This window comes from Curcuma longa, chromosome 13, assembly GCF_044706935.1.
Source record: "Curcuma longa cultivar G26 ecotype Majalengka, Jawa Barat chromosome 13, ITB_CL_G26_1.1, whole genome shotgun sequence".
Classification (NCBI taxonomy): domain Eukaryota; kingdom Viridiplantae; phylum Streptophyta; class Magnoliopsida; order Zingiberales; family Zingiberaceae; genus Curcuma; species Curcuma longa.
Window position 1 is genome coordinate 5028820 of NC_133873.1, and position 71567 is coordinate 5100386.

General features: G+C 34.1%; 5 protein-coding genes and 2 long non-coding RNA genes across 11 annotated transcripts; 2 read left to right on the top strand and 5 right to left on the bottom strand.

Moving 5' to 3' along the window:
• Positions 1 to 14807: 14807 nt before the first annotated feature.
• Positions 14808 to 21416, bottom strand: LOC141844470 (uncharacterized). 3 transcript variants are annotated; one of them, XR_012603141.1, is made up of 5 exons: positions 20757 to 21416; positions 20577 to 20648; positions 20436 to 20490; positions 20145 to 20258; positions 15677 to 15984 (listed from the first exon to the last, which is right to left on the bottom strand). It is a non-coding gene; the product is annotated as an uncharacterized LOC141844470 (long non-coding RNA). The 3 variants fall into 3 exon arrangements; XR_012603140.1 differs by lacking the exons at positions 15677 to 15984; positions 20757 to 21416 and adding an exon at positions 14808 to 14868 and having other exon boundaries at positions 20577 to 20742; XR_012603139.1 differs by lacking the exon at positions 20757 to 21416 and having other exon boundaries at positions 20577 to 20742.
• Positions 21417 to 22195: 779 nt separating this feature from the next.
• On the top strand, positions 22196 to 24210 carry LOC141844473 (uncharacterized). Its single transcript, XM_074732515.1, has 4 exons — positions 22196 to 22549; positions 22628 to 22677; positions 22776 to 22828; positions 23527 to 24210. The coding sequence occupies exons 1-4, from the start codon at positions 22269 to 22271 to the stop codon at positions 23989 to 23991; spliced, it is 849 nt and encodes a 282-aa protein (XP_074588616.1). The 5' UTR covers positions 22196 to 22268; the 3' UTR covers positions 23992 to 24210.
• Positions 24211 to 25508: 1298 nt separating this feature from the next.
• LOC141843930 (protein OS-9 homolog) lies at positions 25509 to 33999 on the bottom strand. Its single transcript, XM_074731948.1, has 8 exons — positions 33793 to 33999; positions 32469 to 32566; positions 28232 to 28435; positions 28072 to 28155; positions 26454 to 26569; positions 26261 to 26327; positions 26073 to 26179; positions 25509 to 25869 (listed from the first exon to the last, which is right to left on the bottom strand). The coding sequence occupies exons 1-8, from the start codon at positions 33902 to 33904 to the stop codon at positions 25758 to 25760; spliced, it is 900 nt and encodes a 299-aa protein (XP_074588049.1). The 5' UTR covers positions 33905 to 33999; the 3' UTR covers positions 25509 to 25757.
• Positions 34000 to 40655: 6656 nt separating this feature from the next.
• Positions 40656 to 52975, bottom strand: LOC141844345 (putative E3 ubiquitin-protein ligase HIP1). Of its 2 annotated transcripts, XM_074732385.1 has the most exons (8): positions 52678 to 52975; positions 51919 to 52030; positions 47509 to 48279; positions 46533 to 47431; positions 43247 to 43297; positions 41199 to 41297; positions 40985 to 41128; positions 40656 to 40916 (listed from the first exon to the last, which is right to left on the bottom strand). In XM_074732385.1, the coding sequence occupies exons 3-8, from the start codon at positions 48233 to 48235 to the stop codon at positions 40785 to 40787; spliced, it is 2052 nt and encodes a 683-aa protein (XP_074588486.1). In that variant the 5' UTR covers positions 48236 to 48279; positions 51919 to 52030; positions 52678 to 52975; the 3' UTR covers positions 40656 to 40784. The 2 variants fall into 2 exon arrangements, with proteins under 2 accessions (XP_074588486.1, XP_074588487.1); XM_074732386.1 differs by lacking the exon at positions 51919 to 52030.
• A 5755-nt stretch (positions 52976 to 58730) lies between these two features.
• LOC141844322 (eukaryotic translation initiation factor 4E-2-like) lies at positions 58731 to 62159 on the bottom strand. The gene is made up of 5 exons (XM_074732359.1): positions 61840 to 62159; positions 60459 to 60624; positions 60245 to 60370; positions 59131 to 59196; positions 58731 to 59042 (listed from the first exon to the last, which is right to left on the bottom strand). The coding sequence occupies exons 1-5, from the start codon at positions 62157 to 62159 to the stop codon at positions 58992 to 58994; spliced, it is 729 nt and encodes a 242-aa protein (XP_074588460.1). The 3' UTR covers positions 58731 to 58991.
• Positions 62160 to 65359: 3200 nt separating this feature from the next.
• On the bottom strand, positions 65360 to 66827 carry LOC141844236 (uncharacterized protein At4g06744-like). The gene is made up of 2 exons (XM_074732267.1): positions 66051 to 66827; positions 65360 to 65943 (listed from the first exon to the last, which is right to left on the bottom strand). Exons 1-2 carry the CDS (start codon positions 66795 to 66797, stop codon positions 65452 to 65454), a joined length of 1239 nt encoding a protein of 412 aa, XP_074588368.1. The 5' UTR covers positions 66798 to 66827; the 3' UTR covers positions 65360 to 65451.
• LOC141844237 (uncharacterized) lies at positions 66622 to 70117 on the top strand. Of its 2 annotated transcripts, none has more exons than XR_012603124.1 (3): positions 66622 to 66788; positions 66886 to 67066; positions 69984 to 70117. It is a non-coding gene; the product is annotated as an uncharacterized LOC141844237 (long non-coding RNA). The 2 variants fall into 2 exon arrangements; XR_012603123.1 differs by having other exon boundaries at positions 69996 to 70117.
• Positions 70118 to 71567: the final 1450 nt, after the last annotated feature.

Genomic DNA, 71567 nt, shown 5'->3' on the forward strand with positions numbered 1-71567 from the left:
TCGGTTGTCAAATTAACGATTGAATTATAATCGATCGATATTTAGCGACGGAACGTGAAAATCTATCGCTAATTTGCGACCTTTTCAGTGATTCATTTAATATTCGATCGCTAATTAACGATCGAATTCGAACTCGATTGTTAATTAGCGATCGAATTCAAATTCGATCGCTAAATCAATTACGATGAAATTTTTAATGATTTTTTTCGATCGTTAATCTGATTTAGCGATCGATTTGCGACCGAATATTCAGTCGCTAAATGTAATTATTTTTATAGTTATGTTGAAGGCCCAACATTAACAATTGAAAAAGAAAAATAAAGAGTTGAAAAAAAAATTAATAAAGAGATTAAAAAACTCAAAGAGATAATAAAGCTGGAAATAACAATGAACGTAGACACAGTTGGAAACAGATGAATGAAGATGTCGCCCAGGTACAATACGAGCCCAAGCTAAAGTCCAAGCTGAAACCATTAGGTGAATGGAAACAAGAAAAAATATAAACCGTGGATGTAGCAAATTTGAGTAATTATAAATCACATTCAAACGGAATTGGATTTCGGTCGCTAAATAGAATTACGATAGAATTTTTTAAGATTTGTATTTTTTTTGCAATTAAAGGATGACTGAAGAAAATTATTGGAGCTCAACCATAAAGATGTTGAAAATCTTTCAGGTTACATCCCAACAGACTAAAAAAAATGGAGCAGAAGATAAAAAGCTTAGAAAAATCTAATGCTGAGCAAAAGAACACTACAAAAATAATCACAAATAACGACAAATTTAACGACCGATTTTATCACAGTCGTTATTTAACGATCGATTTTTAAATTCCTTCGCTAACTAGACGATCGAATCATAATCGATCGCCAATTTAGCGATCAAATTATAATCGGTCGTCAAATTAGCAACCGAATTATAATCGATCACTATTTAACGACGGAACGTGAAAATCGATCGTTAATTTGTGAAGATTGCCAAACATGATGAAAATAATTTTGATTTCTTTAATTTTCCAGCTTTTTTTTTTCTTGTTTGCAGTTAAAGGATGGCTGAAAATAATTTTTGGAGTTCTGCTATAAACATGATGGAAATCTTTCAGCTTGCATCCAAGCAGATTCAAGAAATGAAGCAGAAGATAGAAACGTTAGAACAATCTGATGCTGAGCAGAAGAATTTGCTCAAAGCCAAACGGAAAGAACTGAAGAGGAAAGGTAAAGAACTGGAACAGAAAGATAAAGAATTGAAAAAATATAAGAAAGAGAATAAACAATTCAGAGAGAAGCTGGGGTTGGAGGTGGAAACAACAATGACTGATGAATGATGATATGGCTCAGGTAAGCAGAAAACATTGGTTAATAGAAATAAAAAAAATATAGACACTGGGATGCACCGACACTAGGGGTGTGCCTATGCCGATATGTGGACGGAATGAAATGTTTCGCTTGTATCGGCTGAAACTCATAAGATTTCAAACTATGGTCCATGCAATTTCAACTTAATTTCTCCGATTTTCTCATATATGAGTTATACCTTATTGCTCTCAAATATTGATATTTTTTACTTTATCCTTTCCAGTAATTGCACATTATCATAGTATTCTTGTTTATGCTATATCAAATAAATAAGTTTCATTTATCGAATCAAAGAGCAAACTTGTTTTTAATGAGCTTGGCAAAAGCTAAAGCTTGGCTCGAACTTAGTAAGCTTTTTAATAAACAAGTTTGATCTCAAAATATTGAATTTGGTCGATATTGGGCTCAACTCAAACTCATTTATTTTTTTAATGAACAAGCTTGAATATGGTCAAGTTCAACTTGGCTTCAGCCTTATTCTTAGGTTCTAACATGTCTAAGATAAATAAAACCCCTTTTTTCAATCAACCACTTCTCTGACCCATTCCATTCCATTTCGTAAATGAGGTAATTGATCAACAATGTTCTTATACCATTAACTACTACACCACTACTAGCCCTTTTCTCTCCTTCAAAAAAGTATCAAGAATGTAAGGACATTTAAAAAATAGAACACAATAATGAGAGAAAATGGTGGTTAGGTTGATGGTTATACTTTCTGGGTTTGTTATTCAGATCTAGATGCATTTGCATGTTTTATCATCTCCCTGTGTGTGCAAGGAAAATAAGATAGCAGATTTTCTTCTTCAATATGAAGTTGTTTCACATGCTTATGGGAACAAAATTCATAGGTCCACCAACCTTCATACTGCAAGTTAAAGAATCAGAGAAATGCAGGAAAAATTCCATTAATAGTTGTCTGATGTTCAGAAACTAATTTTTACCCTGTAAAAGCATCTGTCTTTTAAACCCTCAATCAATGCATCAGGAGTCTTAAACTTGATCTTCTGCTCATTTTCCATTATTAAACTGCTTGAATTCTCTCGAGTAACTGTTTTTAGAACTTTTGTTTCCTCAACAATAGGTAAGTAACAGTTGTAATCCTTGCCCTCCTTATTTGACATTGCAACTTCTTCCTGACCAATTTCCTGTAGATAAATACCATTGCTTTAAAGAAGTTAAGGGAATTTAAATATTGAGATGAACGTGGATAATGTTGCATAATAACTTGAGATGAATTAAGTGTTGATGCAATCATATTTGTCTTCAAAATTTTGATATTTGTTTAACAATATATTTAATAGAATTTGGTCAAGATTGACCTCGTCAAGTGAGGAGTCTAGTCAGGTCAAGATTGATTGGATGATTAACAAAGAACATTCTAGTCAAGTCAACGTTGATCGGATGACTAATAAGAACAAAGTCTAAGCAAGTCAATGTTGATTAGATGTTTGACAAAGGAAAAGTTCGAACAGGTTAAGGTTGATTGGATGTTTAGCGAGGGAAAAGTTTAATCAGGTCAAAGATGACCGGATGTCTGGCAAGGGAAAAGTGAAAGCAGGTCAAGAGTAACCTGATGCTTTGGCAAGAGGAAAAATCTAAGGGAGTGAACTTTAAGGTAATGTGAAATCTTAGAGAGTATTTTGTATTACTACTTCTATCATATTGAAAGGTAGTGAGGACATATGTCCTAGTTGGACACAACACTTAGGCGATGGTCCAACTAAGAAACAACTTGGAGTTCTAAGTTGAGACCAGATAATCTAACTTTCAGAATAACTCATGCACATATAAACTGTTCTAACTCTATTTTTCAAGATTATCATTATGTATATTGTACTAACTTTGTTTTGAAATAAAATAAAGTTTTCCGAAAGTTTAATTGAACAGGAAAGTTTAATCGATCTATCCAATGGATAAGCATAGATTAGTTGTGATCGGAGCCCAAAAGGAAGCAAGGGTTTAGTTAACTGATCAAGAGGATTAGTTGACTAAGGCCTATCTTTCGCAATGAAATATTGTAAAGGTGCTTGTGATGAGTCAGATCCACAGAATCTGAACTATTCTCAAGTTTCATCAAAAATAACATCTCGATAAAGCCTATAAATATGCACTTCATCGAACGAGGCTCCAACTTCCCATTATCAACATGAGCATATGCAGGACATCCAAAAACTTAAATTAGAATAACTAGAAGGAGTTCTTGTGGAGTTTTCTTTTCAATCTGGAGAGCGATTGACAAGATAACAGGTAGCGGCTTCGGCCCAAAAAGACTTCGGTAACTCAGCAAAAGCAGATCGGATGAGATCAGATCAAACAGGAAAGGAAGTTCTAGGGATCAATCGATCTACCCTTTGTGAGATCCTAGGCTCAAATAGAATTCTCAACGATTTGACTTCAAAATCAGACATCTAGCGACGGCAACATCACCTACTGTTTAACTTTGTTTTCAGAGAATAACGACTCCACCTTCACCAAGTTTTCCGAAAGTTTAATTGAACAGGAATAGCGCCATCAAACATCTTAATTCTGACCGTCTATCCAATGGATAAGCATACTGTTTCATATGATGAAAACCAATCCCGATTGGGACACATATGCTTCGAATCAACATCAGATGCAACGAGGAGTTCACCATCACTGTAATTTTCAGCAACATCAGCTTCACCGGACTTCTCTGGTTGTTTTACCTTCTGATTTTCATCAGATCTTTTATTTTTATTCTGCAGCCATTCTGATTTGATGTGACCCTTCTTCTTGCAGTAATTACAAATTTTATCTCTATTTCTGGATTTTGATCTGCTCCTCATATTACCACCAGAACTTCTCTCTTGGGTCCTACTTCGAATAATAAGACCCTCAAGGGTTTAGTTAATCCAAAGTAAGAGTATCACGACTATATAAAATTGTAGAAAGTTGTATATGACGAGGGTAACGAACACAATAAAATCAATGCTAAATCTTCATTGTCATATTTTACCTCCAAAGCCTCTAGATCAGAGACGATTTCCTTAAACACAGTCAAATGAAGGAAGTTCTAGGGATCAATCGATCGAATGAAGACTATAAAAGAAGTCTCGAGATCCTAGGCTCAAATAGAATTCTCAACGATTTGACTTTCTCTCTAACAATTATCATTATGTATATTGTACTACTGTTTTATTCGTGCAAGTGTTGATCTCGACACGCCGAGAGGCTCTCTAACAACCTATTACGAAATTTCATTCCTTAGTTGTCGTTAACTTTATTACTTACATTTCATTTAAAAGAGATAGTAGTGTGTTACTATCCTATTCCTCATTTCTTTCATCTCTCTCCTTACCGAAAGTTTTCGAAAGGAGGATTTTAATGGATTGTCTATTCGTAAACGGTTTATTATTTTGGAAAAGTTTTGTCTAAGGTACGTGGTTACTTTAATGATGTCCTGGTCACTCACCATAACCTTTGGGGCAGGACAATCAAGAAACCTCGGTAAACAAAAAAATTTGACCGTTGATTTTGACTGTTTGACCCTCGATCGATCGTTAGATCCTAATCAGTCGATTGATCCTTCTTGAAATCTTTATCGATGTCCGAGGATTTGACACATCATCCATCGGGCAATCGATAAAGCCTTTCAATTAATCGATCATCCTTGAAAACAAATAAAGTTAATTGATCGACGCAACATTAAAGGCATCGATCGACCAATCACCCTAACCAGTCGAGGGATCCTTGAAAAGTTATTATACCCCTGAAAAATATTAACCAAACACCTATATATAAGTCAACTTAAACCCCTAGATACAGTTAATAAGAATGACCTAATAAAGTGTCAAGTTAAGAGCGAGTCCTATTAAAAGATCAATTTTTAAAAGATTTATTTTTTAAAAATATTTTGAAAATATCTGTAAAGGGTTCAAAATATTTTTAGATAGTATTTTCAAAAGTATGTTTGAAAAATATTTTAATATCTTGAAAATCCCTTTGAATTTATCTCTTTGAAATTGCTTTTTGAAAATGACGTTAAAAAATTCTTTGAAAATGACCTTGAAAAATTCTTTGAAAAATGTCTAATATTATTTTCAAAGTTATTTTTTTTAAATTATTCTTTGAAAAATACCTTGCAAAAATTCTTTGAAAATTATAATTTGCAAAGTTTGAAAAATATTTTGAAGAAATAAGTTTTAGAAAAATCTAGGAAATTACTCTTACTTTGAAAAAATGTGTAATATTATTTCTTTCAAATTGTTCTTTTAAAAATACTTTGTAAATATTTTGAGAAAATTTTGAAAAAGCTTTGAAACACCTTAGATAGATATTTTTGAAAATATTTTATAGAGCCTTTTCAAAAATATTGACATGTCAAGTTTTCAAACAAAAGGATATTTTAAAGTATAAATGGTTTTTTTAATGAGGAATGGTTTGACTAAACATTGTTGGTGCAAAACAAAGGAAGTCCGTAGGAGTCAAGGAGTCAAAATGTAATTAGTATTCTTTTTTATGTATGCTAATAAGTTGGGTTAAGTAATTAACCTAACTTAAATATACTATCAAACATTACAAATAGTGAGATTGTTAGTGAAATCGACCTTCAATATTTTGATATTTATTTAACAATATATTTAATAGAGTCTGGTGAAGGTTGACCTAGTCAAGTGAGGAGTCTAGTCAAATCCTAGTAAAGAGAAGTCTAGTCAAGTCAAGATTGTTTGGATGACTACCAAGGGCTAAATCCAAATAGATTAAGGTTTACTAGATGTTTGGCAAAGAAAAAGTTCAGTCAGGTTAAGGATGACTAAATGTCTGACAAGTGAAAAACTCAAACAGGTCAAAGGTGACCAGATGCTTAGCAAAAAGAAAAACCCTAAATGAGTTAACCTTAGTAGTGAGAAGTCTTGGATTAGTGAACTCCAAGTAAAAGAAAATTCCTAAAAGAGTCAACCTTAGGTGATGAGAAGTTTTAGAGGAATGAACTCCAAGCAAGTGTGACCGAAACAAGATTTCCGATTGACAACGCGTGATCGACTGGACCAACGTATTTGGTTAATCAAAGTACAGTGTTTTGCATTACTAATTATATCAAACTGAAAGACAGTGAGGATGTGTCCCATTTGGGACAAAACACTTAGGCAATGGTTCGACTAAGAACCCAACTCGAAATTCTAAGTCGAGACCAGATAGTCTAACTATCTAAATAAATCATATAAACTGCTCTAGCTCTGTTTTGCAGAATTATCATTATTTATATCATGTTCACTTTGTTTTGTAATAAAAATAAAGTTCTCTGAAATTGAAGGGTTAACTGAACAAGAAGGTTAAGTCGACCGATCCAAGTGGATAAGCACAGATCAATTGTAATCCGAGCCCAGAAGGAAACAAGAGTTCAACCAACTGATCAAGAGGATTAGTCGACCAAACAAGTATAGAAAGAGTAGATCGGATTAAACTGTAAAATTCTAGGGAACAGTCACCTGATGAAGTGGATCAGTCAACTAGACAAGCGGATTTCACGGGATTGATCAAATTGGATCAAAGCACACAAGAAAAGTTCAAGGTCTAGTCGCCTGATAGGAGATTTAATCGATCGGATGAAGGCTATAAAAGAAGCCTCAGATTATCCGAGGCTTAGATATAATTCTCAACGATCTGTCTTTCTCTCGTGTTGTTTTGTTCGTGCAAGTGTTGCTATCGACACGCCGAGAGGCTCTCCAACAACCTACTATGAAATTTCATTCCTTAGTTGTCAAAAACTTTATTATTATTTGCATTTCATTTAAAAGAAATAGTAGTGTGTTACTATCCTATTCCTCATTTGTACGGCTATTTCGTTCTCTCTCCTTACCAAAAATTGTTGGAAGGACGATTTTAGTGGATTGCATACCTTCGTAAACGATCCAAGGGATCGTAGGTCTTGGAGTAGCAGTTGCTGAATTGTGAACCAAGTAACTGCTCTGAAGTAGACCCGACCACGGGCCGGGTCAACAGCTCAAGTAGACCCGACCACGGGCCGGACCCGGCCCAGGTCAACAGGCCGAGTGGTCCGTTGACCCGGTTAGCCGGGTCGGTTCCGGTTCAAGTGGTGTGAAACCGGTGGCCCGCCGGTTAACCGGCAATTCACAAAAATCAGTCAACTGATCGACCACATCAGTCGACTAAGGGCAAAATCAGTCGATTGATGAGAAAAGTCAATCGACTGGATTTTGAATTCTGACAAAAATCAAGTGTGATTTCAGCAATTCAGTAGTCGTTTTCTTGGTTTGACTAAATCAGTTGACTGGGATGGTAAATTCCCCGAAGTGCACTTTTTTTAATAAATTTTAAATTTTTTAATATAATAATTTCGAACTGTCGCGAACCGTGAACCGGCGGTTCCGAACCGTGAACCGTAACCGTCTTGGGCGGTTAAGGTTAAGGGTCGACCTGCCATGAACCGTCGACCGTTTTGAACCGTGGTCGGGTCTACGCTCAAGTTTAGTTTTCCGCTGTGCATCTCTGTTTGATTTTCGTAAAAGAAAATAGATTTTCAAAGAGTGATATTCACCCCTCTATCGTATATTTCAATGCTACATTAAGAAGTTTGTATAAAATCTTAAAACAAATTTTTTTAATTAAAAAATGTTGTATCCTTATCCTGCATGGTTCTTAGTTTTGCCAAAATGTAGAAGAACACAACTTCATGGGATAGGTTAACCAAATTGAAACAGGGACCGTTGTGCATGATTAATGACAAACGCACACCCTATAATTAGAAGAACTTTCTTCAGAGCGCGTCTTCATTAGCCAATTAGAGCACATGACAATACATAGAATCTGAATGAAAATAAAGGTGCTTGTGCTTCTCTCAGTACCTAGGCAATGGAACAATGCTGTCTGCATGGTTTATATTGAAATTGAACCTCTACAAATTATATAAATCAGAATAGAAGTATAATTTAAATAGTAATGTGTTTTAGGGTTAGGTGTTTTTAGTTTAAAGGAAGTGAAAATAAAAAAAGTTACACTTCGTGCCTTGCACCTCATCAACTCACTCACCGCACTCCCTCACCCTTCTGTTGTTACTCACCGTCCCTCGTTGCCGCCGCAGCCGCACCTCATCGGCTCACTCGCCGCCCAGGTAAGATCTCACCACTCCCTCTCTTTTTTTCCGTCTCCTCTCCGCTGATCGAGTGTCGGAACGACGTCTCGGTGCTGATCTAGTGTCGGTATTGAGCGGCACGGATCAGCACTGAAAACCCTTGATTATACTATCTAAAACAATGACCGATAACCACTTCAATAGAAACAAAAGTTTCATTAATATTCCTTCCAGATTGATCATGCAATAGTTATTGCAATTTCTATTTCAAATTATCTTTGATGCGCCATCTGAATCGGAACTTGTAATATTGCTTTGTCATAATCTATTTCTTGATTTTCTTTGACTTTAGTAGACATTCTTTACATTTCTTCCAAATCAGATGTTCAAGCAACAATCATTGCAATGTTCTTTTTGCCTTGTTTTTAAACTTCTTATAATGCATACACTCTGAAGTCAAACCAGATTTAAATGATCAAGATTACCAATTACATGATCTTAAATATAGCTTGATGACACTTGATCCTAAATAATTAAGGCATATAATATGTTTTATCGTTATTTTTTAAACTTTAGCCCCACAGTGCATTCTGTGCTTAGATTCTTATTAGGTAATTAGCATAAAATTCTGACAGAGACAACCAATAGTAGAGTTTCTTAACAGTCAACCATGAAACCCTTGCAACCAACAAAACAAATAGACAACGTAGTATCCTCAGCCCATGAAGATCTGTTGGATCGTACAAAGAATTTTATGATCAGGTGCATTATAATAGTTATCTATTTTAGATATTCTACCAAATGCCAAGCATGACAAACATAATTAATTATATCTACAAGACAATCTCTTTTCACCTTAGAATTGCTTATCATGAATGTAATTGTTAAACATATAACCAAACTAGGAAATTTAGCCTGGATCTAGAAACAAGAAGGTTTGTTTTATTGAAGGTTAAGCATTTTTTTTTTCATAAAGAAGTTGAGTTTACAACTCAGAGAGATTGCTAATGAGGATTGTGGTTATGATGAGTTTAATTTATGATGAGGCGAAAGTGTAGTTTAATCAATTCTAATTCTAAATGTTGTTAATCCATATTTAGTCTTTGGTTTCTGATATATTTACCTCTTATCACTTTTGTATAGAGTCTTTGGCTTTTTTTTTTTTTGACCTATTGTATTTATCTATTAAGAGTATATGAATGTTTGAAGGCCAACTTTATGGGGACAGTTAGTCATTAAGTTTCTCAAATCTTTAATTTTCTATTGAGTACTATTATGTTGAATCAAATGTACTATTATGGGAATCATGCTGTGCTTGATTTACATTTGTTTTAAAATGATACACGAGGATAGAATGTTAAATAGAGGGACCACATAGTAGGGAGCTTAGGTACAAGGGACCTTTAATTTTGATTTCTTAATTTACTTATTTGTACTGTTTCCTAACATAACAAGATTGCCAAACACAAAAGGGGAGATTATTAATGAATGATGTCCCCCAGTGACCAACTGTGACCATGTGTTTTTGACAAAGGGTTTAGGTGATTTTTGACTTGTATTAGTACTAACATGTGCATTAAATGCAGACTTAGAATAACGCCTTATGAGGTGAACCTAGTAACAGAGGATCAATGATTTATTTTAACTTGGGTTGATGCTTTTAACCTTGAACAATAGGTACCAAGGCGTGGTTTGTGATTTAGGTTGATCTTGGAACTTTGCATATGCTTACAAGATGTATACGTAGTAACGGAGGGATCAATTATTTGATTCATTCAACTGGAAAAATGTTGATTCAATTGACTGAAATAGCTCAGTTAACAGTGAAGTTCACTAAATACAAGGGTTTGATGGATATAATGTTTATGTTCGAACAACAACTTTTTGTTGGAGTTCAATAGAGTTGGCTTGAGGTTGAGAAGCCTTAAGTCGTATCTTTGTTTAATTATTTTAATTATATATATTTTCCTTTTCTTTTTGCAGTTAAAGGATGGCTGAAGAAAATTATTGGAGCTCAGCCATAGAGATGTTGAAAAGCTTTCAGATTGCATTCCAGCAGACTCAAAAAAAATGAAGCAGAAAATAAAAAGTTTAGAAAAATCTGACGCTGAACAAAAGAGTATGTTGATGGTCCAACATAAACAACTGAAAAACAAAAATAAAGAGTTGAAAAAATATAAGAAAGAGAATAAAAAACTCAGAGAGATGCTGAAGCTGGAAACAATAATGAACGAAGATGCAGTTGGAAACATTGATGAATGAAAGATGTCGGTTCAGGTACAAGACTAAAGTCCAAGGTAAAAACATGGAAATAAGAAAAAAAATATAGATTGTGGATGTAATAATTTTGAGTAATTATAAATCACATTAAAAATTAACTTGTCTTATTGTATGTGCATGCTACTGTGGATGTAGCAAGCAATTTTAAGGAATTATAAATTATATTAAAAATCAACGAGTCTTCTAGTATTTGCATGTTATTGTTCATTTATTTCTGCTATTGACATGTGTTTATGTCCTTTATGAAATAAGTAAGAGAGTTATTTCATTTGTAAGAACCATATTCAATCCTCATCCCAACACCTGGTATCAAAGTAAGGACTCCTATCAACTAAGCAATTAGATTGGGAGGAAGGAATAGATTCAGAATCTAGAAGAATGGATGGCTCGATCAAATATTCATCCATCAAAATTTAAAAGAGATTTCTCACTATAAAAGTGAGAATTTATTTTTTTTGTTAATTAAAATTACATGGTTGCTTGATTTAATTACGTTTGCTTGATTTTTTTTCTATTTAATTTAAAATGATTAGATAAGGATGTAGGTTTTATTGCCACTTATCCAACATACTAGTAGTGTGGACGAGATGATATTACCCAATATAGTAATAGGGTGGGCGAAATGATAGTATGTCAGAAAAGTTTGATTTAAGTAGTTAAGTAGGATAAGGAATATCTTACTTGATCTGCTTAGTTAAGTATAATTGATTGAAATTATCTTACCACATCATAGATTAGTTAGATTGATATTTTTTAATAGTTTACCTAAGTATTTAATTTCACAAATCAGTCTTATCTAAAAAAGTGAAAGTGATCGTTGTTCTGATATTCAAGAAGACATCTATCCTTCGTCGTGGCTTAAAGCTAAAACTTGAAATGTACACTTAATTTATTGACAGTTAAATTTGAATCTAACTCAAAGTCAAACAATTTTTAAAATTCAAACTAAATTAATTTAAGATAAAATTAATAAATTATCTCACATAATTCATATGATTAACATATTTGATAATTTAGAATGAGTGAGATATTAAGTTAAAATAAATCCTAATTAATTAATAATCATAGCCATAATTAATAAATTAATTAATATAACTTAGTTTAATGTTACTTAACCTTAATTAATTATAATTTAAATAATTAAACCATAGACAATTAAACTTTAACTACTAATCCTAAGTTATCATAATTAGCAATTCTAACATAAAACTTAATTAAAGACTTAATCAAACTTAATAAACCTAACTTAAACAAAATTAATAAATCATATTCTAGTTGATCCAAAATTAATAACCCCAACTTAAATTTACAATTCAAATAAAAAAAATTATGTTCAAATCTTGGAGTACGAGTCATACTACTCCATCTCCCAGTAGACTAGCAGCTCTATGTATGTAGATTGACACTTCTTCTGCAGGGAACCAGCTGTTTTTGCTATGTTTAACTATGCGTGACTTGCTAGGTTTGACTTGGTGTTTATCTGTACTTTGACTGATCTTAACTTATGTTGACTCACATTGGCTTAGTACTGACCTGGTTGTTTTTTTATTTAACCAAATAGTATAACTAAGAGGAGTGTCAATCAAATTTATGTTAAAATACATGCATATTTAGACTCTAGGATTTATTTTATTTCTTATTAAACTGTTTAAATCAATATATAATGGCAAGCTTTAAAAATCTTTGCTTTCATTACATTATACAAAAATTGAGTTCAAAAAAGGGTAGAAAGGTGAAATATTAATTCAAAATTTTCTTTCCTTTAAAAGTCACTTATCATAATGTGGCCCCCTTTAAAAATTTTCTTCGTTATGGGCAGGGGTGGTATTCGGTTAAAACCGAACCAAATCGAATCAAATTAATCGAAAATGAATAAATTGATTTTTTTCGAACCAACCGAACCGACCGAATTTCCTAATAAAAACCGAACAAACCGAACCGATATTTTATCGATTAATTCGGTTTTCGACCGAGTTAACCGAATTTTTTTAAATATTATAAAAAATTTACTAATAAATTAGAGATTTATACATTTATTTACTTAAAATTTATAAATTATTTTTTTATTTAATTAATTCAGTTAATTCGGTTTATTCGGTTTAACCGAATAAGAAAATTTAAAACCGAGATCGAACCGAATTAATCGAATTAACGGATTTTTTAAAAAAAAATAATCGAACTTTCGAATTAACCGATTTTTTTTTTAAAAAATAACCGAACTTCTGAAATAACCGAATCGGATCGATTTATTCGGTTTAACCGAATTTTGCTCACCCCTAGTTATGGGTATTGTCTCCCCTATTTCTTTGACTTATGGCAAATGGCAAAGGAGGAGAGGTTAAGTTAAGGGGGAGAGTTTTGAAAAAAAATTGGGTTTTCAAAAATTTCATTATTGTTGAGGTGAAATTAATAATTTTTAAAAATTTCTAAGACATTAATTTTAGGGGGAGAGTTTTGAAAAATTAACTTTATGTTTTTCATAACTATTGAAATATTTTTTTCTTAACTTTTGAACTACCTCATAATTAAGAAGTGGAAGATTGGTGGTGTATGGAACACAAAATAAGGTGATTATTTTTACCTAAGAATATGTGGATTAATGTTCTTTTTAGTACCTAGCATTCAATATTAATTGCTTTTGGTCAGAGATCAACTATTTAATCCACAAATTCTTAGGAAAAATAACATGATAATCCTCAAGTGATTATCTGGTGCTCCCGATACCAGAAAGAGGTTCGGGGAATTGGAGTACATGTAGAGCATAGTATCGAGTCAAATGGTTAGAAATCTGAGTCAATTGAGGTCATGGCGACTAAACGAGTGTCACATCAAGAATAGCAAATAAAAGGGGACTTGGTCATAGATGAGGTTGATGACTGATTCAACAAGTTTGAGTGACCGAAAGGGATTTTGGGCAAACGAAGTAGTGTCACATCAATACAATAATCAATTTGAGGTAGAGGTTTTATACAGAGTTCTAGAGCTTGAAATACCTGCTCCATATTTGTTTCTATAATATCACTGATATTAGTTGTTTTTGTTCATTTACAAAGATAATGTATTTAATAATGATGCTCCTATTCCAACTATACTCAAGTTTAATCCAACTTAAAATAGTTAATTATTTTAAGAAATTTCAATGACGGTTGCTTGAACATCTGATTTGCATGAAATGTTTAAAATGTCTACTAAAGTTAAAGGAAATCAAGAAATAGATTTTGACAAAGCAATATAAAATTGCATATTAACGGTAGGATTGAATATTCGATTAAAATCGAATCAAATGTTTTGAACTAATCGAATCGATCAAATTTTTAAATAAAAATCGAACAAAGTAAACCGATAAAATATCGATTAATTTAATTTTCGACCGAATTAACCGAAATAATTAAAATTTTTAAATATTATAAAAAATTTATCAATTAATTAGAAATTTATAAATTTACTTATTTAGAAATTATTTTTTTATTTTAATTTTGATTTAATTGAATAAAAAATTTTAAAATTGAAATCGAACCAAATTAATTAATTAAAAAAAATAATTAAAATTTTGAAATAACTTAATCTAATTTTTAAATTTGATCATTTATTTGATTTAATTGAATTTTTATTCACGATTCAAATTCAATTGGTGCATCAATCATAGTTTGAAATAGTATAAATTGTCATAACTACTATTGCATGATCAACTTGAAAGGAATATTAATGAAAAATTTATTTCTATTGAGGTGGTTATTGATCATTATTTGAGATAACATGACCTGTTATAACTATTGGTCAACATAGAAGGGATACGAATGAAAATATATTTAAAGTTGGTTTAGTGCTTCCAGAATAATTTTTACTATAAAAAGTTAATTAAAATGATAAATCAATTTTTAGAAAAAAAAAATATTTATTTTTTCCAATGCTTATGTCTCTTGTGATAATAAGTGTACATTTAAGCTATGCTTTAACAAATTATTTCCATAACATTATATGCTATGGTTTAACAAATTATTTCCATTATTAATATTATATGTTCTTAGAACTAAAAAAACTTCTAAAATTACCAGGTACTCGTTAACTTAATTAACTAGAAGGTTACAAGTTCAAGTAACAATTAACTGTTAGAGTCTGCCTATTCCATCTCATTGCGTCGCTTGCAACTTCTTCATGCTTGCCTTCTAGATGAGTCTGCATCACAAAGGGGCAAAATTATAATTTCCAACAAAAATTAAAGTTACTATAATGCTATCAATATTATATTATAATAACTAATATAATAATTATGATGTCATGATTATTCTATAATTATAACAATTATAAAATATTATGCTCGTATACTATAGATCTTATAATTATTACAAGTGTGTAATTATAATTTCATAATTATTATAATTATATTGAATGTGGAATCTGTGTGGGTAAACAAATTGTTGTCCTTAGCGATGAATAGAGTAAGGATCTTCAAACCACTTATTTGCACTGTGCCTTTTGAATACCATGTTTGAAAAGTCGACCACAACATTGAGCTTTGATGACTATCAATATTTTAGTTGCAGCAGAGGGGTGAGTAACACTTATTAAAGATTAAATATAATTTTAAAATAATGGAAATTAGTTTTATTATTTTTCGAATTATCTAGCTCAATTTTCGCAAATAATTAATATATAGAGAACAAAGATATAAGAAAAACATAAAGTGATACAGTAATGTAGATAATTCCTAGATTTTTATTCCACTAGGTAACCTAGTGATTCATTAGATAATCATCCCTCATTGAAATCCCACAATACTTTCTATTTTCTAAAATCCTTTTAGAGACACAGAAATATTTACAAAACTTAGCCAATAAAATATATTTGAAATAATGTACCAAAAAACTAAAATACTAAGCAATATAATAATAGGCAAGCAGTAAATAATAAAGTTATAGCTTAAGAAAGATTATATTAAAAATAAAATACGGAGTTGTCTGAGTGCTTAATTCACTACCTTTAGAGAGCTTCTAATACAAGAAAAAAGAGTTTTGAATTGCTTGAATGAAAGTTTCTTGGTTGGTTTGGACGAGCAACAGACAGACTTCTATTTATAGCCTCGATTTTGTGTGATTTGGTCGACCAACTTGTCAACCTAATCAATCGGACCGAGATAATTGGTAATTATCAGCAGTAATCTGAACTTTGATTGACCACATTGTCAATCTGGCCGACTAATGCACTAACGCATCTATCTGAACGGCTGCCACGCGCGTCGCTTCATCAAGATCGGCAATTGATCATGTAATCTGATCAATCAACTTGCACATTCTGGTCGATCAATCCAGATAAAATGTTGATTAGAGTTTGTGGTCGACCAACCCAGATAGTACTTCCAGATAAGTAACTCTTTAAAAATATAATTGACAAATTGTTAAGAAAAATAAAAAAGAATTAATACAATTTCTATTTAAAAATATCAAAACTTTATCAGAACAACATAGCATTGATACGATATTGAAACCATATCATTCCAGTAATAAATTAAAATTTCAATACAATTCAAAATTTTAAACTTTGCATAGAGGTCTTTTGGTTGATAGAACATGCATAAATGCATTTATTTTGAGAAATTTAGACGTGTTTATGCTACATGATTCGTGTATAAATGCATTTACTTTGAGAAATTAGAACGTGTTTTTGCTACATGCTTCATGGCTATCCACTAGGCCACTTTTATACACCACCCATGAGGCACAATCAGCCACAACTACATGCTCGCTTCATCTTTGGCTGACGCTCCCCCACTACCACAACTCTTATCGAGTAGTCTACTATACTTCTTCACCTTCGTACTACATGTCTTCTGTCTTATTTCACAGAGGTATTTTTATTGGATTTATGATATATTCCATTAGGATTTACGTATAAATTCATAACTAATTAGGTGTCTCTACAAATATCTCTTGTAACATCCACCAAGTCTTTACTCTTACATCACTCATTTCATCTACTAGTATTATTCTTGCTATTAGTTGTTTCACATTAGCAAAAGACATCGAACAGGTTCTCATTGTTCTCTTATCACTTTCCTGTGTTTTTGTATGGGTCTATTGAATTTATAATTATCAGACAGTAAACTTTCTCAATCTTTAAATTTCTCTATAAACTTTATTAGTAATTCTCTCCATTCAGGATTTACAATAGGTTAGATTGATTATCTGCACAACCACCATTTGCTTTGTTGTTAAATGCTCTAAGGTTTCTCAACATATCCATAACCGGCTTAGTCATACAAATCTAATTGTTTTGTTGTGATGCCAATCTTTCACACAACTCTTTGTTGTTTTTTATGTACCTAATTCCTTTTGAATTTATTATTAATGAGCAAGTTTTGCTAAATATGTAGATTTCTCCATCAATCCTACAGGCAACTCTATTTCTATTTAAAATCCATAACCAAAAAATAATTGGCATCAAGCATGGGTTCCCAGATCTGTATTGACTATTTGCATCACCTCATCTACTTTGTGGTTAAATTAAACTCTCTAAGTCATAGTGATCATTTGAGTTTTTCCTAGTCTCAAAAGATGGTGTTTATTTTATCTCATTTTAAACTTAAACCCTTCCAGACAAGAAAACACATTTGACTTGTGTTTACCACCCAGTTGATAATTGTGTTTACACCATTCTCTTAAGTTCATTCTAATATTTAAGTTCCTACTTGGGTTTGTTATAAACTTAGGCTCAAATTATTTTTTACCTTTATTAACGACTATACAAGAAAGATTAAATTTTCTAAGTGAAAGTGATTATTCTAAAGTCTACTCTATTATTTCTTCCTTTTTGTATGAAGGTGTGAACCCAATTGAATGTATTTATTAAGATGTTAAAGAGTGATAATGCTAAGAAATATCTCTCCCGCTCTTCTTAATCCTTTATTCCTAGCTAGGGTATCCTTTATCAATCATCTTGTTCTTATATATCCCTACACAATAGTATATTTGAAAAGAATTGAATCACCTCTATGTCGAGAATGTGCATCTAGTAATCATTCACAAGAAGTCTACTCAAGTTTCGGAATAATGTTGTTCATACTGCATGCTTTCTTATAAACTGAGTCCCTTCTTCTATTCTCCATGGTTAAAGTTTGTATTATCATCTGTTTCAATGCAATTCTATCAATTGTTTGTTGTCTACAATATTGAGTGCCATCTCTTATCTCCCAACAAAAATATGTCACCTAGAGTATTTGAGTATATCTTCTTTGGCTACTTTTAGTTGAAAAGAGGCGTAGTATTGTGACACTTAAAGTCACAATATGTACTAATCTCAACCAATGTCACCTTCTTTAAATTCATTTCATTGTTTTACACTTCCTTATCTGCTGAGTTTGTAAGCAAGGTGTTTCTGGTCTTTACACCCTCATCTATTCTATTACCTTCTCTTGTAAACTGTATACAAAAGAGCCTCTAAAGCAAAGGACCAATATAGACGACCACCATACTTCATTGCTTCATTGTTTACTGATCAGTTTCAAATATCTTGTCCTAGACATTGTCTCTGAATTAGATCTTCTTATGGCACTTTGAAAAGGTATATATTGTGGTTGAGAAGATACAAACCTTAAAAAAGTAATTGTTTTTACTTACTTCTAAATATAAGTCTATACCGATTAAAAAGCTAGCTGTTTTTTTGGGAGAGGCAAGTTCTAAATTGTTACAAGAATCTTGATCACTGATACCAAAAGAAATGTCATACATTGGATAAGAGCATTGGTTCTTCCAGCATCCTCATGACATTAACCTTATAATCTTCCAAGATCCAAATAAAAAAAAAATTCTAAGATGTCTAGTTCACCATTAAGAAATAATGGACTTAGACTACCACCACTAAAACACGATATGGATACGTGTCCATGAGATCTAACACATTGGATCATCGTATGATTCATCAAAACTATAATATGAAGGTTAAAAGTACTTAGAATCTTCAAAACCAATCTCAGTAAATTGTCCTATGCATCTTAATAATAATGAGCTTAAGCTGATCGATCACTGTTCAGACCCAATCTCAATAAGTGGTCCTACGTATCTTAATAATAATGAGGTTCAACTGGTATGCCACCCATATATTAAGTTTGTAGATACTGACTCTTAAAAGGTCTAATATCATTATTGTCTTGGGATGCATGTGTGCAACCTTACAGTCCAGGGATCTAGCGTTGGAGGCAACGGAAAATAAATTTTACCATCACCTAATGCATCTCCACTATCAACCTCCATCATCAATTGCACTATTGTCAACATCAGTATTATCATTTCAAATTTTTTATCTGATTGTAGTATCATGAGATGACAATGTTTCTTCACTCTCACTAAATACTTGCCCATCGATCACATTGAGTGGATTGTAACTGATCGTCAGTTTCTTCTTTTCCCTGTTAGCTAATTTTTGCAAAATAGATTTAGCAGATTTATCTTTCCCTTAGCCAAAGATTAGGAGCTTTGTCTTCCCTTTTAGCAGTGTTTTGGGGCTGAGATGTTTGAGAGCATCTAAATTGAAATCTAGACAATAGAAATTCCCAATCGAAGGCTGCATCATCATCTTCTTCCTCACTAGCATTTTCATTATGTTGCACTTCTCAAATCTATTAGGTAAGGAGTTGAGATGGTCCTAGTGGAACTCTTCAGCAAAGGTGGAATCCGCCACCCCAGCGGCCCCACACGGTCGGCTCCACGGCCATATGTGAGAAGATAAATCGAGAAGTTATAGTTGGCCACACAAAGTTTTGTGTATCACTGATATATGATAATGTAATTTTTCAGCCATATCAAGCAACACGGGTGGGTATTTCATTATTTTCTACCGCTAAGATTGCTTCAGTGGCACATTCATAGGTCGGATATCAAGAACATATTTCTCCATGGAAACCTCATGGAAGAAGTGCATATTGAGCATCTCTAAGTTTGTCCCTCAAGGAAGAGTAGTACCATACACAAATTGAAAAAAGAAATTCCTACATAGTCTAAAGTATGGTTTAGTAAATTGATTCATATATGCTCTGGGATGATCAAAAGTAATCTTAGATCACTTGGTATTTTTCTCTTATCTCTTCATCTAAGAAGTGTATTTTCTTCCTAAATGGTATTCGAATGTAAAACAAATGGTAGGTCAAGAGGAAACCTTAATTAACTCCTTCATCGTTGCAAGACCGGATATAACATGTGCAATGAGTGTGATCAATCAATTTCTTGTGGCTCCATGTCATGATTAATTATTTAAAGGCAACCTTAAGAATTCTAGGATATCTAAGTGTTTGGCTAATCAAGACTACTCTGAGATACGTAACTGAATAGAACCCAGAAACAAACTAACAAGAGTAGTTCCAAGATAATTACAAAAGGACTGGCCATCATGATTCATGCATGTAACACATCCTAAATAGATTTGGAAAACAAAGTTCAAAGAACCAAGAACAACGAATGTACCTGAGCATGAACTATCCACGATTGGAATTACCAACTATGAGGCGAGAAAGATAAACTGCCCTACTAGTACATCCCCAACACCAGCGTACGTGCACAGCAAAGTCTGCATCTATCCTGTATATATATCCGTTCCTTATCAGCTACAAGGGAAGAGAATAAAATAAAACAGAAGTAGTTAATCAAAGAGGCCACCATGGACCTAAAGAAGCAATTATGAGGTGTCTTAGATAACAACTGAAGAGTAGAAAATGCATAAACTACCAGGTAAAAGGCAGGCCAAGGCAGCAATACCTATTAACTGGACTTTAATTAACTGGACTTTAATTAACTCGTAGCTTTCTTTCAACTGCAGTACGAAAAGATTTCTATTTTAGAAAAATGTGAATCAGAAACCCTAGCAAAAAGAACCTGAGCTGCTATTGTCCTTCTTACCCCCATATAGAGCATTCTTCACTACACCAAGGAAATAGAACTTCATCCGATCCAAGCTTTTTCGAAGGTAGACTCAAAGAAGAAGAGCCGAAAACGGGGAAGAGAAGAGGAATATAAAGACAAGGACGATCCGAACAAACAGTATCAGACTAATTTAAGAGAGGAGATGCAGTCATGTACCTCTCAGTCGCTCTTATCCCAAACGGTACTCTACTCCTCAAAAGTTGCGCAAGGTTCCAGGATAATTACTCAACGAAAAGAAAAGATAGATCAATCAATTAGCTGTAGGGATATATAAAAATCATTTTTTACGGATCGATCACCAGGAAATCAGACTCTGCCTGCGCATCAGTGGAAATTATCCATACTAACAGTGGAAGACCAGCAAAAAAAAAAAAAAACAGTTTTTTTTTTCTTTTTCTTCCGTTGGGTGCCAAATTAACTCTTCTCTACTACCGAGGCAATTTAAAGCTGTAAGAACGAGAGTAACAGTGGGCGGAAGAAGAAGAAGAAGAAGAAGAAGAGGCGGCTGACAGGAAGACGAGTGAGCACGCAGTGGAAAAACAGTATCTCATCTTTTTCCTGTTTCCTCCCCGTGCTCACTCTCTTCTGTCAGCTCGATCTTTCATGCACCCAGATCTCTCCCTCCGCCTCTACTTGCACTTTCTTTCGATTCCAATCGCCTCTTCGCTTCATCCGCATCTCTGATCCTCGTTCCGTTGACGCAGCAGGAGTTACACTTGGCGAGTCCGTGATTGAAGCCATCAACGTTGTCGGAGTGTACGAATTGCAATGCACAAACGGAGAGGGGGATCGCTGCTCTTCATTTCGCCATGTCCCCCCCCCCCCCCCCCCCCCCCCCCCCCCCCCAATCGACAATTATGGAAAGGGAGGAGAAAATCATCAAAAGGAAAAATCGCCACTGGATAAGAAAGAAAAGCTCTAGGGTTAGTAGTAAGTACGTGAACAGATGCGGCTCGGCTACACACGGCTTTTAGGAGGTCGATCGATTCAATTGCTATTTTAGAAAAACAAAGGTCAATTCAATCCATTTCATACAGCAGCGGTAAACTTTTTGGGATAAAAATCAAAAAGCAACTTGTATTATACTTTTCGAATATTTTTTTAAAAATAAATAAATAATAAAATAACATTCTGACGTATTTTTTATTTTTAAAATATCTTTATTATAATAGTTGAGTTTTAAATAATTTTGATTAAATTTGAAAAATTTTAATTAAATTTTAAAAAACCGAAACATCTTGGCTAATTAACAGTTGAAGCTGATTTATATAATTTTTATCTAAAAATTTTATTTTAATAGAAAACATTTTATAATGATTTGTAAACAGTGACTTAACGAGAATTTGTAAATGTAACAGTAAATAAAAACTTAATTAAAAAATGACAGTAAACTATAAGAAAAAAATAATAAAAAATTTCCCTTTATTTCATGTACAAAAATAAAATAATATTTATTTGTATTTTATTTTTAACTCAGAACAATTTAATTGGAAACCTATGCCAGCCCGTCAGGCCCATGAACGGCCCATTTACCTCACGTTTTTCTCCGAACAACCCTCGGGCGCTTCCTTGATCGCGCCACGCCCCGGCCGCCACCTGAGGCGGAGCCGTCGCCTGCGACGACCGTGCTGCCAGTTCGAGTCCAGGAAGAATCGGGGATGTGTTGAAATGGCCTTCGGCCCTCTTCCTCCTGCCCTTACGCGGCTACTGTTCCCTCCCTCGCGCCGTCTTCCTTCCGTCTTCGGTGGTCGACGAATCTCCTCCACCGCATATCGACCCGATAAGGATATACCCCCTTCCTCCTCCTCTCCCCCTTCCGTCTCGGCTTCTCGGTCGGAGGCGGAGGCGGAGGCGAGGAGGAGGGAGGCCTACCGCCAGCTCGATGACCTCGACTTCATGACTGCCGCCAAGATCCTCTTCACCACCCCTCCTAAGAGAAAAGAATTCGGGTAATCTGCCCTTATCTTAACTAGTATTGCTACATTGTGATGGTTCTTGCATCTAAAGATCCGTCTTTTGCTCTTTAGGTTCGATTTCCATCTGGTGCAGTTCTTCTTTGCTTGTTTGCCCTCTTTAGGTATTTCTGATTCAACTCCGAGGTTATCTTTGTCTCTCGCTGGGACGATTTCAATGGCACAATATGTGACCTCCTGTTAATTGGTTTCGTTCTAACAGCGGTATTCTTGGTTGCCCAATATGCTCGGTATGAAATTAGAAGAATGGAGGCGGTAATAACACTTCCTGCACATTCATTTTTTGATTGATTTTGAGAGTCAGGCTACATTATCCATAGTAGAATTCCTCAAAATTCCTAAAATTCTAACATTGTCGAATTGAATTTGGAAGTAATCGATGAACCAGAAATCAACGTTTTTCTTCTTTGATTATGAATAGTGACAATTGTTTCATAAACAACTAGCATAATTTAGATTTTCTATATTGGAACCTTTCTTCTCCTGTTCTTCATTAGTGTTGTTGCATACGTAGAATGCATTTGAACATATTTTGATTAAGGAAGGATTTTAAGTGAGATGATGAAGATCTTCCTACGAAGAAAAGTCTCATTGATCAATTATTAAATGACCTTCACTGTTTAGCTAAGACTTATTTGTCCAATGCAAGTGTTAAATTGTGGCTGTTCTCCTTGTGATTGGAGGCTATCATTCGAGTTTCCAGCAGAACACATAACTTCTATCATATGCTACATGAACAACATCTTGTCACTGTCATTGGACACTCTGCTAGTATAATTTCTCACATTTTGTATTCTGAAAGTTACTTTTTAGATAGTTAATGCAAAAGTTAAACCTGTAAATTTTTGTCTTAATTCGACTTAGAAAGAATATTAGGAATTTTCTTCTGCCCCGATAGTAGTTTTATTTTGTCATATTAATGCTTACTCATATGTTTTTAGTTTTTTTTACAGGAATTAGAGGAGAAAAAGAAAAAAGAGGAAGAAGAACAAAAGGAAAAAGAGATTGAATTGGGTAACAATGAAGAACAGCCTGAAGCAGAGTTATCAAAGGTAATAGCAAGGTTAGATGCACTAGAGGAGACTGTAAAAGTTATTGCCAGTGAGAAAGCAAAAGTTCCAAGCTCTCTTTCATCCAAGGATCGACAGGTTGACCCAAAAGGACAAGTTGTAGCTGCTGATAAGCAATTTGATACTCAGAGCTCTCTGTCATCCAAGGATCAACAGGTTGACCCAAAAGGACTAGTTGTAGCTGCTGATAAGCAATTTGATACTCAGAACCAGACTAAGGCAGGTGAGTATACAACAATTAGTAAAAAGGAACAGGTTAGTGGTTCTGGCCATTCATCTTATATTGCAGAACTTGACAAAGAAGGAAAAGGAACAGTAGGGGCCACATCTGGGAAGTCAACAAATTGATCAAATATCATGCATGGAATTGGACTATGTGATGTAGGGCCACCAAGGAACCTTTACAGTGGAAACAAGTCTTTCCTTAAATTTTGTTAAATTTAAGTCCCTTATTCTTAAATTGCTTGAGCAAGAGTGATTCTCAATGTTCTATGATGCAACAATCTCGAATTTTTTGGTTGATTTGCTATTTGTCTGAGTTTGTAGTGTAATTATATTTGTACAAAAATGCACATTAAGTTAATTTTCATCTTAACTTCATGTCTTTTGAACTAATGTTGTTTGGTTTTGGCCTTGTGTATGTGGATATCAAAATGAACTCTGATAGTGACATTTGGAGCAGTATAATATGATGTAAATGTGAAACTTTGTCCGCTTGGAAATTCCTTGTGCTGACTACTCTCATAAAGATGGTGATGGATAAAACACTTAATAACGCTAGTTTATATGTATTTTGTGCAATGTTGATTGTTGTGGGAGAACCAAAATCTGCTGATCATGCTTGCTCTTCGATCTCAAGATAGATGGTGAGTAGTACTTCACACTATTTCATTTCATAGTTCCAAATGATGCAGTTAATCTTCCATAAATATGTTGCTTATTTTATTATTACAAAGTAATCAAATTATAGGTTCCACAGTTGCCAAGGCAGTTCTTTTAAGTTATCAGTGTGTTATCAGTAGAATGATGGATCTTCCTAGTATGAACTTGCAACTAGAATGAACTTTAGTCAATTCACACCATTCAATCAAAGTTATAATGCTGGAACTAGCACATGCAACTTTTGTCTCTTAGGCTTGTTTACTCGGAGAGGAATAGAATGACAGAAAGTAGATGACACAAAAGTAAGAACATTTTATCATCCTCAGTTTCTTGGCGTATCTTTTCCAGGTAAATATAGTGTCTTCCCATGTAGGATCTTTTTTCAACTTGCCATGTTGTCTTCGCTTTGAAATGACTATTTTTTTCCTATTACATGGCTGAAGCCCGGTTGCAAAGGATTTGGTCATTGTGAATGGTTGATCTCAGTAGTCCACATATCTGATGTCAGAATAGAGCCTCTTCCACCGTATCGAGACTAATTGTAGCTTAATTGCAATCACACATAACTTGGATTGATGGTTGTGAGTACTTTTAATTCAGTTAGTATTACATCTACATAAGTTTGATTGTGAGATTAGAAGATCACATCCATTGCAATCTCTTAAGGTCTGTTATGATGTTACTCTCATTGAGCGAGATGTTACTAGCACCAAGTCCAACTTTCATTTTCACAGGGCTCGCATGTGTTCCTACTTAGAAGTATGATTGATATGAAGGTAAAGCTTTCCAATTAATTCATTGTTGTACGCAAGATTATATGCTAGTGCAATGCAGTTTGGCTCACAAAATTGTATAACATTTTTGACTTTTCAAAATTGACTTTGCCTTAGGGTTAAATTACTTGGATGATTTGGAAGTCTTCCATGGAAGAAAATGTTTTTCGAGGAAAGCATAGGATATTAAGTTATACACTACACAACTACTTTAGTTGTAGTCTGGCAAATGAAAAATAAAAATATAAGAACATATTTTATCATCACATTGAGTTTAAATTCAATCAAATGGAAAAATATGCTTTTTCTAATTTTGTTTAATTTTCAAAAATTAAAAATGGCATAATGGTCGAGCAAGGTCCAATCATCACATTCTCAAATCCTTCCTCTCCATGACTTAATTCAACTATGAACTGAAAAGTTAGCTACATTGATGAAAAGTTTCTAGCTGATGAAGAATTAAGTTGGGGCCTTCGTGGCTTTGAGGCCATCCTCCATAGAGTCCTTGCTGTTTCCGCCCTTCTCGTTGCAATGTATGGTGTGCCCCATTGGCGTTTCTTGCTGAAACATCCTGCCAATATCAAGTCCAGTTAGAATTGCCTTTGAAATGAGTTTTACTGCCTGCCAATTTGGGTGGATCATGAACAGAAGATTTCTTATATATACATACAAATTGTTTTCTCAGATCATCACAAAGTCGTAACCATTGCTGAAGTGAGAATGATGTTTATAACTTGTGCCAAGTTTAGATGCCGCATGGGCAACAGGACTTACGGATGCTTGCAGAGCAGCGAGCACTGAATTGTGACGACATACTTGCAAGTAGCAGCCTCTTTGATTGAGCTGATTACGACAGATTGTTCTGAGCAAACAAATCTAACCTGCAAGCAAATAAGCATGCATGTTTCAGGAAGCGGTTAAAGGAACTAAGTATCTTATGCAGGATCATGACTGATATGCACCTCGGTCTCTCGAGGTTGATTTGTCAGGTCACACATGGTTCCATTTGTATACTGATGAGCATGAAACCTGCAGAATTTAGAAAAAGTAATTTGCAGACGGTATATCTTAAAGTGCAAATATGTTAGCTTGGTCAATTAACTGAGCTAAATGAGAGTAACATTTATGTTGTTATCGCAATGAAGAAAAACATACCGTTGGGAAGCATCTTTTGAGCGAGGATCCTTAACTGTAAAAATATCAGAATGATTCTCATTTAAAACGGATGTTGCATCTGCATCGAACATACCCAACACAAACTCTTGAACTACCTGCATGTTAGATCATACCTTTCATTTACTGAATCAAATTTTACAAACAACGATTAAATGAAGCATCAAGATCAAAATTCAAGCTAAAGAACTTATGACATCAAAGATGCTATAACAAACAAATATTTTGAAGTAAAAATTACGATGGAAGCTAATTCTATCATAAAGGTTTAAAATCTAGTACTTGGAGTTTTGATTTATAATCGGAACGATATGGTATCGGTATCGAATCATGCCGTGTTGATATGATTTTGATATTTTTTAAATATAAAATATAAAAAAAAACAATCTGATACATGAAGCTTCTACCAATGTGGGATCCTGGAAAAGAGTTTATTATATGCAACCTTATCCCACTTTTCAAAAGGCTATTTTTGAAACTTGAACACGTGACCTCTAAATCACACGGCAACAACTTTCCCATTGTGCCAAAGATCCTCTTCTAAATATAAAATATATTAATTAAAAATAAAAAAATTAATTTAAATATTAAATATTAAAAAATAAGGAGATCATGACACCTCTATCTGATAAATAAATAAATGATGTATTATATATTTTTAAAATTTAATATATATATATATTATATTAATGGAATAGTTTTATTAAAGTTTAATTAAGACATGTATAGATTATCTATTTATACTTAACAGTTAATTGAAATTATTAACCCCACTAATGTTGGTCTCAAGCCCGAACGAAAAGGGACGAGAGTTGCGCGTTAGGTTGTTGGTCAACATTAACTTTTAATAAATTTAAATGAATGGATCCATCAAACTACTATAACGTCTTAGCAAAGGTCACTACATTTCCATTAGAACTTGAATGTAATGTTAAATATGAAGAGTTTTCACACCATTGGTTGGATAAAAATAAATATTATAAGAAAATTAATTGACTAAGATTTGGAACATAGAACTTAGAAATACTCACGGGTAAGACAATGGAGATAGTAGATACGATGATTAGGAGAAGAATTAATATTTTTTATATATAAGAGATGTGTAGGAGAGAAGGCAAAGATCGAGAATTTGTATTTTAAGTTATGGTACACCGGAAAAAGTCAAATAAAACATGGAGTAGATATTGTTATAGATAATTCACTAAAGGATGAAATAGTAGTAGTTAGAAAGACAATAGGATTATAGCTCTCAAGATAGTGGTGACGAAAGAAACAATTAATGTAATTAGCATATATACACCTCAAGGAGAATTTAGATGGAAAAACTAAATTTAGGTTTTGGGACAACCTAAACCTAGATTTAGATGTTCTTATACCATTAACTACTCCATCACTACTAGCCCTTTTCTCCCCTTCAAAAAAGTATCAAGAATGTAAGGACATTTAAAAAATAGAACACAATCATGAGAGAAAATGGTGGTTAGGTTGATGGTTACACTTTCTGGGTTTGTTATTCAGATCTAGATGCATTTGCATGTTTTATCATCTCCCTGTGTGTGCAAGGAAAATAAGATAGCAGATTTTCTTAAGGTCGACGTACCTTATTATCTCCCTTGTGATCTTCAATATGAAGTTGTTTCACATGCTTATGGGAACAAAATTCATATGTCCACCAACCTTCATACTGCAAGTCAAAGAATCAGAGAAATGCAGGAAAAATTCCATTAATAGTTGTCTGATGTTCAGAAACTAATTTTTACCCTGTAAAAGCATCTGTCTTTTAAACCCTCAATCAATTCATCAGGAGTCTTAAACTTGATCTTCTGCTCACTTTCCATTATTAAACTGCTTGAATTCTCTTGAGTAACTGTTTTTAGAACTTTTGTTTCCTCAACAATAGGTAAGTAACAGTTGTAATTCTTGCCCTCCTTATTTGACATTGCAACTTCTTCCTGACCAATTTCCTGTAGATAAATACCATTGCTTTAAAGAAGTTAACGGAATTTAAATATTGAGATGAACGTGGATAATGTTGCATAATAACTTGAGATGAATTAAGTGTTGATGCAATCGACCTTTAAAATTTTAATATTTGTTTGACAATATATTTAATAGAATCTGGTCAAGATTGACCTAGTCAAGTGAAGAGTCTAGTCAGGTCAAGATTGACCGGATGACTAATAAAGATAAATCTAGTCAGGTCAACATTGATCGGATGACTAGTAAGGATAAAGTCCAAGCAAGTCAAAGTTAATCGGATGCTTGACAAAGGAAAAGTTCAAACAAGTCAAGGTTGACTGGATGCTTGGTGAGGGAAAAATTCAATCAGGTCAAGGATGACCGGATGTCTGGCAAGGAAAAAGCCCAAGCAAGTCAAGGATAACCGGATACTTGACAAGAGGAAAAACCTAAGGGAGTGAACCTTAAGGTAATGAGAAGTCTTAGAGGAGAACTCTAAATAAGTGTTTTGCATTACTATTTCTATCATATTGAAAGACAGTGAGGAGATGTTCTAGTTGGACAAAACACTTAAGCGATGGTCGACTAAGAAACAACTTGGAGTTCTAAGTTGAGACTAGACAGTCTAACTGTCAAAAAACTCATGCACATATCAATTGTTTTAACTCTATTTTGCAGGATTATCATATGTATATTGTGCTAATTTTGTTTTGCAAAAAACAAAGTTCTCCAAAATCGAAGGGTTTAATTGATTGAACAGGAAGGTTCAGTCGACCGATCCAAGTGGAAAAGCACAAATTAGTTGTGATCCGAGCCCAGAAGATCATGCACATATCAATTGTTTTAACTCTATTTTGCAGGATTATCATATGTATATTGTGCGACTAATCGAAGGGTTTAAAGAGGATTAGTCGACCAAATGGAAAAGCACAAATTAGTATCCGAGCCCAGAAGGACAAGAGCAGACTAATCGGATGAGATCAGATCAAACATAAAGGAAGTTATGGGGATCAATCAACTGAATGGAACAATGCTGCCTACATGGTTTATATTGAAATTGAACCTCTACAAATTCTATAAATCAGAATAGAAGTATAATTTAAATAGTGATGTGTTTTCTCTACTTCGGTACGGTATACCGAAATTTGTATACGATACCGTATACCGTACCGAAAATTTCGGCATAAAAAAATCTATACCGTTACCATACCGAAAATTCGGTATACCGGAATTTCGGTATTTTCGGTATACCGAAATACCGAAATACCGAATTTTCAGTATATTACACCGAAAATATTGAAAATTTTGATATACTGATAATTTCGGTACGGTATTATACCGAAAATGTTGCTATACCGAAATACCGAACAATAAAAATTGCGTACCGTTACCGATACCGAAAATTTCGGTACGGTATAATACCGTACCGAATTTTTCGGTATACCGAAATTTTCGATATGGACGGTAAATATCGATATGGTATGTGCGGTATACCGAAAATTCGATATTTTTTCCCACCCCTAGAAGGGTCAACCATAAATAAAGAAATACACCAATTGAAGGTGTGAGTAAAGAAAAATTTTGCTGATGCAATTGCTCCTTAAACTTGGATGACAAACCCTAAGAATAATATTGACAATGTCAAATTTCCCTAGTTTGTAATTGGCTTATTTCCTAATTTGGTTTGGTTGAATTCTTTTAGGTATAGGATTTTTTCTTTCATTGAATATTTTTAATCATGTTTAATTTTGTGTATGTTGGAGTCTTAAAAAAGAATCCGAATATCTCATGTTATACATCTTTGCATGATAAAATTTCCACTTTGTTGATTATCATTCTCTGTGAATTGTTTATCACTTGTGCTACATATTGGATATCTATGAAAGTTTTAATCCACCTTTGTGTTGCATCACTTCCATTCCCCCTCTGCCGGGTGTATGCATAGGGATGTTGTAGGTTTTTATCTAAATCCTATCATTTATTGATCCCATAGCAGACCGATTTGTTCTAGCAATTCAACTGCCAACTAGAAGATCCTGTGGGAATAGAGGCCATCAGTGAGATCATGGCAGGAACTTGCATAGAGCTGACATAAGTGCATTCACTATGGGAAATTTAGTTATGTCGAGGATGTTTGTTTCTCTATGGTTACCTACCTAGCCCATGTGGCACAATTAGAAGTCACTTCCCACAAGTAGGGCTGGATCGGTACGGTATACCGAAATTTGTATACGATACCGTATACCGTACCGAAAATTTCGGCATAAAAAAATCTATACCGTTACCATACCGAAAATTCGGTATACCGGAATTTCGGTATTTTCGGTATACCGAAATACCGAAATACCGAATTTTCAGTATATTACACCGAAAATATTGAAAATTTTGATATACTGATAATTTCGGTACGGTATTATACCGAAAATGTTGCTATACCGAAATACCGAACAATAAAAATTGCGTACCGTTACCGATACCGAAAATTTCGGTATGGTATAATACCGTACCGAATTTTTCGGTATACCGAAATTTTCGATATGGACGGTAAATATCGATATGGTATGTGCGGTATACCGAAAATTCGATATTTTTTCCCACCCCTACCCACAAGGGTCCATCAGCCTACACCAACTATGGGTCTGATTCCTGGATTGCAGTTTCTCTTGAGGAATAATTAAGCTTCCTTCAATTCCAAACTATAGTTAATGTCTCACCTCAGCTACTTATAACTACTTGATTATGCCATATATTTAGATCATATCACCCCAGATTATAGAGTCAAGTATCTTTGAGCACATTTCTAGTAATATGTTGTCGTTCTCAACTCTTGGGACACCAATGTGTCCTAAAAATATGACAATAGACATTAGGCTTCACTTATAGATTAAAGGCATTAGAAATGTTTCCTCTCAAATGAGAACACGGTGAAGTCCCAAGTTCACATGTATGAATTAAGTGGGAGTTATTAAAGGTTTTTCTTGTCCTAAGTAGTTTCCTCTACTGGTATCTTTATACATGATAACAACTTTGCACTTTGCAACCAACCATGTGGTATTTACAATTAGGTCGCTAAGTCTAGGGCTGGATCGGTACGGTATACCGAAATTTGTATACGATACCGTATACCGTACCGAAAATTTCGGCATAAAAAAATCTATACCGTTACCATACCGAAAATTCGGTATACCGGAATTTCGGTATTTTCGGTATACCGAAATACCGAAATACCGAATTTTCAGTATATTACACCGAAAATATTGAAAATTTTGATATACTGATAATTTCGGTACGGTATTATACCGAAAATGTTGCTATACCGAAATACCGAACAATAAAAATTGCGTACCGTTACCGATACCGAAAATTTCGGTACGGTATAATACCGTACCGAATTTTTCGGTATACCGAAATTTTCGATATGGACGGTAAATATCGATATGGTATGTGCGGTATACCAAAAATTCGATATTTTTTCCCACCCCTAGCTAAGTCCATAACAAAATGCAGTGTTCATTAGTATTGCTGTTGGAATCTTCAACATGGTGGATTTCACTAAGTTGTGTGGAAAATGTGCTGCGAAGTCTGCAGAATATAATTTGCATACAGTTTATCATCCAATAAGGCACCTTGAAAATAGCACATGAGATTCTCTTTCTTTGGTGATAAATTTGATTTAGTGATCAACAACTCAAAAATATTGAGTAGCTACAAAGATGCATTACTTCAGGACCTGACAAGACTAGGTAAACAAGAGCTTTATTACCTTGCTAGTTGAAGTTACTGTAGTTATTGTTTATGTGTAGTTGATTTAATCCTATTTTACAATTAAGCTATGCGCAAAGGTAAATTTTCAATAATAAAAAGATTATTAGATTAATTATAATTGTGATTAAATTTTCTAAGGTTTCAATTTTCTCTTCTTTGCATCTCTAACTTCAATTTATGCTTTATTCTTACCCTACTACCTTAGGTAGTTCTCTCGTATATTTATTCATGGTAATAACTCTACACTTTGCAACCTAACCATGTGGTATTTACAGTTAGGTCACCCAGTCCACAACAAAGTGCAGTGTTCTTTAGTACAATTGTAAGAACCCTCCAAATGGTGTATTTCACCAAAATGTGTGAAAAATGTGCTGTAAAGATAACAGAAATATAATCTGCATACAGTGTCAACCAACTAGGCACCTGGAAAATAACACATGGTTAGATTCTCTTTCTTTGGTGTTAAATTTGATTCAATGATCAATTACTTTGAAAACATTAAGTGGTTGTCTATGGAAGTAAATTAGAGATGTACTGAATCGGAGTCCAGAGATGCATTATTTCAATACATGACATGACTAAGTAAATAGGACTTCTTATTCTATTACCTTGCTTGTTGAAAGGTACTAGAATCTCATTATTTATGTTTTAGTTGTACGAATCCACTTTTGCAATTAAGCCATTTGGAAGGGTAAATTTTCAGCAATTGAAAGATTACTTAGATTTTAGATCAATTATAATTGTATGCATAGTTTAGATTTCAAGTAGTAGTTTCAGCCTATATTGTTTTAGTACCTTATTTGATATGGTTTTGATACTAATTTAATTGAATTATTAACAACAATACTTTCTATTGTAATTAATTTACTTAACAACTAATTAAATTGCTAATACATATTTGCTATTCTGATTGTAATAGAGAATTAACTTTTAAAGCTATTAATGAGGACAAATATTTTGAGGCATATGACTTTTTCGACGATCTTCTTGTGGTGTCACAATGATACAAATTAGGTGTCAATAAAGTATAAAATAATTTATTATTAATCATTATTAACACATTAGATAATTACTTTAATTTTATTTGTTTAGCTATAACTAAAATTATATGCTTAAACAAAATAAAATATTGCAACTTCAAAAGGTTCACATCTCCATCAAAATCAAGATGGCTGGAAAATCAAAGCTTCCTAATTGGAAGACTCGTTAATCATTATACATCTGTCTTAACAGAAATTGGGCGGAGAGGGGAGCACCAAAATCAAAAAGTTAATGCAAGAAACAAACTTTTCTCGTACTCATAAGCCCTAGAAACGAGCTCACTTTTTCACTTATTGTTCTGATAAGCGATCATTCTAACTAAATTTTTGATATTTCAGATAAATTATCCGAGATCTATAAGGATAACAGATACAACTCAGGAGGCAATCTATTACGTCCTTCCAGTGTACAACTACAGAAGGTGGAGACCAAATAATGGGGCTCAAGTTCAGAAGCATCCATTGCGAAAGGTAAAATCGAATCATGGCGAACAGAGAAAGAAAACAAAATTTCGTAATTTGAAGGGAAGATGGTGGAATTGAGAGAGGATACCAACCGGAACCGGTGTAGATTTGGTCGGCCAGGACGGAGCCGAGGAAAACAGCACCGAGTAGGTGGAGGTGGAGAAGGAGGAGGATTAAGCCGCACAGGCATCTCGCAGGCCCCATCAGAGAGCTAGCAACCACTTCGATCGCCGGCGGATACTCTCGCCTTCTTCGTGGCGGCGATTTCGCTGGCTCCTCGATAACCCAATACTCGTCGTAAGGAGGATCCAGGAGTGTCAAATGGGCCGATGGATCGGTCAAACATTGCATGATATAAGACGGGCCGACGGCCCTGTAGGTTTTTGGGCCATGAGTTGTAGATAAATAAATATTTAGGTTCCAAAAAATCCTACATGATTTTCTAGGTCAATCTATTCATTCAAAGAACTCGGTGATGACGATTGACTCGATAGTTTGTTTCGAGGACATAGTACTTTTGCCATTGTGTTTATGGCCAACCCAATAGGGTATGTCGATATATTTACTAAACTCTACGAATTTATTATGATAAGACAGTAAAAGCACTTGGGGATGGATTCAATATCCTTTACAAGTGCAAAATTATTAGGGTGCATTTGATTTAAATTATCATATATAATATTATTTATGTGATTATCAGATAATCATATAACTTAATCTTGTTTGGTTCAACTTATTTATTTGATGAAAATAAAACATAATTAATTTAACATTTACTAGTACTCTTTATTAAAATTAATTAAATTAAATTAATAATATTAATGATGATAATAAATTGATAATATATCAAAAAATAAATATAATTTATTTATATTTTTTTAATTTTAAAATAATTTTTTATATTTTTAATAAAATATGTTATTAAAATAATTATTTTAATAAAATAATTAAATAAATTAATAAATATAATTCTTTAATTTTATTTGTTAAAATTTAAAAATAAATTTATATATATTTTTAAAAAAAATTCATTAAAATAATTATTTTAGTAAAATAATTTGTTCAATTAATTAATATAATTTGTTAATTTTATTTTAATAAAATAATTTATTAAAATAATTATTTTAATAAAATAATTTATTAAATTAATAAACATCATTTATTAATTTTATTTTTTTAAAATTTAACATAAATTAATATATTTTTAAATAAAATAATTTATTAAATTATTAATATAATTCATTAATTTTATTTTTATAATTTAAAATAAATTTATATATATTTAAAAAATAATTCATTAAAATAATTCATTAAATTAATAAATATAATTCGTTAATTTTATTTTTTTTAAAATTTAAAATAAATTTATATATTTAAAAAATAATTATTTTAATAAAATAATTCATTAAATTAATATATATAATTTGTTAATTTTATTTTAATAAAATAATTTATTAAATTAATAAACATCATTTATTAATTTTATTTTTAAAAATTTACATACATATATATATTTTTTTAATAAAATAATTCATCAAAATAATTATTCTAATAAAATAATTTTTTAAATTAATAAATATAATTCATTAATTTTATTTATTAAAATATAAAAAAAATTATCTCTTTTAAATTTATAAATTTTTAAATTAAAATTTATTAAATCGATTAACTAAATTTCAATTAAATTTCATAATACAGTTCAATTAACTAAGTTTTAAAATCGAAGTGATAATCATGGAAAAAAAATTTGTTAACCTCCAAAATTATAGTTCATTTGCTGATGTGGTGGTAATATTGTATTACTTGAGAATCGATCATAACCTGAATCAAACAAAATTATAGTTAATAACTTTTGACAAATAACTAAGTAAGGTTATCAATGATAACCCTCAACCAAATGCTCCTTTACTATATTATTCTTTATTCAAATAAATTAAATTATATTAATAATATTAATATTAATGATGATAATTTGATAATATATCAAAAAATAAATATAATTTATTTATAATTTTTAAAATTTAAAATAAATTTATATATTTTTAATAAAATAATTTATTAAAATAATTATTTTAATAAAATAATTTATTAAATTAATAAATATAATTCATTAATTTTATTTTTTTAATTTAAAATAAAAAATAAAAATTATTTATTTAAATAATTATTTTAATAAAATAATTTGTTAATTTTATTTTAATAAAATAATTTGTTAAAATAATTATTTTAATAAAATAATTTATTAAATTAATAAACATAATTTATTATTTTTATTTTTTTAAATTTTAACATAAATTTATATATTTTTAATAAAATAATTTATTAAAATAATTATTTTAATAAAAGAATTCAAGTTAGTGTTTGGTTCTGCTAAATCAAGTTAGTTTTATCTTGTCTAGTTCTTATTTTGCTAGATCAAGTTTGCCGTTCGTTAACTTGCTTAGAATTTGATTATTTATTGGTTTGATTAGTATAATTAATTGTTTTAAGTGGGTTCTTCTCCCAGCCGTCAATGCAGGTAAAGTTAACAATTTAGGATTTGCAGCAGATGGGTAGTTTCCTGAAATTATTAAACGTAACTAATAATTACAAAAGCAAAAGATCCATGAAAAGGATATATGAGAATTTACCTGCGACGACGGCCGGCCGGCCACCTTCGCCCCTTAGTCGATTAGAGTGAGAGACAAAATTAAGATAAATGTCTATATACAGACACGTCTAGTAATTCTGAGATAATGAAGAAGATAATAGGAGAATTGATTATTGCTGCAATAGTGATCGACCACCTTAAGGTCGGTCGTGTTGTTTTAATTAGCTAGCTAGCATGATTCTAACGCTTTGGAAATTTCACCTCAAGAGGATGAATTGGCTTTGATGCAGTCGACAGTCGTGGCATCATATTGGCGGGCAAAGTTAATTAACAGCAACTTAGGATTTGTTGTAGATGATAATTTTTTGAAATTACTAAACTGATAATTGTGAAAGGAAAAGAGTCATGAAAAGGATGAGCAATTACGTACCACCTTGAGCAATGATTCACCACTTTCATTCACCCTTAGATGGACTTTTATTTCTATGACTGATAGATTGATCTTACCGTCGACTAATCAATTAGAGAGAGAAAAGAAAAGTGCCGAAAGAGAAACTTGATTTCTAAGACAATGAAGAAGACGATAGAAGAAAAATTATTGTTGCGATAGATACTAACCATTTCCAAGGTCACATTTGTTAATCGAACCGTAAGATTCCAATAGCTTTGGAAATCTCACCTCAAGAGGATGAATTGACTTTAACACAATTGACAATCGTCACTTTGTGGATTGTGTAAAAGTCGATTCATTCTCTTGAGGGATTTTCAAAGCTATTGGAATCATAATATGACTGAAAATATAGAACCTCAAATATTAATATACCTCAAAATGACATTGACATGCTTGAAAATGACATTGTAGGTTTTAACTGTATAGAAATTCTACTTGAAAAGAGTAGTAACCAAAATTGACCAACTAGAAAATAAGATATAGTACTAGATCATATAAGATACTAATAGCATAGATTTTGACAAAGTAATTAATCTAAAGTTGCATATCAAGTCATTTAATTGTTGTTTCCCTCATTCATCTTCCTCTTTTTGCTCTGTCCACCACTTTTTGCTTCACCACTTCCTACAAAAGCAACATCAGCTTCAGCTTTAGCTTCTGCATCAAGAATTATATTCATTGAGCTTGACTCAAATGGCTCAATAGTGGGATCATTTTCCAGCATATTATCTCTATCAGATATGTACTTTCTGAATGTATCATTTGTGCTTTTAATCTTGTTCAACAGTGTCTCATATTCTTTAATGGCTTCCTCATCAATCAGTAACTGATATTCTTTTTTGACTTCCTCCAGCTTTGTTTCATAATCTCTCTTAAAGTTTGTATATTTCTTCAGTTTTTTTTTCAATCTCTTCCTCTCTTTATTATATTCCTCAATTACAGATTTTACCATCTGTTCCCAGCTTTCCAAATTTGTTATAATCTCTGGTATATATGACTTGTAGATTTTTTTTCCAGCCATTTTTCCTACAAAAGAATATATCAATATAAAACAAATTAACAATCATGTCTGAATTAAACATGACTAATAATATAGAACCTCAAATATTGATACGATACTGAAACTATATTGTTCCGGTCATAGACCAAAACTACGATACGACTCGAAATTTTAAACTATGGTATCATAACTAATCCAAGAAAGAAGGTTAAGAGGAATGATTGGTAAACTCAACTACCTCATAGTTACAGACTAAACACTGTTTGGGTAGGTCCTGCTATACAAAAAAATCCAAATCAGGCTATTAATATTAGTCCTTTTGGGAGGTGATTTAATTTCTCTAAACAATTGGAAGAAAACTATCATAATCATACAAGTATAGAGGCAAACTAAGAACTATGATCTATAGTTAATGTGAGTTTATTTGGCAAACAATTAAAATCGAATTAGGACATGTTATACTGTGACAACCAAGGTAAAGTGCACATAACCTCAAATCTACTTTACCACGTGATGATAAAAACATAGAGATCGATTTCTAATTCATTAGAGAGAGTGCAGTTCAATGAAGTAGTCAAATCAATTTGTTTGCTTCAGTGATCATATAGATTTATTAATCAAATCCTGAAGAGCTTCAAAGATTTAGTGTATCGACAACAAAATGAATGTTTGAGATATATATCTTCAAGTAGCTTAAGAGGAGTGTTGTGAATTTAATTGCAACAGAATCAATGTTTAATTATAACTTTTGCAAATTCAAGAGGAGTTAAAAAGGATGTGAGTCATAGGGCGAAAAATCAAAGAAAGCTTAATTCACATGAATTATATTTCTGGGAAAGAATTTTATTTGTTATTATTGAATAGTGTGCCTATACAATTGAATGGATATTGATGTTAATGTTTATTAATTAGTTGATGATGTACAAAATAAAAACAAATATGTAGATTTAATCCATGCAAAATTTCAAAATATATCTAGATATTATTGAGAAACACAATGCACATCCAGATTTTCAGTGTCAATCACCGGTGGTTTTCCGGCACTAGATCACACCTTACGCCGTTCCGACACCGGTCGGCGGAGAGGAGACGGAAAGAAAGAGAGTGAGCAGCGATAGCTTACTTGGACGGCGAGTGCAGCAATGAGGTACGGCGACGAGGGACGTTGAGCGACAGGAGAAGGTGTAAAGGGGTGGAGTCGGGTTGGAAAAATATAAAACCTAACCTCAGTTTTTATTAAAAAGTACACTGTTAAAATATATATAACTTATATTTTATATAGTTTAAATATAAAGAATAATTTTAAATTTTTATAAGTTGAAAAATAGAGGCATTTTTTTTATTTTTATCCTAAATTTTTTATATTTTCTAAGTGCCACATTATTATCACATAAATAATTCACATATCTTTTAAAAAATCCCTAATATAACGAATATATAATATTATTGAAAATAATAATTTGTTAAAAAATTTTAAAAATTTATAAATTTAAAAAGAAGGCAACATTAAATAACGAATTATTATAAATAATTTATAAAAAACTATAAGTAATAGATAAGGATTCGTTGTCTTAATGAAAAATCTAGTTTAATATTTCGAACCAAAAGCGGCGGTGTTAATTAAGTTTTTGACATTGATCTCGATAAAAAAAACTTTTGAAAAAGTTGGCACTGTGAATACCCTAAGTATTATATAAGTTGGATTAAATCGCATGATTAACTAATTAACAAACTATGCATAAGAAACATGAGATTGCATGAAAGACACATCTACAAATTATGCATAAGAAACATGTTAAAATATCAGTAGCTCAACATGCAACTAATCTGATGTGTGACTAAGGTTGTCAATGAATTTTAATTAAAATTTATTGATAATAGTATTCATATTGATATAAATTGAATATTGTTAAAATCTGAAAGATGCAAGTAATTAGTGGTATCTTAGAGTGGGTATAAGAGACTGTGTGTATGTTAGTGAATTTATATCAAAAGCTCTTAAAATTATATAAATTTTAAAAACTCATAAAATGCAATCCAAACTAAGAAATTTAAGTTTTAAAATACGATTAGACTCCAAGAGACCGTAAGGTATGTATTGATCAATAGATATATTTTATTTTCAGACAAGAAGTTTGCAATCGACTCTCAATTCAACTCAACCTTTCAATCGATTAAGAATCACTACTAATTGATTGAATTCCCCTTGAGGATCCCAACTTTACTCGAAATCGAACTTCATCGTTGACTACTTCTGGGAACCATTGTTGTTCCATGGTTGAATACTCCTTATGAACCACATCATCACTTGATAATGTTTACCTAAAAATGTAAACCTCAAGATTCCAATGATATGTAATCTCTCACAACTCACATACCTTTCTATCTCCAAAATTGATGATCCTTCACACTTTTGAGCCCACCTAGTGTGCGCGTCGCCAATCTTCGCCTTGTCTTCAAGTCTCTCATTTTGGTGCTTCAAAGTCATCTAACCAACAAACTTCGTGTTGCCCACTTTAACAAGAATTTTCAATCTCTTGAATGGACCAAACCCTCCAAATCTAATTCATGTCATCCTTCGCTAATCGCCTCCAAATACCAACACACTCGACGCACATATTTAAAAAATAAATAAATAAAGCTAATTCATGCACATCCTGATCAACATCTTGCAGCCATACTCTAGGAGTCACAGAAACATCTCATAAAATCACATTAAGAAACCATGTAACTTGATCTTGTGTGCAAAAGGCTCACCCTTATCAAGCTCTCTAGCTTCAAAACCAAACTTAAAAAGATGAATCCAAGACTGTTCAACTCTATGTGCTGCAACAAAGACAGCCCATCCACTCAAATATTTATATTTCTAAATGAAAAATAACCATAAAGGCGACCAGATCTAAAACAAATCAAGAAATCAGGAAATATTTTCCATCATTGTAATAATTTAATGAAGAGAGTTGTTTACTAAAGTCACCATCTTGATATTCAAGGCTCACTCCTACATCTTAATTTGAGATGCAAGGATGAATCTTGTCTTCTTTCAGGTGCTCAAAGCAGTTGTTTTACAGATGGGACATAAATTTTTTATCATCAACCACTTTTTGATGCAGGCAGAGTGGAAAACATGGCTGCAATCCAATCGACCCAGTTCCTCCCCTTCGATGTATTCTTCCTGCCACACGACGCGCTTCTCAGTTTTCTTCCGTTAACGAAAACAGCAAATGCAAGAAATTGACTCACCCGACAAATGCAGCACGGTTCAACTTCTTTGGGTGGTTCAGAGGCAGCAGATGTGTACTTTCGTAGCTTCAAGCAATTGAGGATTTTTTCCTCACTCAGTCCGGTGTTGACACTGCCGATACGTTCTCCCAGTGCCAACAGTTCCTGAATGACAAAATGGTAAGCATCATAGAGTTACACATCTTTATCCAGCAAATGCAAAAAGTTTCATTACCTCATAAGACATGTTATCCACATCCAGTCTCATATCTCTGTACCTGTCCTGAAAATTGCCACCTCCAACAAATGCCGACTGTTCAAGAAGTAAAACATCCTGCCAAAATATATGAAGAGTACAAATCTAATTTACAATAGCTGAAAAAGAAGGCTAAGGAAAATTATATAGATGACTGCAGGAACCGAACGGAAATAGGAAAAATTATAGTATTAATTTACAGCACATAGAATTCTGCTGCCAACTTAATGTGCAGATGGTATTTCTACAAGGAAAGTTTCAGGATTTGTAGCATGGTTCATGGTGTTGGATTAACTAATAAAATTGTAGGTCAGAATATGGCAAGTTTTTTTCTCAAGGTTTACATCATGCCTCTTCTAAAAGAAAGCTTGGCCTAGAATCCACGATTCAGATACAATCCACTAAAGAATCCCAAGGTATCTTTAAAAGTAAATATGAACCTGTCTCACTGATCAGGGAATCAGGAATTTGAGATGCGAAATAGACACCCAAAAAATATTAGGTACAGACACGCGATACTTCAAAGAAGGCACCGCTAAAAATGTATTTTCAGAACATGCATAAGAATAAGCGATGATTAATATTAGCAATAAACATAGTTGAAAACAAGAAAAATAGATGAGAAGCAATCTCAGAGAAAGATCAAGAAATCACATCTCCTCAAAGGACAAGTTTCGTAATTTGTAGTACTTTCCAACAACTGATACAAGAGAACCACTCAGAAGACTGTTTAACAAGAATAAGAAATGATTAAACATTAGCAATATAGATAGTTTACTATTTCTTTTTCTGTTTAAGAAAAAGAGCCTAGCTCAGAGTGAGGTAAGCCTTATTTACCACACTATATCCTATAATTGGGCTCTCCTAAAGTGGCCAAACATATAGATAATTTGCACAATTTTTCATTGCCTCCTTATGGCTTGGTTTACACTTTTGTGTTGCCAACCCTCCCCCTTTCCTCGCCTTCCTATCTTTCCACAAGTAAACAAGTCCTAAATAGACCATTGATGCCCTGGGTAGGAATCAAAATGCTGAGTAAGATGAAATACCAAAATCATATTATCCTGGATATTCCAAGCCACATTAACCACGAATTATAGATATTCAACTATTCCAACAAGGAGATAGAGATCCTATTTAACTTATTTTGCTAAAGGAATAAGAATATTCACCTTCTAGTAGAGGAAAATTGGCAAAAGCAAGTTGGAGTACAAACTGCAGAACCATATATGATGGGCCTTGTGCTGCAGAACATGCACAACACAGATAACAATTTAGTCATATTGTTCTCGAGTTTGGAAAACTATGAGTTGAGTCCAAGGTAGCTACCTTGCCCTACACCTCATTTACTTATCTCTTACCTAACATCCTATTGAAACAGCTTACTCTTTGGCATATGTGGTTAAGCCATGAATCTGAATGCTAATTGCTACTGTCCTATAGCTTACCTTTTTATTAACACAATACATAAAGCCTCCTCGACAAATACCTAGTGTCAATAAAGTGTCACAGCAAAGCATCTGAGATAAGTGGAGCAACCTCAAAAATCAACAGAAACAAATAGAGAAGATTTGGGCCAAGGTGTATATATCCTCCCTGCAGGTTCTAATTGGATACTCTTCCCAGTTTCTTTCTCTCTTCTTTTCTCACAATATATTATCTCCTCAGGCGTTAGGATTCTTGTAAGTCAGTCTATCATACAAAATTGTTTTGAGGAAAAGAACAAAAAAAAGTGTAAATAGCAAGTATTTACAATTTCAAATTTAATTGGTTGGCATTAGGCTACTTTCTAGTGTCTTTTCTTCTTAATCTTAAAATTGGCATTAGGACAGAATAATGCATTTAAAACAATTCTGCTAATTATCTTGGATAAAATTCATCAAAGAAGCTGGTGCCAAACTTGTAAAAAGAAGAAAATTTAGCATCACCCATGTTTCATATGCAAATCATACAAAGGAGATAGAACATTAACACTGTTATAAGGGTTTGAGCGTGAAAAATTGTGGTACTGGGAAATTAGAACTAACCTCAAGAAGTAAATTTTCACCTCTTCGGAGACGCTCAAAAACATTCCGAATCTGTTACAATGACAATAATTCCCTTCAATACAAAGCGAGATAACAAAAATAGAAGAAAAAAAAATTATAGCATGCTTTCTTTTTCAAAAACACAGTCCAGAGTATAATAACTAAAGAATAGCAATAAATCATTTGTATCAACTAGGATAACTCCAAAGGTATTATTTCCGTGCAGGATTGTGAAGGTATTAACCCTATGGAGGATTGTCAAAGCATCAATCTTGCTACAAAAAAATCTGGCAGACAACATTTTGCTGGAATTTCCAGTTTGCATATAAAAAACTACAAACATTCTTAAATACTACTATAATTATTGAATTGAAAGTAAACCACGAGGTGCAAATTTCTAAGCTGCGAAGAGGTAAGTGTGTTGGATTGAAATGGTAACGATTAAATAATCATATTATCATAGGTAAAAAAATAACCTGCATTCAACAATGGTTGACAAAGGAAAACAAATTGCTTCTAGCTACTCTTTGGTCTCTCAAATATTAGAAAAAACAAATTTAATTTTATGAGATTTTGGTGCAAATGGTCAAAATCATTTTAAAATAGAAGAAATCAGATGAGAAAAATTGCTTGATTATGTCAATCCCACTTGATTCTGCAGATCCCTAGGGAGGTAGGATCCACTTTGCAGAAGGGGAAAAGGGAAGATAAAAACTAGATCTAGATATAAGGAAAACCTAATTTAGCAGAGAAAGAGGATCACATTGTCTCTGCCTTGGACATTCACTGTGGTTGTCAAAACTGAACTATTAGTGAAGGAAAAGGCATGAAGGTGAGTCGTGGTGGCATGAGTATGTTGGCTGTATATACAGGGAGTAGGCATATTCTTATACATACACTTATTAATGATTATATTTATAAGATACACTTATAATGTCATGTCATATAGCCTATATTATATACTGAATATTAATCTGTGCCTAGTATTGATATTAAAATAGTAGTTATAAACAATATTATAATATGTACTTATTAATAATAAACATATACTTCTTAATGATAAATATTAATAAAAAATATACTTATCAACTAAAAGTTATTAAATATATGTTTATTATATTTAATTGCTAAAAGTTAATCAAATATAAGAATGAGAGTCTTGGTATAACGGTAAAATTGTTGATGTATGACCTTATAGTCATGGGCTCGAGTCACGGAAACAACCTCCTACAATGCAGGATAAGATTACGTACAACATACCCAATGTGATCCCACCCTTCTCTGGGACCCCACATTGGCAGAGGCTTCGTGCATTGGACCGCCCCTTTAGTTAATCAAATATAAAATGGATCATTTTTATGTTTTATGAATACCTTTTGTCATTTCATTCATTAAATATTGTTGTTTTGTGCTCTCTCTCTCTCTCTATCTATAAATACATTACTACTTTAAAAAAAATTACCAATTTAGATCCCACTTATATGATCCAACCTAAGTTTTGAAAATTCTGATATGGATATCACAATCATTAGATATGTCAACCACAAGTTTCAAGAAAAGAATAGATGGATGTGTTCTGTAAGAGAAATATCAAATGTACCAACTAAAATAAGAAGGAAACCTGAGGAATAAGGATAACGCTATGAATTCCTAATCAATTGTTAATAACATTATATAATTAGCATAAACAACTCCTACGTTTAAGAGAAAACTATTTGTTTGGTATTTTCAAACATTTAGAATGGACAGTGGCCAAGGAAAATTTTCAATGTTGCTATGTCACAAGACAAACCTATATCAAAAGGTAGAGAGGAGCCAACTGAAAAATCATAGAAAGAGATGGCTTGTCACACGAGATAAACAAGATAGGACCACATAATCAGGTGATTTTTTCTTTTTCATACTGAGGATGTTGATATCAAAAGTATCTCTTTTGCATTGATTGTGCACTCCATAAATGGATAACAATAACAAAAGTGTTTTGATGTGATACTAAAATTTGTAAGAGAATATTTTCTTGTCTTGAGAGCACAGGAAGGAAAATATTTCCCCCTACTACAGGTAAGGTATCAGTCAATTAATTGGACTAGATAGGTTAATCAAGCAGGGTAGGCAAGGCGCCTCGCCTATCAACCTAGTAGATCCAACAACCCACCCACCCAGTCTGATCGCCCCACCTAGACTGATTGGCCAACCCAAACTGACTAACCCACTCAAACTGATCGGTCATCATGGACAACCTGTCTAGCCCACTCGACTTGCCTAGTGTCATAGATCCGCTCGATTGGCTAGCCCATGCAGCCCGCTCAACCCACCGGCTCACCCAATCGCCTGGTCCACTCAAATTGACTGGCCTACCCAAACATGAGTAGAAAGTGGCAGCCAAAGAGTGAATGAGATTTGAAAAATATTTTCTTGGAGGAAATTTTGTATGAAACAAATGGAACCTTAATCATGCATAAATCTGTAAATAATTTGTAGTGCTATACAAGAAGGATTAACCCATCTACTTCATTTCACTTGGTAGACCTGCAATACCAATCATATTGGTGATAACTCAATCACATCGATCCCCTAATATCATGCACAGTTATTCATGCACGTTGCTTGGTAATTGTAGTGTATAACTGTCAAGATATCAGCATTGGTAGGTCAACTATTAGGACTTTCAAACTATAACATTTATCAAATAACATAAATCAGAACAACCAAATTAGTAGACTAAGATGGCCTTGAAATCCTGCAGAAAAGGCCAAGGTAGCAGGTGTAAATGTAAATCCCAAAGTGCTAATCAACAAAATCTAGTAAGTAGTAAGAAATAGTAGATTTTTGCAAGTGTATGTTATATATCGTAGTAAAGCTCACTAACTTCCAAGGACCATAAGAAACAATGACATTGTGCAGCAGTGTAACAATCTAGCTTTAGAAAATCATCAGATTCGTAAGTGAACAATGGCAGTGCTGCATCAACAAAACTGATGACCAATCTTAGAAACTGGATAATGGACATATAATATTAATAGTCTATAAAATTGATTCAGATTATTACTGAGGTCACAGTTGATTAATAGTGGCAAGAATACAAACAACGAATAAGAAGTTTACAATTGATAAGAACCATGTATTGGAATTTATGATATTTAAAAGTGGATAAGTAATAAGTAAAAGTATAAGATAATAAGTAATTTGCAAATAGAGGTATTTATTTCCATTCCAATAACAACTAAAAGTATATGATAATACACAAAGCCACAGCAATTTTGTTGAAGACAACTTCATTACATACCTCTGACATCCTGTTTCTCCCTTCTCTGGCAGCTGCAAGAGTCCGTGTAGGCAATGGGATGCTCAAAGCATCACTATTCTGCCTCTGCAACATACTTAATCTCATGTATGGATGTTGATGAACACGGGAAACAGCTCCTGATTGATGTCCAACCTCCTGAGATGCAGTGGAACTATTTTGACATGCAGGTCGGCCCATGCTACGACCTCGGTGTTCAGAATCAGAAGAAAGAAGGGATCTATGTACAGCTTCTGATATGCGGCGTCGATTTTGATGAGTTAACCAGTTTGCTCCTAGTGGTTGATAACCTCCTAAGTTGGTGCCAACCTGTGCTGAAGGCGCTGAACTTCCAGGCAAAACTGTGCTGCCACTGACCGAACCCCAATTTGTTTGGTCTTGCAATACATTTCTACTGTTAATTGGAGGAACAGACATTTGCTCTGGGATATTGATAGAAACAACTGGTGGGTCCAGTTCTGCAGATGCACCATCAACAGAAACTGCTGGAGAGCCTGAAGAACTGCCCATTTCCGTGGTGGAAATTCCATTATGTGTGAAAGGGTATGGGTCAGGAGACAAAGCAGGAATTGCACATATGTGATGTTGCCTATGTGACCCCAAATTGCCACCGATATACCTAGAATCTGACAACTGATTATGCAGAATTGATCCAGATGATGGCTGGGCATGCCATAGATTATAACGAGAAACATTATTCTCTTGGGGCCATAGATCAGGTGCAAAAGCATAAGCTTCATCTGCATGGTTGGTTCTCATTCGAGCGTTCCTCTGAAAGCTTTCACGGTTTCCAGCTGAATTCACAAACTGATAGTGATCAGACACTGCAGCTCTTGGTATTATACTGCCTCTTGCGTTTATTTCTTCTACGCGATGTACACCTGTTTAACATAGATCAGCCAGATATCCTTGCAGGACAGGAAAATGGAGGAAATGAAATGCACCAAATTGTTCTTACCTTCATTAAAATTACCAGAATTTCCACTTGCTGAGCATTCCCCATGGTCTCTTTCAATGCTTTTTCTCTTCTGTGAAGAGCATTCTGCAACTTTTTGTTTGCCCCCATCATTGTTGGAAAAGAAATCAATAGCCCTGGAAGAACTCCCTCCTGAAGAACTTCCACAGAAGGAAACATGCTGATATGGTGTTAAGCTAAGATGACTCTGTCCTGAATGAAACCCTGATCCAAGAACCTCCCTACTCAATTCAACATGTTTTGTACTGTTGTCATTAAAGTCAAGAAACTGAGATAAGTGTTGTCTGTTGCTGACCAGATTGGTGTTCTGGTCATCAGTATCAGTTTCAAAAGAAAGATTGTTTGTTGCTTCAGGTTGACTATCTTGTATCCTTGGTCCACCACCTCTACTACAAAGAGCAGAAGCCATCCAACTATTTTCAAGTTTTATTTCATTGCAAGTGCCTTGATTCAGCAGGGGCATGCCAGAGCTAGGACCAACTGCATTCCAGAAATTAAAACTAGCACCTTCTTGGCTAGCTACATTACCACAGGAAACAGTTCCACCTGAAGACGCTGGATTATGAGGTAAGTCTTGGTTCTCCACTGAAGCAGGGACAAGGTCATTCCAGAGCAATGGTTGATCCGTGACAGAAGTACTTGAACTGGATGGTCGATCTATATCAAAAGCCTCACAGAAGGGTTGAAAAGTACTCCTTTGCCCCTGCATCAGGTATTGTAGGTTCTCCCCTTGCAAGTTGGAGCAACGTGTATCTTGGAGCCAAAAAACATAGCACAACTCAGCAATTACACTAAAAGAGAAATGCCCATGGATATAGGGTTACAGGGGCACACAAAAGGCAACCTCTTCAGTAGGAAAAACAACAAATTTATAAAAAGTAAACAATAACAAACAGCAAAGAGAAATGAAATAGAATTTTGAACAAAAATGAAAATAACTATTACATATACATATACATATATGTGTGTGTGTGTGTGTATTTATATATCCAAATTCTTGAAGTGGGATTAAGTTTGTAATCAACAGAACATAATTTCCAACTCCAGAGTAGACATAACTTTTAATACAAATGCTCATTTGCCACCAATATAATTACATATCTGTTGAATTTGGAGAAAAGATATTTGTATTCATGTTGAATAGAAACAATTGCAAAGTAATTATAGGACTTACTATAAATCCTAAACATAACATACAAACATGGGACTAAACCCACAAGACTAATAACCCTACTTTAAGATCTCTAATACCATTACTCAACCTGGAGAATTGATACTATCTATTTCCAGCTTGTTGTATGAACTAAAGAGCTCAAAATAAACTAAAACGTGACTAATTAAAGAAAAGCATAATAATCACATGAAGGTAAAACCAAACTTTGATGGAAGATGAGGCTCCAGTACTTTTCTCTCTATGGCGGCACATACAACAACATGCTACAAAGAAAAAAAAAGGAGAAGGAGAACAAGAATTTGGACAAGGACTAGGCAAAAATTGCTTGTTGTAGTTGAAAGGAAACAAGAAGTGGAAAAGAAAAAGTTGTTGAAAACTAGAGGTATGGAGAAAGAAAGCTTATTGAAAAGAAAGTCAAAAACAGTGATGGCCCACAAGAGTAGTCAAATTTATGGACAAGAACTAGTACTAAGATCGGAGGTCTGAAGAGCAGATTTGAAAGGAACTAAGAATTTGATCAGAGAGAACATACCTAAATATGGAACAAGAGGAGAAGCCCTAGAGGCCAAAGAGAAGGCATATATGAGATGCTAGAGAAGGTCATCAAAACCCACAAATCTGTAGAAATCTGAGAGAAAAGCCCCTCGAGCTTTAGCAGCATAGAGAGTATGAGAAGGCATAGTAGAAAGAGAAAGAATGAATAGCTATGAGGCAAGGCTTTGTTGACATGGAGAACCAGATTTCATGTCATTGCCTACATCAACCAGATGAGATGAGATGTGGGGACAAGTTGGAGACCACTAGCTAAGTCATAGAAGCAAAGTGAGTGTCTTATCTACGATATCAACTTAGGTAGTTCAGCAGTAATCTAGAGGATCGTGTCACAGTCAAGGAGGTCAACAGCATGGTCATGGTAGTTGTACTGTTAGATAGAGAAAGCTCAAGCATGGTTTAAAATCTTGTATCGTACCGGGTGCCGCAGATGAAACATTTCATTCCGTCCGCCGGCACGACACCGATATGCCACGAAGGTGAGCCCCATGGCTGATGTAGGTTTAACTCTGTTGAGTGGCCTTCTTTGAGTTGATTATTCTTTAGCTCTACACCTTCTCAATCTCAATTAGTCTAGGTGATTTTTCTTGCTCCTACCCTATTGTCACTTTGCATGCTCCCAATGACCCACCTCTAAGGTGTACAACTAAAGAATGAGATATAAGCATGCCCTAGCACCTTCTAGAAATTCTTTGACACTTCAATCACCTACAATCATCTCGGATGCTACTATTTCAAAGAGAGGATGTTCTCCATTTCGACAACGGTTGGGAGTTAATTCTTCTTCCCCTACGAGGAAAGTCTTAACTATGTTTTAAATGAGTTTGCATTATTAAATGCTCACCTAGTAGTACAATAGACCAATTAAAAGCTCTCATAGTGACTTAAAAGGTACACATAGTAAAGATACATACTACCTTGACACATTTCTCCATCATTAAATATTCACCTCATGATATTGTAGCCTAATTAAAAGCTCGCCTAGTAGCTTAGTAGATACACTCATATGAGACATTTTCTCCAATGGACGAAATCACTTCAATTCATATTTTTCTCACCCTTGTCACTATCCTTTGTCTCTTCACCAGCTTGACATCAAGAATATCTTCATTCATAGTAATCTTACTAAGAATATCCTCAGCTCACAGGAAGATTGATTAGTAGTCAAGCTAAAGAAATCATTAGATAAGTTGAAGAAGTCTCAAACTCTACGGGCTTGCTCGAAAAAATTAGCACTGCTCTTCTTCAATACAGCATGACAAGATGTGTAGTAAATCACATGAGATTTCACCTTATCTTTCAGTTTAAAAGGGTGGTGCTTTTTATTGACTATATGAATAACACTATCATCACTGGACTGGTGATGATTGCATTAATATCATATTATTGAAGGAGCACTTTCGTCAACATTTTGAAATTAGAAACTACAGTGGCCTCAAATGCTTCTTTAGTATGCATGTTAAGGACCAAACCAGTTGATGCTCCTATAAATCTTAAATGTATACGGACTAAAAAAGCCACCATCTAATCTTGGAAAGTACAAAAGATGAAGATTGGTAGAGCTAAATTACCCTATAGTTACAAGATAGAACATCTTGTTTGCAGTTAGTGCAATCAGCCCATTTATAAAGATCCCATATGATGATTGAAAGTGACCTTGAGAATTCTATGATGCCACAACAATTCTCTAAAAAAAATCTCTTATTTTGTAATTGAAGTTAATCTTTAGATTGTGAGGTGCACTAATGTAGATTAGGCAACTTCTAGTATGGATAGATGATTCACATCATGTTATTATGTTTCTTTTTAGGAGGTTCTAGTCTTCTGATTTTTTGAACGTGAAAAGTAAATTATTGTAGGTAGGTCAAGCGCAAACCCAGAGTACAAGTCCATTGCCCTAACAACGATCAACTTATTTGGGTCAATTATAAATTCCTGTAGCCAAGTCAACTAAAAGAGAAAAAAAGTATTCGAAGAATACTCTTTAACTATCTCCAATTTGATTACATAACAATCTTTCATTGAATAAAATTAGAGAAATTATGACAAAAGCATGAAATAATCTCACATTTCAGGATCTCTACCAGGTTGTTAACATCATAATAAGAATTCTCGATTATTCGTTTATAGCAATATTCAATAAAAACAAAGAGGTTGTCTAATTACTTTACTATGCAGATGTAATATAAATTTATTTGCAACAACTACAAAACAAATTAAGATAGTATTGTGTAAAAAACTTTAACATAATATTAAAATCTTTGATGTACAAGACTTCCTATGGACAGATATCTTAAGTTGTTAGATGATTATGGAAATTTAATAGTGTAGATAAGAACAAATAATAAAAGTTCAATATTATAATCTAACTGAAGGCAAATTAACAGAAGCAAGTAAATTTTTAAGAGAGATGAGAGCATGGTTGATGGGAGAGTCAAGAAATTATACCCATAGGAATTCATATATTGTGAACACTAATAAAAATGAAGGTCAACAAAACCAAATTGGTATCAACTTGTACTGTGTGTCAATATGAATCATCACATGTACATTACTATTCCAGGCCAGAGATGTGATAAAAAAAAACTTTGTTTTAAATAATCCTACTTTTAATAGCAAAATCAATCATTCTAATTTACCAGCCAAAGCTTAGAAAACCAGTTCACCTGCTTGCTTTTCCCCAATTCATCAACTGTATAGCTTCTATCTTCTACTTCTATACATCACATAATTGGTATGGGTAAATCAGAGAATACTAAGGTTGACCATGCATCCTCCCTGAGATGAAGATAATGTAAGTGTTGGTTTTCATCCATGCTTACCAGCAAGGCAGCTAGTCAAACATTTCTCTCACATAAAATGGTGAGTGCTCAAACAAGAAGATATTGTTATCTAATATGCATTGCAAGGATGAGATCTATAACAATGGTCAGAAACTCCAGGAAACAACGTCATGCAACAGGTTCCACCAACAATTTTCATTGATGGAACATTTCGCTAAATGGAAAGACAGCAAGGCAAACAATCATGAAAAAAAAACATAATGGATGGAAGATAGAACCTCCATTCGTATATAAAAGAGTACAAAAGAATAAACAAAAAACAATATCTAAACATCGACCGTCCCCTGGCTTCAACGATTCATCTTCTGCAAAATAAATACCGAAAATCAAGAGTCTTAGGTCAAAGTTAGCATACAAATTGGCATAACCTAATTACCTCAGAATATCATAAACAAATCAAATAAGAACACAAGAAAAAAATAGGAAACAACAAGAAACATAACGCTGAATCACGACCCATCAGACCTCATAAATAAACCACAAAATCATTCTTTTTCTCCAAAGGAAACAAGATCAATGGCAAAATCGCTTATAAACTGAAACTTGTCAGAAGATCGGACGCGCTGATCCTAAAGGCCTCACCGTTGGAGCACCAACCGATCTAGAAATCTCAAAGATCGGCCAGCAAGAAGCTCTCTTTGCGCTTCCCCTCCGGAATATCACACAAACCACGCCGCCGCCTCCGTTCGCTGGCTGCCTCACAGAGAGAACAACATGGCAGTGGACGCCCTTGGAAGAGCGGGCGAGCAACCAAGAAGGGGAGGAATTAGATTGGGAAGCAAACGAAAGCGATGCGGATTGTGGTGGAAAGGGGGAGGACGAGAGCTAGAGAGGATTTGGGGCAGAATTCGATGGCTTTTCCCACTACCAATTTTACAGAGATAAAAAATATATTTATAAAAAATGTGGAGAACAAAGTGATGAGCGCTCTGACGTACATGCCAAGGGGTGTGTGATATGGAGAGGTATGGCACATTTGCATTCATTTTCTTCACCAACAACAATTAAATTGGCAGTATGCTTATTAAAATTATTAAAATAATATTTTATTAAAATATTTTTATTTCTTATTTTAGAATGTTTTAAATTAAAATTATATTATCTTGGAATAACTCTTACCAAAAACTCTATCTAAAAGATATATTATTTTAAAAGATACACATAATTTTAATCAAAATTATATCATGTTATAATTAAGACGGATTATTCGATTAAAACTGAATCGAACCGAACTAAATAAATCAAAAACTGAATAAATTGATTTTTTTTTTAACCAACCAAATCGATTAAATTTTTCAATAAAAACCAAATAAATCAAACCGATTTTTTATCGACTAATTTGATTAAAAACTGAATTAACTGAATTAATCAAATTTTTTAAATATTATAAAAATTTTACTAATTAATTAGAGATTTATAAATTTATTTACTTAAAATTTATAAATTATTTTTTTTAATTTGAATAATTCAGTTTATTCGGTTTAATCGAATAAGGAATTTTAAAATCGAAATCGAATCGAATTAATCGATTTTTTAAGAAAAAATAATCAAAATTCTGAAATAACTCAACTAAATTTTTTAATTCAATCGGTTCAATCGATTTATTTGATTTAATTAAATTTTTGCTCATCCTTATTTATAATAGTTGGGATCCTCGAGATGAAAGGTGAAGCATAAAAGAGATATTTTAAATATTAAATTATAAGTGAAATATTATTTTAATAAATTTTAAAAGAGAAATATTCTTTTATTGATATGCATAATTGAAAGTATTTTTTATTTTCTATTAATTAAATTTGGCAAATTCATTAAAATGAAAATGAACAAATAATGAAACAATTTTTTTTTAAAAAAAAGCACGATCACATTAAAAGGATTCCTTTTTGATTTTTTTTTTAAATTTTTTCCTCATTAAAAAACTTTTTTATAAATTAATGCTTGAGTATTTTATTCTAAAATATTTTAGGATTAAAACTTATATATGTAAAATTTTAAGTATGAAATCATTAATAGTCATAGCTGATGTTGATGACACTATATGGTAAATATTAAATAAGTATGATAAAGTAAAGTGGATAATTTAATTATTATTATTTTTGGCATATAGTTAGATGGTTCCAATTATCCAGTAAATATAAAAAATTAGCATTTGGATTAGTAATAATATTTTTTTAAAATCATTAGTCAATTTGTTTGTATATGTGATTGATTGAGTGTAAAATTTTATCACAAAATTTTGAAATATACAATAGTGGTTCTAAGATACTAAATGATAGTTCTATTTAGGGGTGTAAAAGAACCGAATTCAACTGAATAGTATGAAAATATTGATATTTGAGTTTAAGTTTGAATAATATATGTGATATTCAAATTAGATTCAAAGTTCGAAAATACAAATAATTTTGATTCGAGTTCGGTTTAAAATAAAATTTAAACTCGAGTTCGATTCGAATTGTTTGAACTTTGATTCAAACAGAATGATCAAAATATAGTTCGAAATGATTTAAATTCAAATTTGGTTCAAATTATTCAAACCTTAATTTGAGTATATTTAAATTAAAATTATACAAAAATAATCGGAATTTGGCTCATGAGTAACATGAACAATCAAATAAAATATTATGAATTTGAATTCAATTCTAAAAAATTATCAAGCATGTTCAAATTTGGCTTGAATTCGATAATTTTAAATACAAATTAAATATTTAAGTCCATTCAAAAATCTCGCAAACAAACTGATTATTTTGCACTCTTATTTCTATTTCCACACTTAACTAGAAGTTAGAATAAAGAAATATTTTTTATATTAACTCTCCTAACTCAAATGATTTACCAAGTATAAAAAAAAAGAAAGGTTATTGATAGAATTACTTAGTCTGATCATGTTCTTTTGATGTGGTTGACAAAGGAGTTAACTTACTCTTATTTTATGATTCTTATGTAGGTTTGATTAAAATTGAATCAAACCGAATTAATCAAAAATTAAATAAATCAATTTTTTTGAACCAACTAAATCGATCGAATTTTTCTAATAAAAATCAAACAAACTGAACCGATATTTTATCGGTTAATTTCAGTTTTCGACCGAATTAACCGAATTAATCAAAATTTTTAAATATTATAAAAATTTTATTAATTAATTAGAGATTTGTAAATTTTATTTACTTAAAATTTATAAATTATTTTCCTAGTTCGAGTTTATTCGAATAAGTAATTTTAAAATCAAAATCGAAAATTAAATAAATTAATCATTTTTTTTAAAAAAATAACTAAAATTTTGAAATAACCAAACTCAAATTTTTTAATTCGATCGGTTAATTTATTTGATTTAATCGAATTTTTACTCACTCTTATTTTTATGTGTTTGTCAAGTATGCAAGTCTAGAAGCTTTGAGACTAACTCAAGTGGAATGATGGCATGATCAACCAAGAAGGTCAATAGGTATTGAGTTGGAAAATGAAAGTACACAACCAAGAGCATGTTTTAGCAAATGGAGAATTCCAAGAGGTCTTAGTAGGTTAATGAAAATCTAAGGAGATCAAGAGTGACCATATATGATTCATAGAAGATGGAAAGTCCAAGTGATCTTACTAGGTTACTCATAAGATCCCAGGATGATAAAAAACTTAGTAAGTTGACGTGGCTCGTGATTTAATAGGTGTCAAGTTATGCTCACAAGTGTAACAAAAGAGTTGTAACAAGATGGCCTTGAAGGTAAGACAAAAGGTGGCATGGAGCAAGCTTGGAGGTCTTTAGTGTATCTGTATCGGCCACTCGGCAAGACCATAGGCATGGTGAACTGAATTAGTAAGAAACATTGATGACATTGAAGACTCAAAGAAATATGAGGTTTAGAGATTAAGAGGGAAAATAATCTTAGATGTCTTCCTAGGTAGAGATTTACTTCGGTGAGTATTTGATCAAGGAATATAAGTTCTAGGTCGAAGTCAATGAATGAGCTCTCTATCCTGAGTTATGTTGAGATCTTAGAGCATATATTGAATAGACTAAAGAAATATCTCAGTCAATGAGAAAGTCAATCATAAATAATTTGTTGACAAATTGAAATGGATAGCCAAGAATTCATCTGTCAAGATCCATTTGGACTTCGACTTGGCAAGAGCTCAATCTTTGAAACTTCATTTGCTGAAATCCACTTGGACTTCCACTTACCACAAATTCCTTTTTGTAGGATTTCATTTACAAAGATTCACTTTGACTTGCACTTGCTAGGAGCTCTCCTCGTTGACAACCCTTGATGAACTTAATTTTGCTAGGAGCTTTCCTTTTGAACTTCATTTGTTAACCTTCGTTGGACTTCATCATGTCAAGCTTCAACTCGAACTTTTCCACAATTGCTACTATAGTCTCTATCAAGTTCCTACATTTGTATACTTGACACATATTAGATCATATGTTAAGTTTGGCTTAAACTTTTTTTTAATCAATTTCCCAACCACATTAAAATTTATCGATGATGCAAATATGACTGCTTCAACAGTCTCCCCTTTAAGCCAAACCTTTTAGGGATTAATTGCACTAATACATTGAAATGACTAGAAAGTTGACTTAAGATTCATATTCGCAAATAGAAAGGTTCTATTTTGAGTTGAATCAAATGAACTTAATTCCAGTTGATTGAATCAAATGAATTTAATTCCAATTGATTAAGGTAGTTAGGTTTAGTCAACTCGGAAGATTATTGAAGATCATTCTTGTGCAAAATAATAACTCTTTATTTGAGAGTTGATTGGGCAATCGACTAAAGAGAATTGAATTGACTTCGCAATGGATTGGATCACTATTTATAATTTAAAAGAAAAAGACTATTTAAGTTGGAGCTTTTCTGCTTGAGTGGATTAGAGTGTTTGGAGTCAATTGAGCATGTTTAAGTCAACTGAGAAAATATTTCTTAGTCTACTAGATTTGTGACTAACTGTATGAAAATCTTGAAATAGTTTCTAGTTGAGTCGACTAATTTGATATTAAGTCAACTAGAGACAACAACTAATAGATAAGTCTTATGAGATCAATGTTTCAGTCAATTGGCAGCAAGTTAGTAATCAAAATTAAACAAAACAACTAGTTAAAGCTTATCCAAGGTCATTTTGAAGATTATAAATAGAGGAGCAAGGGGTCGAATCCCAAGAGAACAATTGTTTAGAGAATAAAATCTCTTCCACATGAAGAGATCATTCAGTCACCATGATTTACCTCCCTTCAAATCCTTGCAGGCTTGACATTGAGAGGTGCTACTTGGGTTCAACGTTATCATCTTTTGCCATAAGAGTTTCACTCTTTTTTTGCCTCCGGGGCAATGGTGTAGCGGTTAAGGCCCTCTGACGAATTCTAAGAATCTCGGATTTGAAACTCAACTGCAGCGCAATGTAGGGATGATTTCCAAAGAAAACAGGTTGTTTGGATGGGTCGCTGCGAGCGCTTCTCGATTTACCTTGATAACCAATGGAAAACTAATATGGGGTCGAGCAATGATTATATTTTCTTAGAGAAAAGTTCCTCCAGATATATTATGAAATTATGGATGGAGTTAATCAATTTCAAATGATTTAATTCAATTGCTTATTTTGGTGACCTCTTCATTGTTTGATCAAAATTATGTTCTTGGGTTGTATGGGAGAGAATAACTCCCTAATGGGTTTACAATTTGAAATTTCACTTGTAGAAGCTAGAACATCTACTTTGTTGTGTTTGAGATTTGGTTGATGAAGAGGAGAGTTAGTTTAGGTCCAATTGAAGAAGTGATATAGGATGGTCGATTTGATTGGTCAATTTGGTGGTAGATCCTTCTAGATGAGTCGGAAGAGGTTTCTTATGCAAGTTCATCTAGTTCGAACCAAGGTATGATTCAATGTTTTGGTTGAGATAAGTAGTTGCAAAACTACCTCTCATCATTAGTTAGTTCATCCTCCATTTCCCACATAGCAAACTCAATAATATTCTCCCATGATTAGAAGTTCTAGTTACTAAGTGAAATCAATGTAAGTGTCCTTGGGCAAGGTGCCATAGATAATGATGATAGGTCGTTTAAGAAAGAGGTGGATGCACCAATTTAGGGATGGTGGTTGGAGGTAAATGACAAGACAACATAACAAAGTATTAATCTTGTGTCATGGAGATTCATGTAGGTAATTCTGGTGGCTATTAAAGCAAGGGGAGGAAGTCAGGTAGTAAATCTACAAATCTCGACAAAGCAATGGTAGCTAGGGTTTTATAGACCATCAAAGTTTGGTGATGGTAGATAGGATTTTGTGTATGCAATGGTCATGACACAACAGTCTTAGTTTTGTTTGACGTATTCCATCTACTTCCAGCAGATGCAGGCAATAGAGACACAGCTGGATCAATGTTTCAGTCAATTGGCAGTCGATCTCAAGACTACGAATCAGGCACAGACAAGGCAAGAAAGTAATGTTTTCTTTTTAAGAGTTTCATCTTTTCCTCTCTTTATCAGTAAAGCACAAAACCTTGGAAAGATATGAAAATTGTAAAGAATTGCACAAAACCTTATTTCTAGTGTGATCCATGAAGCAGTTCATTCAACGTTTGATTCTAATAAACCAAAACTTAGCTTCTAGTTTAAAAAATTATTCATAAAACTATAATTCTCCTCGAGAACAAAGGAAAGATCGTCAAGCTTTAAATATAACATGGCGATCGTTGCATGGTATGTGCATTGACAAATTTAAAAGGTCAACAGTTCACTAAACCAAATAAAAGTGCTAGTTCATGCCAAAAGATAAACATCTACGATGAAGATAGCTACGCTCTCTAATAAAATGAATCGAATGATTCAGAACAATGTTCCTCTTCCATTAGCCGCCGTTTAGAGACTTTCAATAAGATGAAGTAAAGGTGATAGCTAAACCTGTGGACTTCAGACAGTGTATCTACTTTTGGCGAATCTATCCTGCTTTTTGGCATCATCCTAAATAATATAACCAAGGTGAGCACAACATTCTTAACTATTTAATTTTAAAAAACAAAATAAAATCCATGTGAATGGATAAACTCACATGAAGTATAAATCCGATAGGTTCATTGTAGTCCAAGTGCTCCTTCCATTGCCTCCCAATGCTTGTCTATAAAATGTATACATCAGAGAAGCATTAATGAACGTGTCAATGAGTTAGAAGCAAAAGAGGACAGGGTTGTACACTCAATTAGATAATTGTTTTAAAAAAGATACCAAAACAAAACTGCGCAGGGCATAAGATGAATTGATGACAGTTGCAAAACAGCACTTCTGTTATAAAAAAATCAAGTCCCCTACCTGAATTTTCAGAATACAAGGGGGTTATTAAAAAAGAATTAGTTTCCTTCTACCATATCCTCCCTCATGCCTTAACATGGCAACCAATTTCTTAGGTTCTCCACCTCTCTGCGATTTCAAGTCCTCAATCATCTCAGGCTCTTACCTCTCCCTTCCTCGCCCAATCCTCACCTTCCCTTTACAACCATCTGTTCATCCTCTCCGACAATCTGCAGATCACTAGCCTTCCACAACACCTCGTGAATACCTCTCAAACCCTCTCCCACTCTTTGTACATGCAAGCCCCTGCCCCCCTCCCTCCCTCTCTCCCCTCTCACTCCTACCACTGGTGGTCTCCTTTTCTCTGACACTATTGACCCTTTGTCCTTTCCTCTTCCTCCCATAGCACTCCCAACCCACTCCAAGCTCTGAGCTCTATCCTCCTCACAATGATTGCAACCCTCTCCACACCTTTCATATGACATAATTCCCTTAAGCCTTCTCAACTAGCATCAACAAATGATATTCTCTTCCTTCTCATCTCAACATCTCAGCACCTCGTTTCCATTCCCATCCAATGGTTGGTAACATAAACTATAGCCTTACCTTTCCTTGCCATTCAAGTTGGTAATTGTGTAAATTTTGAATCAAAATCACAATCATTCAAAATTTGAAATTCATAATGTTTTTTTTTTAGAAAATGATATACATTTTTTGTTTTCATTTCTTTGTTGCATTTGAAACTTCGTTTTGGTATATTTGGTGTGTATCCTACCTAGGAGGAAATTCTAGTTTCACATCTTTGAATAATTAAATTGAATGTCATGGCAAGAAATTGACATCATGAGATTGATGGGAATACAGTTTTGAACGTTCACCTGAGCTGCTTCATTTAGGCCATTCTTTGTCCAGATAGAAATTTTCTCCTGCTTTGCTCGTTTATTCACAACTGCTCCACATATCTCATCACCATGGTCAAATTGCTCACCAATCATAGCCAATAACTAGCAAACACAAAGAGAGTGAATGAGATACAAAAAGGAGACCAAGTTTCAAATTTGTGAAAGGGAAGAAAAGGGAAGGATAGCATACAGTGTTTAACCACAAATTATCAACTTTTCCTTTTGAGCAACTTAGGGTCCATTTTCCTCCATTTGCACAGACAGGGTCCTCCCACTTTGGCTCTATTCCTAGTTTGAAACAATGGAAGTCTGCTCCAATAGCCAACTTGCTTGGATGGTGTATATTGTTGTAGACACTGTGGAGTGGAAGTCCACATGCGAGCCATAGACAATTTTTTCCCAACAATGTGATAGTGCAGTTGAAAGAAAAAAAACAAAATGAAAGCATAAGAATACTATCAAGACAACAAGACAAACAGACTAATGAAACTAAAAAAGCAAAGCTGTCAAATTCTATTGCTCAAAATTTAAGTGAGAGGTAAGTAATCACAAAAAGTGACAAATAGTAAACCACTAAAATCAAACAGATTATATAAACAAAAAATTCTATACCTTACAAGTTGTCACCTAAATGAGCAAGAAAGGAGAAACGCACACAGGAAATTTCCATTTGAAGATAATGCAGGAAACTTAAACATAACATGTTTGTACATATGCTAATAAATATGAAGAAATATTCTGAAATGAAAGTGATCACCAACAACCAGGGAATACTTTTGGGCTATGATTCTCATTAACCATCTATGATATACACTAAATAACCCAGATTATACTAGAAGTTGAGCATTTAAGTACTTTAGAAAATCAAACCTACACAGATATTATATAGCCATGTAGAACATTATTGATTAAATCTTCTCAACCAAGGACAACCACTCAACATTAGTTAATTTTTTTATCATGTGAAAAAAAATTTGGAGATTGAACAGAAGCTTTAGATAATTGGTATAAAATAACCAAGAGCACACAGTAAGGACACCATCAAAAAGAAATATTCTTGATACGCAAGATAAGATAATTTGTTTAACCCAAATGCAAGTAAAAAAGAAACACTTGCCACCCCATTTAAATCTATCTAATGTGCATTTCAAAGAAAAAGTAACAGCAAACTAAGCAGACTATTTTATTTTCATGAATGAAAAAACCAAAAAATATCTTGGCGATCCAAAAAAAAATGTAGCCTTTTCAGTTTCTCAGTTAAGTAGACAAAATGAATTGATAGACTCTCCCATTCCAAAATAAACAACATCAAATTTCCAAATGCAGAATTCAGTCACTTTTTCAAGTATTGTCATCAATCAACTAAGTCTGTAAAGAACATTCTCAATGATAATTCACAGCTACCTTTTTCCCAAATGATGATCAAACAAAATATATACCCATGGAAGAAATGATCAAATACGCATGTAGCGAGGAAAACAAGAAAAACTCTTTTTACCAAAAAACAAAAAGAAAACCGAACCTAATACTATATAACAAGATGCACAATTCTCTTAAAGGGATTATATTACCCCCAGAAATCCTCAGCGGTGGAGAAGGTGTAGACAGCTCGGATGGAGCTGCCCCACGCGACCTGCTTTGATTTGCCGACGTGATTGTCAAACCAGAACGTCCAGGAATGCTCTAGCGGGTGGATCTCGACCTGCTTCCTCTGTGATCCACCGTCATCTTGCTCGCCGGCGTCGCCCTCCTCATCCTCGCCCTCTGCTCCCTGCCGCTGCTCCGCTTCCCCCGTCGCAGAATTTCCTACGATTTCCCCTTCCTCCAACTGACCCCCTTCACCATTGGCCTTCTCCATTGTCGTTGGAACGCCGTTGTCAACCGCCATCATCGCCGTCGCTTCCATCTCTATAATCCCTTTAGCTGCCGGTTTGAATTACAACCCTATCGCGATCGGAGGCATAAATCTATTTGGGACCCAAGAAGGGTTGGCCCGCTAAACTAACAATAATAATAATAATACATATATACATACATACGTACGTAAATAAAAAAATATAATATTAATTATTATTTTTAATTTTAACATACGATACATTTCTACTCGCTATAATGCATGATTGATAAGTACATCATCGCTATAATAGATGATTGATAAATCATTATATTTTTTCATTTTTATATAACTTCATCTATCCTAATAAATCATCATGAAGTTAACAAAATAATCTTTAACAGTGACATTGTCAAATCATTATAAAATTATTATAATATATGAAGCAAATCAAGAATGTATATAGTTGGAATGTATGATACTACATATTTAAAAATCATACGACCTACCAACAACTAAAGTCTACTTGCATTGCACAACCAAAAGATGGTTATATTAAAGGGGATAGAACAAAGTATATTGCATCAAAATTCTTCCACACACATGAACTCTAGAAGAAAGTTAATATTGATGTTCAACATATTTGTTTTAGCAATAATGTAATTAATTTATTTACAAAAACATTGTCGACGTCAATATTCAAGAAATTGGAACACAAGATAGGGATACATCAATTAAAAAATCTTGAGTGATTGAAATCAAAGGAATATATATATTTTTTTCTCATCCAAGTGTTTTCTATTGAATTTTACTGATAAAGTTTTAACAAGGCAACATTTGATTCTTTATCAATCATCTAAGAAGAAGTGTTATAATAGATGATTAATTTTATTTATTATTGATTGATAAATCATTATATTCTTTTATTTTTATATTACTCCATCTATTCTATAAATAGGAGTATGTGATAGAAATGAAATATAAGATAATTCTCTCTTCAATTTTCTCTTCTTCTACTATTAAATTATATCACTCATATTTTTTTTACTTTTAATTAATAATATTAAAAATTTTCTTTTTAAGTACATGGCAATATTTAAGACCTGTTTTATATCTATTATAGTATAAGGTGGATTTTATCATTTTTAACAGTTTCACACGATCACATATTTTATATCTATGAATGTTATCTTTGATGTTCATCATTTCAATAAAAAATAGAATCTGTCACTTCAGCGGTTCTATATGATCAATCTTACGATCGAGGAGATAAATTAAAAAATCGTAATTGACCACAATGGAGGAAGATATTGTCTCAGTTTCATCGAGATTTAATTCTTATTTACTTTAACAACTCTGTTTCGTCATAATTAATTTAATTATGCTTAGGTAACGTCTTTAATGTCTATCGTGAAGCCTGGTAAAGAATTGAGCAATGGGATCGGAACAACTATATACTCTGACGAAAAACATGAGGTAGTTGTATCATATTTAATTTTCCTCAACTGTAGCTTTGCTTAGTGAATACATGAATAAATTTGCAGGACATGCCTGACTGACATGCCTGGTTTGGCCTTCCCTTTCTCTGTCTTGTTCTTGTTCTTGTAATTACTCATAGTTATAGTTTACCTTCCTTAACTTTCGTCTTTCATGCATATGCAACATGTTTAAAAATGGTCAAAAAATAATTAAAAATGACTTGGTAGAGACAGTGGGGCCACGTAATAAGCTCAGGAATTGATGGATGCAGAGCCAAGTCAGCTTGACTCAGGGTCAAATTCGAGTCGAATCAATGCAGGACCCATTGAAAACACATTAGGGGCACATAAATAAGACGACGACATAATCGACTCATTGATGAAGCCGTCTTTTTCTGAAAGATGCGAAAATAATTGAATATTCTTGAATATGTATCACCATGTAAAGGGTAAAACATTATATAGTTGTCTCTCATTTCTCTCTCTCTAACTTAAATGCTAAAATCGTCTGTGTCTGGTGTTATTTTAATCCTCTATTTAAATTACTTTTCAAGTCCTTTATTCCCCCTTGTCGGTGATCTTTAGGGAGCTTGCATGCCGAATTGTTCGTTGATTGATAATTTTATCATCTACAATATTTGATCGGAACAGTCATTTAAAAAACATCAACTTTATAAGTCTAGTACACAAGCTATTCTCAGTTGTACTCCTTCTAGATGACAAACTCCTCCCAACAAGATCACTATAATATAGATACGGACTCCTACAAAATTAGCCAAAAGTTTTTGGCTACAACTGAAACAATCGTCCATTATCAAGACGACGAAGTAAAACCACGAGAATATCTGATGAAACTCACGGTTCTTGTTGTCTTCTTAGTCCATACTAAACACAACTAAGCACGAGCTAGCACCAAAACACGTACCGAAAGCTAGCCCGTCATTTGGCGCGAAAGGAATGAACACGCGCGTAGTGGCACATGGATGAGCCTTGGACGTTCAATGCAGTCGCTGTGCATCCACAACAACATTGCTTGATACGAACTTATTAATTGCTTTCAGTACGAAAGGTTCCCCTCCTACTGAGGCAATATTAATGCTGTTGCCAGCCAATTGTGGATCCACAATAAACATCGTCTTTAATTTTCTCTGTGCCATCTTAAATTCTAAGTGCAGAATGGGCAGCGTAAAGTTGAATATCTTTTTTTTTTAATTATGGTGAATTAAATAGATGAGCATAAGAAAAAGGATGAGAAAGAAATTATTCTTCAATGGCTTTTGAAATTTTGTTACGGTACTCCTGTTTGGCAAAACATTCGCCACAATCGCCGACCAACAAGGAGGGGAGGTGGTGGGAAGAGTAGGCATTGCCTCGAGCTTGTTTTTTTTTTCCAATTCTTATGATCCTTTTTTTCGATTCTTATGATCCGATTAATCTAGAAATGGACAGATCGATCACCAAGTAAATTTGAGAAGTATAGATATATCTTAAGTTAACACTCAATATCATGAGTAATTCAAATATTACGATAATTGAATTCAATGTTTCCATCAGTTGCTTGAGTAGGAGAGCTGGAAGAAGGATATTTAGGGTATTTTCTATATAAAATCTCTTGGTTAATTAAAAAATATATATAAACGCCCATTAAAAATAGAAAAACTATGACACATCTTTTAAACATTTTGCCATAAATATTCAATTTTTTTATTCCTTAACTGTACGAAAATCCTTCTGGATTCATTGAAAGAAATAAAATAATGTAAAAGATGCTTGGTCCGTCAATTTAATCCTCCATTTCCCAACCTTCCACGGACATTCATGTCAAGTACTAATCCATAATTAATTAATCAGATTGACTGAGTGATTAAGAGCTAATTGCGGGGCGGCTGATGAAGCGCCTCGTATGTCACGTACCGCGATGGCGCCGCCGGCTTCACCGCGCACGCGGACAGACTACACGGCACCTCGTACTGGAAGGGGCAGTACTTTGCTCGCAACAGGAAGCGCGCGCACTCCGTCGGCGGCCTCTGGTCCGGCAGACCTAGTATGCAGTTCCGCCGCACGTCCAGCACTCCCGCGTCGATCAAGCCCCAGCAGGAGTGACCTAGCCAGCTGAAGTAGTTTCCCGAGAGAGATAGATTCGCCAAGTTGCCGTCCGTCGCGAGCCGGCACACCAGATCTGGAACCTCGCCGTAGAGCAGGTTCTGCGCCAGGTTGAGCTGCTCCACCTTGAGGAGGCAGCCAAAGGACCAGGGTATCGGCCCCGTGAGATGGTTGGATCCAGCGTCGAAGACCGTCGCGACGCTCAGCGATCCAATTTCCTGTGGCAAGCAGCCGGAGAGCTTGTTGTTGAGGAGGAGCACCTGTTACGCCAAAATTGTCGAAACTAGGGTTTAATTGAAATGAAATCGCCTTCGAACAGGGGAAATAATTCTGCAACAAGTTGCAGATTGTTGTGGTTCGACGGCACCTCAATTAGGGTTTTCGAAGCTTTGGAGATCGACCGTGGAATTGGGCCAGTGAAGCCGTTGTTGGCCAGGGTAAGGTATGCGACGGGTGAGCTTCCGATGGCGGCCGGCAATCGCTGGTTGAGATTGTTGTTGTTGAGGAACAGCACGTCGAGGCCGAGGCTGAAGACGGAGGCCGGAACAGCGCCGGCGAAGAGGTTGAAGCGGACGTCGAGGAAGATGAGGTTGGGGAGAGAGAGGACGGCAGCGGGGAAGGCGCCGGTGTGGGCGCTGCTGCTGACGTCGAGCTCACGGAGGTACCGTAGCCCGGAGAGGTCGGGGATGGGGCCGGAGAAGTTGTTGGAGTTGGAGTGGAAGAAGGCGAGGTCGGGGAGCTGGTCCAAGAAGCCAGTCACGGTGGGGGCGCTGAGGTTGTAGCCGTTCAAGTCGACGGCAGCGACGGTCGGCTCGTCGGGGGAGTCCTCCGGGGCGCCGCAGTGAAACCCCTGGTAGTCGCAAGGTCGGGGGCCGACCCAGGAGTCGGTCACCCCGCCGGGGTCGCAGGTGATGCTCGTCTTGAACTGCTGGATCACAAGGTACGCTCGGTACTGCTTGTCGTTGAGGAATTCGCTGGGCGGTGGGGCATTGCCGACGCCGATGCTGACCTCGATGGTCTTTCTCTCCGGCGCACCGGTCGGAGAGACACAGAGGGAGGAGGCGAAGAGCAACGCGAAGGGGAGCAGCTGGAGGACGAGTCTCCCGTAAGCCATTTGTTGAAATTCTTCCTTCCTTTCTCTGTTTTCTACCACTGTCGAAGCCTGTTTGTTTGTGTGCATGTGTTGGCGTGATGCATTGCAGCAGAAAAAATTTATAACCCGGGTCCTTCCAAGGCTGTCCATGCCATTTGAAAGGAAAGGAAGGTAAATCATTGCTCAGCACAGTAATCTTTTACATGGGAGGTCGGAAAATCAATGAAGTATTCCACATCCAGATCGATCTCTTGTATCTGTTGCCGTGATACATATGTTACAAAGTCAAGGTAATATCTTCTTCCATCATGATTAATCGCTTTTCGATTTATCTTTTTACATATGATCATGGCTATGTAGAACCACTAAGATGACGAATTTTATTTTATTTTATTTTACTAAAGTGATACATATGTGGCAAAAGATAAAATTGTCAACTACTCTTTTAGGATGGTCCTATACAACTTGAAAGGGGATCAATCATGAGGGTCAAGATTTATCTATGACAACACTTCTAGATGAACCATCTACGCCAGCCCTGCTGGGAGAGAGTGGGAACTGGGAAGACTTGGGAGGAGCAAAGGGTTAAAGGAGAGGGCCCTAACGAGATCACGAGGAGAAAAAGAATCTCACATTTTAACAATAGGAGAGAGTGATGGGTGGGAAAAGAACAGTGGAATAGTTGTTGGGGAAGGGACCAAATTGCTGACCACTAGTTGAGTGTTCGACTTGTAGCAAAAAGGCAGCGTATGGAGATTGAGATCGACTTGTTCATTTTGCAATCTGCTAATGTTGTTCTGGGATATGTTGCGAATTGTGGAGATCTTCTAGGTTGTATGCTAAAGGCAGGTGTTTCCTAGTTGAGGCTATTGGAATGGATAGAAAAATAAATGATAGAATTGTTGGTATTTGTACAACTTGATAAAATAATATAGTTATTGCGTATCTCCGTCCGTCCATACAGGTATTCTTTTATATTGACTGAGAAAGAGTGGAAGGGATGGGGCCGCTAAGGTGATGGATTCCACCTTTTTGTAGAAGAGAAAGAGTGGAAGGGAATCTTATTGCACAATCTTCACGCTTCTGCCCATGTTCCTAGAATGTGTCCCAACCACTCTTCCATTTGTTCGTCCACCCAGTTGAGCCATCATTCAAATTCAATTCAAGTCGGACTGTAGTTATGTGATCCCACCCGGAAGTTTGAGGACCTGATTCGAGTCCTTGTCAGAGTGGGATTGATATGACTGTACTTGACTAAGTTCTACCCCAACCACATGCCTCTTGCTATGGATTTTATGATCAATGAGTATACCAAATGTAGTCTTAAGGGTTAATTTCTTGATTTCAGTATAGCTTGATTTGGTGATCTCAAACCAAAACTAGATAGAGGGGTTAGAGTATATTTTATCAAAGGAAAGCAAAGGCAGACGAAACTTACATGTTGAGGACGGAAGACAAGAGCTCGATGAAGGTCGGAGGTGGCGAATGATGCGGTTTGAATGTGCTTCAACTCTAGTAAAAAATCAGATACTAGCCAAGAACCATTGTATCTAGGGTGAAAGTGTAGTTTGGGGAGTAGGGGACCAATGATTTCCTTGTCATCGTGTCTTGTTAAGTGTCAATATTGGAAGCTGAGGGTGATAGCCACATCATGCTAAGTGCCCTGATACTGGAGGTTCCATTGGACAGGAAAAATATTCCCTTCTCAACCCACTCAGTCGTTTTGGTTGGCCAATGAGAGTAGGCTTAAGCACATTTCTTAGTTGTGTATTGGGTGCGTCTCCACCAAAAGAGCTTTCTCATGGTCTCAAAGATCTCAAGCATTTGTTGCTTGCGTTTACACTACTCAAAACATAAGTTGTGTTGAAGTACCAGACTACTCCAGAATACCACTAGAGATGAAGATATCCCTAGCATGAACATTTCATAAGGCAACAATGGCATATATAGGATCATCCTTGAAAAGCAAATGACACCTTGGTTTAGCTGATAATCGAGATTTGAAATATATTTACATATAATGTTTGTTGTAAAAATAGAATTGATAGAATTATGGCAAACCGATGGATCGATCGTGATCTCCTCCCGCAAGTACAATTCATGTCTCCATGCTTTAGTGCTTGCCTTCACTGTTCATGTCTTCTCTCAATGGTAATTGCACAAACTAAAAATAAAGTCAGCTACACTTTGCATTTTATCATATAGTTTCAAAAATTATAATTTTTCACTAGAGTCTGCCAATCCTAACCCATGGATGATTCTGATGCTTCTTAAGTTTAACATGAAAATGTTCATATGATCCAACAAGCAAATGCCATCACGGCATAGCCTTAGTTATGTTATGATGTTTGAGTTCTTATCTACCTTAAAATGACTTGTGCAGATGAACAAAACTGACATGAAGGGACTTTACATAAATTCTTGTGATTCACTAGTGAATGGCCAAGATTTAAAGAACTAAATCGGACGGTTTGATGGGAACACTTCATATGGATTTTGCATGGAGGTCTAAGGTTGTAAACTAGTCAAACTGAACTAAATTTTATGATGTTCAAATTTGATAAAATAATCGAGTTAAGTCAAATCAAATTTAAAATGAGCTAAATCATTGAAATAGTTATTCAAGCTTGACTTTGTTTCTTTTTTATGAGTTTAAGTTCGATTCAAATTTGATTTGAATTGGTTCATTTAGATGTTATCAAACTCTCAATTTAAGCTGTTTTGATTGTTTAAATTTATTTTTATAATTTTAAATTTATTTAATTGATTATTAAGCTTGATAATATAAGTCTATTTATTTATTTTTAATTTTTTAAAATTTATTTACCATATTAATAAAAGTTTTATTGATCAATATGGTTCATATTTTGTTCGTGAATATTATTCATAAATAGTTATATTTCATGAATATTAACGAGCTGAACACATATGTATTTAAGTTTGTTTATTTAGTTTAACTAATTGTTTAAGTTTGTTTATTTAATTTGACTGTGTGTATTAAGCGAACATAAATAAATTCTTATCAAATCGAACATCAAATTTGCTCATGAACATTTGATTCATTAAAACCTTATGAACGCCCATATAGATGCATCCCAAATGATATTATTTACATTGATTTATGATTGCAATTGTGAATATACCTAACAAGTTTTAGTATTTTCAATCAGCTAACAAATTTTGTCACCTTTCTTCTTGGTACTTAAGATCTAATTGCAGGAAAGGTGCAACAATCACGGAAGCAGAGAGGCTGGTAGTTTGTCATCCTTCAATAAAAGGACCACATTCGATAGTCGGCATTGGTGTTGTACCTCCATTGTTGATAATGAACGAAATGCATAGTCCATGAGCCCTCCATTGCAATGGTGGAGTCAGCTCGGGTAATCTACTCGGGTTGTAGGCCACGAGCATTGATGTCAACGTCATCACCTGAGTGGTCTTAGGGTTTCTCTAAATTTTTCCTTATTTCCTCTGTAAATCTCAGTTTATTTCTTGCTCAACGCCTGTCGGACCCCTGGGCTGCAACCTAAATAGAGGTGAACGTGGCTCTACCCTTGCTCCATTGCAGCCTTGATTATAGGCATGGTCACGCTTCATCAACTCCCACTTGGGTAAGGTTCTGAGAACCCTTTGCTGATTGTTTCTACTGAAGCAATCTGGAGTGGCGGATTCTATTTTGTTGAAATGAGAACCCTTCGTTGATTGTTTCTATTGAAGCAACTCAACAACTGTAACCTGCACATCAGTTTCTAAGGGCAAGGAACACTGACATTGTTAAGAATGTTTTCATATTTTCAAAGTTGTTTAGCTCATTTCTTCATAGCTTATTTCTTATTCAAATTTTGTGTATGAAAATTGTTCACAAGAAGTTCGCTATCTTTATTCATAAAGTTTAACGAACTAAATGTTAGTGCAATTATACCATATTATTTTAATATATTTGGAAAAGGGTTTAAATTTTATGCTTGTATGTGTCTTTCTATGCGTGCACTAATGTCCAGTTTACTTGGAGGTGCGGAAAGAGAAACTGAGGAAAGTTTTCCTCTGCATGCATGCATCCACCGTTTACTTGTCTAAATTTTGACACGAGAGAAAATTAATCCATCTGCTGATCGGGCAGAAAGTGGACGAACAGACAAGAAAAAAAAATCATTTTCTCCTCGTCGCCGGACCTGCCCTTGCGCACGAGGCCCTGGTCGAGCTCGGCGGAGGAGGCGCCATGGCCGGCACCACTCAAGCTCCCTTGCGCACGAGGCCCTGGTCGAGCTCGGCGTCTGAGGGCATCCGGGTGGTCCACGGCCATGGCGGACGTCCACAGCCACGGGCGTATATGCCAGATCTTTATAGCTGGCTCCACCATATCGGAGAAAGAATAAAATGGCGGTCCAAAGGTTGGGAGAGCGGAGTGTTTTTAATCCAACGAGAGCTGCTGCTGCACAATGGAATAGCGACAAGGAGGGTCGTCGAACGATAAAATCCGGTAGGTGAGCCACGGCGTTGTTCGATTTTATGTGGGTGATGGATTCTTTGTTGTTGGATTGTTTTTTGAGATTTATTTGTGTTTTTTTGTTGGATTTGTAGGTGGAGCGGCTGCCTGCGGGAGGTATTTCCTGGAGGACGAGGCTGAGGAGCGCGGCGCTGGAGGAGAAGGTGCGTCTGCTTGATATATATTGATCCCTTCCCTTTAAATCCACTCATCCGAGTAAACATATAATTCCAGCATAAAGTTCACTAAGGGTTTATTTTTTTTAATGAAAAAATAATTTTAAAATATTGATTGCGGAGTTTTTC

What these genes read in the sequence shown, in the direction of transcription:
- LOC141844236 (XM_074732267.1), bottom strand. Translation starts at nt 66,797, where the DNA reads ATGGCTTACGGGAGACTCGTCCTCCAGCTGCTCCCCTTCGCGTTGCTC. An exon ending in CTTCGAAAACCCTAATTGAG is followed by an intron (nt 65,944 to 66,050) that starts GTGCCGTCGAAC and finishes TTGGCGTAACAG; the next exon opens with GTGCTCCTCCTCAACAACAA.
- LOC141844345 (XM_074732386.1), bottom strand. Translation starts at nt 48,235, where the DNA reads ATGCAGGGGCAAAGGAGTACTTTTCAACCCTTCTGTGAGGCTTTTGAT. An exon ending in TTCTGGTAATTTTAATGAAG is followed by an intron (nt 47,432 to 47,508) that starts GTAAGAACAATT and finishes TATGTTAAACAG; the next exon opens with GTGTACATCGCGTAGAAGAA. An exon ending in AACCGTGCTGCATTTGTCGG is followed by an intron (nt 40,917 to 40,984) that starts GTGAGTCAATTT and finishes GTCGTGTGGCAG; the next exon opens with GAAGAATACATCGAAGGGGA.
- LOC141844473 (XM_074732515.1), top strand. Translation starts at nt 22,269, where the DNA reads ATGGCCTTCGGCCCTCTTCCTCCTGCCCTTACGCGGCTACTGTTCCCT. An exon ending in TGCTTGTTTGCCCTCTTTAG is followed by an intron (nt 22,678 to 22,775) that starts GTATTTCTGATT and finishes TCGTTCTAACAG; the next exon opens with CGGTATTCTTGGTTGCCCAA. An exon ending in AAATTAGAAGAATGGAGGCG is followed by an intron (nt 22,829 to 23,526) that starts GTAATAACACTT and finishes TTTTTTTTACAG; the next exon opens with GAATTAGAGGAGAAAAAGAA.
- LOC141844322 (XM_074732359.1), bottom strand. Translation starts at nt 62,159, where the DNA reads ATGATGGCGGTTGACAACGGCGTTCCAACGACAATGGAGAAGGCCAAT. An exon ending in ACCGCTGAGGATTTCTGGGG is followed by an intron (nt 60,625 to 61,839) that starts GTAATATAATCC and finishes TCCACTCCACAG; the next exon opens with TGTCTACAACAATATACACC. An exon ending in ATAATTTGTGGTTAAACACT is followed by an intron (nt 60,371 to 60,458) that starts GTATGCTATCCT and finishes TGTGTTTGCTAG; the next exon opens with TTATTGGCTATGATTGGTGA.
- LOC141843930 (XM_074731948.1), bottom strand. Translation starts at nt 33,904, where the DNA reads ATGGGGCCTGCGAGATGCCTGTGCGGCTTAATCCTCCTCCTTCTCCAC. An exon ending in GTGGACTGGGTGACCTAACT is followed by an intron (nt 28,436 to 32,468) that starts GTAAATACCACA and finishes ATTTATCTACAG; the next exon opens with GAAATTGGTCAGGAAGAAGT. An exon ending in ATCAACCTCGAGAGACCGAG is followed by an intron (nt 26,180 to 26,260) that starts GTGCATATCAGT and finishes ATTTGCTTGCAG; the next exon opens with GTTAGATTTGTTTGCTCAGA.